The 72,089-nt window shown below is 36.2% G+C and overlaps 4 protein-coding genes and 1 long non-coding RNA gene across 5 annotated transcripts; 1 reads left to right on the top strand and 4 right to left on the bottom strand.

Annotated features, from left to right (window-relative positions):
• The first annotated feature begins 21,874 nt into the window (after positions 1-21,874).
• On the top strand, positions 21,875-33,812 carry LOC110901046 (protein FAR1-RELATED SEQUENCE 5-like). Its single transcript, XM_022147902.1, has 9 exons — positions 21,875-21,959; positions 22,078-22,155; positions 22,276-22,371; positions 22,716-22,926; positions 23,043-23,486; positions 23,592-23,853; positions 24,029-24,601; positions 24,693-24,754; positions 33,380-33,812. Exons 1-9 carry the CDS (start codon positions 21,875-21,877, stop codon positions 33,810-33,812), a joined length of 2,244 nt encoding a protein of 747 aa, XP_022003594.1.
• Positions 33,813-38,353: 4,541 nt separating this feature from the next.
• LOC110901045 lies at positions 38,354-40,126 on the bottom strand. The gene is made up of 8 exons (XM_035982225.1): positions 40,117-40,126; positions 39,942-40,031; positions 39,771-39,831; positions 39,566-39,651; positions 39,370-39,489; positions 38,998-39,027; positions 38,815-38,883; positions 38,354-38,544 (listed from the first exon to the last, which is right to left on the bottom strand). Exons 1-8 carry the CDS (start codon positions 40,124-40,126, stop codon positions 38,354-38,356), a joined length of 657 nt encoding a protein of 218 aa, XP_035838118.1.
• Positions 40,127-45,975: 5,849 nt separating this feature from the next.
• LOC110898156 lies at positions 45,976-47,097 on the bottom strand. Its single transcript, XR_002569242.2, has 2 exons — positions 46,455-47,097; positions 45,976-46,366 (listed from the first exon to the last, which is right to left on the bottom strand). It is a non-coding gene; the product is annotated as an uncharacterized LOC110898156 (long non-coding RNA).
• Positions 47,098-53,934: 6,837 nt separating this feature from the next.
• On the bottom strand, positions 53,935-57,624 carry LOC110901044 (E3 ubiquitin-protein ligase HAKAI homolog). The gene is made up of 3 exons (XM_022147899.1): positions 57,367-57,624; positions 57,041-57,099; positions 53,935-54,703 (listed from the first exon to the last, which is right to left on the bottom strand). Exons 1-3 carry the CDS (start codon positions 57,622-57,624, stop codon positions 53,935-53,937), a joined length of 1,086 nt encoding a protein of 361 aa, XP_022003591.1.
• A 4,634-nt stretch (positions 57,625-62,258) lies between these two features.
• LOC110901043 lies at positions 62,259-63,000 on the bottom strand. The gene is made up of 2 exons (XM_022147898.1): positions 62,791-63,000; positions 62,259-62,696 (listed from the first exon to the last, which is right to left on the bottom strand). The coding sequence occupies exons 1-2, from the start codon at positions 62,998-63,000 to the stop codon at positions 62,259-62,261; spliced, it is 648 nt and encodes a 215-aa protein (XP_022003590.1).
• Positions 63,001-72,089: the final 9,089 nt, after the last annotated feature.

Genomic DNA, 72,089 nt, shown 5'->3' with positions numbered 1-72,089 from the left:
TGCTGTATGAGTTTTCCTTCTGTTGGTGGATGTAATTGTGGTGTAGCACCTTGCTAAATGTTATGAACGAGTTAACGCTAACCCGCGCGTTGCGGCGGGATGTTGAATGAAAATATCCTTGGTGTCAATACATGATATGTGTCCCTCGCGCTTTGCGGCAGAGGCGTAATTATGTTATTTGTAGGTCTTGGCTTTATTTATTCAGCGTTATACGCTTTTGCATGATTTGAAATAGTTGTAATCGAAACATGAATAAAAATAGAAAAAGATCACCCTGAAAAAGAAACCAAACTCTAGAAACTTATGATTCACACGATAAACATCAACCCCAATAATAAATATATAAATATATATTAAATAAATGATTACACAATTACACAATATTTAAAACGTAAATTATTGGTTTATTATGTCAGAATGTCATGAAAAATTTCTAAAATTAATATTTAAATTTAAGTAAAAATATTAAAAATAAAAAACAATTAAAAATATTAATATTATGTGGATTACGTTTAATATATTAGTTATTTAGTTGTCTTTTACCGTTAGTATGTAACTTTTTATATGTGAAAAATAAAATAGTTCACTAACATAGATTATATTACATAATATATATATTACATGGTTCTAATATTTTGCATTTATATTTCTAATATTTCTAAACTTTGTCTATCCATTGTTCCCTTATGGTAGAGAGAAATCATGGTCGATTGAGTGAAACGCCTCAATGTTGTCCATCTGCATATCTCTCACTCTCTTCTCCACCACCAAAACACACACCATGACCGTCACCACCACCACCGGAACACCGGAATTCCACCAAAACCACCCGTCTCTGAGTACCGCATCTATACCATCGCCATCGACACCACTCTCGTTGCCGCTACATGCTACAGCCACACCTTTCTGCGGTCGCCGCAACATTGACCACACGGAATCGGTCATTGTACTCCATGGCAGCCACATCCACAATGCATCCAACTAAAAAATCCGATGAGTGACCGGACGATTGTCGGTCATAGAGAACCCAAACAACTTGCTAACATCGGGGGCATGCGTTTCCTAAACCCACCCTCGTCGGAATCGTAATATTCGTTAGAAGGTTCGTCTTGATACATGACCATGGCGGATCAGTAATGTACATGGACTGAAAGTAGGGAACAATAAAGTAACTTAAATGAGAGACGCCAACCATGGTAGATCAACGATGATACTGACTTGCGGCTTCTTGATCCCTCGTGGACGATTGTTTATTGACCAGTTTAGTTTTAAGAACATCTCTACTTCAAAAACATGTTTCTATGACTACCCATTTTAATTTCATAGGAAGATTGTTTATTCAAGGACCAAAAGAATATATACAAACAATATTCAAATTGCTAACTTATACTTTGATAATAAAAATAGTTAAGAGATAATATCTTCAAAGAATGAGAAAGATCGTCCTTTAAGTTGACTTTCAAAATGTCAAACTAACCAAAAATAAACTACTCTAGATCGTCCCTTTTGATCTTCCAACGATTTTTTTCAATTCTTTCGTTTTTTGAATCCTTTGATGATCAGATTCACTTATGAGTCTAGTTCCATAATCTAATACGTGTTTAAAAAATGAAACTTGATTTTGTTTTCGTTCTATTATTCGAAATTCTTTGAACCGACTTTTATACTTTAAAACTTCGCTTGATTTGAAATCAAAGTTTTGATGTTGTTTCAAATCAGAATAAACGTTCAACATGAAGGGATTATGACTGAACCATTATTTTCGATTTCGTTAATTCACGCGTTGTAGCGGAATGTCGATTAGTTTTATGCAAATATCTTAATTCTAGTATAAAGCAAAAGTGTGCCATCAAATACCACCACACAATACCATCCAAATATAACTTTTCTAAAATAAAACATTACTCTTAGTATCCTCATATTTCTTATTTCGTTTTTTTTTTTGAACCAAACCTTGGCCACCAGAAAAGAGGATAGCACCAAACCTTGGCCGCCACAACCATCAAGCCATCGCAACCACAACAGCACCACCGAACCACCGCCCCCACAGCATCGCCACTGAACCACCATAACAACACCACCACAAAACCGCCATCTCAACTCTTCATCATCCATCACGGCCACCACCGTCGATCCCGTCCATCTCTCTCCTTCTTCTCCGTAACCGTCTCTACCGCCACCATGCAAAAAACGTTGGTGTTTTGTGGCGCCTCCTTTTTCTAGCTGTCTAAACTTGTTTGCGGCAACCGAGAAATAATTGTAAATATTCAGATCGGTGAGGGTTATATGGTGTGTGAAACAGTGGAAGACGGGCAAGAATAGTGGTTGGAGAGGAGACGCGTCTATTTGATTCTCAAGTGTCATGACGGTTTTTGAAAAGTTTTGTCGGACGTTTGCTTTGAATGGTTTTATCGGTTCCGTTACAGTGTGTCTACCAACGATATAGTTTAATTTTAATCTCCGGTTGTTTAGCGTTTTGATACTTGTATATGTGTTTGAAGATTGTATGTGTATATTCTCCGTTTGTTTAGCGTGTGTATGATCTCCAGTTGTTTAGCGTGGTGTGACGGAAACCGATGGCGGGAGCGGTTACGGTAACCGTGGTGATTAATGTTTAGTGGGGAACCGTTAACTTGCTATTGAATAAAATATGGTTATGGGAAACGGTGGGTCGGTGATTAAAAGTTTCAGAAAGATTGTGTATATATTGAATAAAATATGGTGGGTCGACGCCATTAATTATGCCTATGCGAAACGGTGTGATGTCATAAATTGGAAATGGTTTGAAAAGGTATGTGTATGGGATCACACTCTAAGTTACTAATTGTATTAGAGTATAATAATTTTATATTGGCCGTTAAAAAAAAACCTGTGGACATGCAGGTAATTTTCACCCTGTGGGTGGTCTTAGTAATCGGTGGTTGGTTCGAGTTGTTGACCATTGTGTATAAGCAGACAATGCCATCGTTTCTTAACACTCAATCTCCTGTGATACCACCTCAACATCAACCGCATCAGCATCTACAAATTTAGATCAACAAGAGTTGCAATTCATACGTTTTGAGATTAAAGGCATTATACATTTATATGTGTTTTGAAGTTTACACTCACATGATTCATTATTATAACCTTAAAGTGTTTTTATAGTTTACTCTTACATGCTTCATTATTCTCTCATCAAGTAAATCACATTTATTTACAATCATACCATAATAATGCACATGTGCATTATTTTGCCAATACACCATAATTCATGTTTAATTATAACCCTTTTTCTTTTTTATCATTAAACATTAAACAAACAATTGGTTTATTACATAAGTTACTTTATATTTTCATACATCATGTAATCCTACACATGTGCATTATGTTGCCAACCATCTGTAATCATCAAAAAAATAAACTGTTAACCAACAATACATAATTATGCACATGTGCATCACATTATTAACACCCAATAATCATCAATACTAAACATTAAATAAATAACTGTTATTTTTTTACATTCATTACTTTTATTTTCATATATTACATAATCATGCACATGTGCATTATGTTGATAACAATCCATGATCAGCACAAATAAACTGTTAACCATCAGTACATAATGTTATGCACATGTGCATCACAATACCAACGCCCCGTAATCATCACCAAAACATTTGCACATCATGCATGTACACACCATATACCATATACCATACTAATCACAATCTTATATGTTTTTCTTTTTCTTTATACAGGAATAATTACGACTTCTACACCTAATGACAAACCATATTGGATACCCGATGTTGATGCTGAATATATCCCTATTATAAACAGTACGTTTAACAATTGGGAGGACGTTGATTCCAATGATACTGATGAAGATGTTGATGATGATGCTAAAGACCCTGCACACACACACACACACACACACACACACATATATATATATATATATATATGAACCTGAGCAACCTCGTAGACATTCATCCAGGCGTGTAGACATTCATCCAGGCGTCATAAAACATTCAACGATTCTTGATTATCCTATGTAATAACAAACAGTTTCTAATCATTATTCTTTTTGTTTACAATCATTTTGCACTATCTGTATACGTATTCATAGGTTATGATTGTGATCATGATACTTTGATATCGATTACTTATTATACATAAGCGTATGTAACTTCATTATTGACCACCTAACATATATTACCAACATGGTTACTGTTTTGAAAAATGCACATGTGCATACATGTTTACTATTTCACCCCACATGGTAATTGTTTCAAACAATGCACATGTGCATACATGTTTAATGTTTAACTACATATTGTTATTGTTTCGACCAATGCACATGTGCATGCATTGTGCATACATGAATATCTTAACTACATGTAATCCTTTTTCCTTTACATATACATAATCATATGCAATGTGGTACCCCATACGTAATAGGGTACCACATACGTAATATGATATGCTATATCAAACTTTGCACATGTGCAATACCAACATTTTCTATACCAAACAACATAATACATCAAATATTAACAAACATACCAATATACCTGAACAATCAAATAGAGTTTTAACCCATCAACCACCATATAAGACTTCATATACGTCAAACTTCTTATAACAATCGTTATCGTAAAACCTACCCACATATTACAATCAGAAGACATCAAGACAACAAAAAAAAATTGTCTTTATGAATTGCATATCCACAAACTACCTACATAACATTCGCATAATTCACAATCTCACACCTTCTGATCTTCTTTCCATTTTATAACTATCTTCCAACACTCCTCCTGTTTCAACGTCTCTTCATCCATCATTTTCCCTGGTATTTTTCATCCGTCAACCTATTAATCAAATACGTCCTTGTTGTCAATCCATGAGCAATTTCGAATATTTTTTTCCTGCATACATTACATATATTACATCAATTATTTCATGTATGCACATGTGAAGTAAACATATTACATACAATATGTACAATGTTTATGTTTTAAGGTAATAATGCACGTGTGCATATGCCATAATACGTTCATATTAACTTAATCTGACAAAATATGCATATGTGCATAGCTATGCACATGTGCATTAACATGACTGGCCTTATCAACAGGTTTGTTTCAATAAAAAAAAACTTAACCCTTACCAAATCAAATTTCGTAATACCACCAATCATATTTAACATTAATTAGTAACAAAACTATTATGACAAACTATGCACATGTGCATAGGTTTTTTTTTGAAATGTAAATGTTATTCACAGAAGCCAACCTCCAAAACAGAGGGCGGCCGAACCAACCACTATAGTAAAATAAAAAACAATAACTCAACACAAGAACCTAAAGACCGAAAACTAGCAGCTACCTTATATTGAAACCACACCACTTTTCCCAACTCACGGGCCTATTTTTGGACCAATTCTTATACCATAAAAAAACCGACGGACTTAATATTACGGATAATCTCTCCGGGTTTAACTTGAGTTTCCGAGAACCTTTTATTGTTCCTGGCTAACCATATACACCAACTTGTCACGAACATGTAACATCCCAAAAACCAGAAGTTTTATTCCGTCAGTATGTTCCTTGGGTAGTGGAAAGAAATAAAATAACTAAGTCTTGTAACCTAGTTAGGATATGTAGGATAAGTAGTAACGACTAAAGTTTTGTGGCGAGAAGAAAGAATGGCAAACATGAGGGGCCAAACTTGGCAAAAAGAGTGGAAGTCTTATAAAAAACACCTAAGTATGTGTGGTGTGTGTGTATGTATTCGATCAGAGAGAGAGAAGATAAGAAACCATTCTTCAACTCAAGAATGATCCAAATTGATCAAATTAGGATGGAGATTAGAGCCAAATCGGATGCATGAGCTTAGATTCTTAATCATCTAGACACGATGAACATGTGGTGAGTTGAAATTTGTGATTTGGTGATCTTGTATGAAGTGGGTTATGTTTAATCCACAAAATTGAATGAAATTAATCATGTATATGTGTTGGAATCGCCATGTAGAACATGTGTTATGCATGATTTTGATTAATTTGATGTTTGGGGGTAAAACCCACTTGTAGTGGTGAGGAAGATGAAGTGAGTGAATCATCCATGTTCAATATTTGTGTAATTCTTGATGTATTATGTTGAATATCATGAACTCTTGCAAGTTAGGTTGAATATGGTATGAAGTTAGTTTGATGTTTAGTTATGTTAGTGACTGAAAGTAAGAACTTGGAAGATTATGCATTAGGAGCTTGTATATTATGCATAAATTGTGGTATGCACACCAAGTGTTTGATGAAATGCTTAAGTGACAATTATATGTGGAATTATATGCAAGTTGTGGGTAAATATGTATAGTAAGTGATAATGATGTAATTGTTAGCTAACTAATATGTGAAGTGTGTTTTAGATGGAGTTCATGTGGAAATTTGAATGGTTAGTATGATGTGGTAGAAGCATGCATTAGGAGTTTGTACTCTATGCTTGAAGATATGGTACACCTTATGCCTTTAGTCGATTTTGTGGAAGGGATCAAGGGGTGAAAGTGGTGTCCTTGTATGGTATGTGGATTTCTAGTAAGGATAATGTCGGGTTCAAAGATAGTGTTACACTAGTTAATCTTGAATGATGTTGTTAGTTTTGGAATTACGAGAAGACTAGTATGGAAGGAATTGTTTATGTTGTGTGCATATATGATCTTGTGGTTGTATGTGTGTTTTACTGTGTGAATAGGGAATGTATATGATGTCCGTAGTATAATCGACTATAATGATGTGGATGTATGAGATTAGATTGATAATTCATAAGATAGACAGTTGACTTTCTGAAAGTCAACTGTGCATAAATTTTGCAATAAGGCTTTTGTCACAAGTGTTATGTTAGAGAAATCATTATGTACATGCTATATCAATATGTGCTATTTGTGACGACATGAAGAATTATGTGGAATGAAAAGATGCGACTTCTAGCTTATACTTTGTGTTGTTGGAATTTGACGAGTAAAGTTTAATGTAGGATATGAATGTGAAATGAATGCAATATTAGAATGTGCATTTATACTAATGAAGTGGTAACCATGATGACATGAAAGTATAGGATTATGTCAAGATGGGGGAAAGCATGGAAAGCTAACGGAAGGGTTATGAGGAAGCATGTACGAAACAGGCACTCAAGGTAAGTGATTTCCGAAATCACTTCTTATTTATAAATGAAGTTTGGTATGTTGTATATAGGGAAACCAAGTAAGAATTTACGGGTAAGGGTAAGTACAAAGGTAAGTTCATATGAACTTCGTCTATCCTTAATGTAAATTAAGATGATAGTTTCATCGTGTTAATGGAATGTGCATTATGTTGCTGAATGTTCATCTTGTTAATGGAATGTGCATTATGTTGCTGAATGTTCATCGTGTTAATGAAATGTGCATTTTATTGCTGAATGTTCATTGTGTTAATAGAATGTTCATTATGTTGCTGAATGTTCATCGTGTTAATGGAATGTGCATTATGTTGCTGAACGTTCATCATGTTAAGGGAATGTGCATTTTGTTGCTGAATGTTCATTGTGTTGACGGAATGTTCATTATGTTGCTGAATGTTCGTGTTAATGGAATGTGCATTATGTTGCTGAATGTTCATCGTGTTAAGGGAATGTGCATTTTGTTGCTGAATGTTCGTTGTGTTAATGGAATGTTCATTATGTTGCTGAATGTTCATCGTGTTAATGGAATGTGCATTTTGTTGCTGAATGTTCATTATGTTGATGGAATGTTCATTATGTTGCTGAATTTTCGTGTTAATGGAATGTGCATTATGTTGCTGAATGTTCATCGTGTTAAGGGAATGTGCATTTTGTTGCTGAATGTTCATTGTGTTAATGGAATGTTCATTATGTTGCTGAATGTTCATCATGTTAATGGAATGTGCATTATGTTGCTGAATGTTCATCGTGTTAAGGGAATGTGCATTTTGTTGCTGAATGTTCATTGTGTTAATGGAATGTTCATTATGTTGCTGAATGTTCATCGTGTTAATTGAATGTTCATTATGTTGCTGAATGTTCATCGTGTTAATGGGATGTTCATTATGTTGCTGAATGTTCATCATGTTTGTTGGAAGTTAGTCGGTTATGTTTGTTTGTAATTGCATTGATTTGTGTTTGATATGTTTGTAGTTAAGGCTCAGCTTACAAATAAGTGAATGTGACTTGTATGTATGTTTGTATGTAGATATGGAACTGTAACGTGTGTAAGTCGTGTGAACTTGTATGTACGTGCATATGAATGAGATACGTATGAATGTACTTAGATATATGAAAGTGTATACACGTGTTGTAATCTAATGATTGTAGATCACTGGTATACGTATACGTGAAGATGTGGGTTTTCAATATGTTTGAGATTACGTACCCCTAACCATGTTACTATTGAGAATGAAATAAATGGAGTGCAGGTATGGGAACGCTGGACCCTCGAGGAATTGATGTCGGACTCGACTAATTAATTTGAGATGATGTTTCAATGGAATACCTTACGTAGCTAGAATGTGATATAGCCTGTTAAGGATATGTATTAAATTATATATGATGTTACCATATACTAACGTGTTGTTTATATATGGTGACCGCATGTTACATATATTCATGATGGATAAGTGAACAAGGGTCGAGCTGAAGATCTTGGATTGTACGGGAAAGCGGTCATGATGTTGTAATTATTTTTAGCATAGTTACATTAAATAAATGATGAATGATGTATTCATGTTAAAAGGGTTGACCTTAATGGTATTCAAGTATGTTAGAGTAGTTAAAAGAAAGAAATTTTATGGCTCGTTTTTCGCTGCATCGTTTTCGGTCAAATCCTAAATAGGGTCTTACAAGTTGGTATCAGAGCCCTGGTTTGAGGGAAATCAAGTATGAGGAGGTAAAAACTTGAACTCAAACCTGTGTGCTTTTGTGATAAGGAACCCGTACAATCCGAGACTCGATCAAGATCTAAGGGTAGAAGCAAAAGTAAGTATGTACTTAAGTATGCATTTGAAGAAAACTAACAGTATGTTATGTGTAAGGTAAGCGTAAATGCTTGGAGAGGATGATCCGTGAATGTGGTCTAGGACCGGCACCAAGGCATGTATTAAGACAAATTGACCCAGGTATGTAAATTTAACATGTGGGTGTGTGTAATGGTAAAATCTATCAAGTGAAGGAAAATTTTAAATGAAATATAATAATAGAATGGTAATGAAGATTTGAAAATGTTACACGTGCCGGAACCTTATTCTTCGGACATAAGGTGATGATTACACGAAGACACGAAACTAGTATGTGGATTGTGTACCTGGCCAGTACACAAGAAACATATGACATTCGTGAGACCGTGATAATTGTTACAGGTATGTCCGTTAGAATTAGGTAGTAGGTGGACGTGAGGGTGAAGGGAAATGTAAGACTTTCAGGGATTTGAAAGTACCAAATACACATGAGAAGTATGAAAGAAAGATATGAATGATATGTTAGAATCCGCGAGACGGATTCAAAACATAGAAGGGAATGAATGATAGAATGAAAAGTTTGAAATTCGTAAATAGGTACGAATCAAATAAGTAAGAATGAATGACAAAAATGAAAGGTTCAAAATTGTAAGTAATTACAGATCAAACGAGTAAATATTCTTTAAAAGCGGATATTTTCCAAATTATGTTTTGAATACATATATATGAATATAATTATGCTCATGAATTGTATGCAAGAATGGTTTAAATAATAAATGGGTCATGTGGGTCATATGGTGATCGCCATTTGGACTCGGTATCTAATATTTTGATCTGTTAAGTTTCATACGCATATGTACGAATGAATTTACAAATTGGACTTCCGAAAGTCAAACGAAATAACATGATAAGTAATAAAACAAGTAATAAAAAGAATGGATAGAGCAGTCTAGTCCATTAAGTAAGTAAGTATAAAACACTGAAAACGGTTGATGTGGCAAGAAGCTTTAGTTGTAAGAAATAAACATTAGATAAATTACAAGCATGAAATATGTTAATACTCGACTCTGGAGAGCCAAAGTGAATGACGGGTTACGACCCTGGCGGAAGGCTTAAGTTTTAATGGAAAGGACAAGTATACGTGAGAAACACTAAGACATGAAGCGATGAAATTGTATGCATGCTTGAATCGACAAGAAGTACAAATATGTGCATTATTATGTGTATTTATAATAAGAAAGAAGTGACAGATTGACTTTGAAGAGTCAAACTGCAAGGGTTAACGAAATAAGCAAACAGAGTAAAAGAATTGCATGTAAGGGATGAAATGTGGGATGTGTTATAGCATGTATGTAGAAAAATGTAAAAGGATTATAGGTGAGTAATCACCTAGTATAATGAATGTTTGAATGAAATATGCTAACCGCCGATTTTGTAGATGTTAATGGTAGAATTCTTAATGAGATGAATCCAATCGAATTGGTGAAAGAATGTGCACAAGTGGAAGCCCATTACAAGGATGAACGAAATTAGACCTGGTACGGTGAGTACCCGTGTAGAAGCAGATCGATCCGGTTTACGGATTACTGATTTATGCAATAAAGTCGAGGTTAGTAAAATGTTTGACTCATTAATTACGAGCAAGAATTTGTAGAATTAATAGTATTTATGGATGAAACAAATGGTAGGATAAGTATGGTATTATATTGAGTGTTTGACTTTTAGTAGTCAATATAAGAAGAGAATTATGTTATTAAAAGGAAATCCCAAAAGCCTTGAGTGGAAGTTTAGGGTATTGGCTAAATACTCGTATGATGAACTTATGCTTCATGCTTACGTGTATGGTAAGAGTAAGTGCATGAAGGGAGCTAATCATAAAGTGATATGAATGAAATGAATTGAGGAAAGACTTAAAGGTGTGCATAGTACAAGTAATGATAGCAATTGTCGAATGATGCTTAATTCTCGCGTCAAATACAAATAAGTAAGTGTGAAAAGAGTAGTTTTGTTGTAGTAGTGAAAGATAAATTGAATGATTATGGTATGCATATACTCATATGCTCACCTCTCATGTGGATACGAAAGTAATAAGAAGAAACATTAGTAATGGGATGTTGTGTTTTGCTTAAGATGAACGAAAATGAAATAATAACTACCTAGAGATAGTGACAACCCCGAATGAATGTACGCAATATGCGTATATACATGAAAGTACTTGGAAGGAATGCTAATAATAGAATCCGAAGTTAACTCACGACAGGTACTTGTGTGGCTAACGTTAGAATGGAATATCATGTATCACACGTGTGTGAAATGGAAATTTTTTTTATCCATTAAGATTGATGAATGTATGAAAGTCTTATGCTTAGTTATGGAGGCAGGAACAAGACCTATGCAAATGGTTATGCATGAATACTACCTCTTTAAGGAGTCATTAGTGTTTTCGTGTTGTAGTAAGCATCTCGAATGGATTGATTCAAAAGTAAGAATAGAATAGGTCTATTAGGAATGAGAAAGGTTTCGGGGACGAAACCTTCTTTAAGGGGGGTAGATTTGTAACATCCCAAAAACCAGAAGTTTTGTTCCCTCAGTATGTTCCTTAGGTAGTGGAAAGAAATAAAATAACTAAGTCTTGTAACCTAGTTAGGATACGTAGGATAAGTAGTAACGACTAAAGTTTTGTGGTGAGAAGAAAGAATGGCAAACATGAGGGGCCAAACTTGGCAAAAATAGTGGAAGTCTTATAAAAAAAACCTAAGTATGTGTGGTGTGTGTGTATGTATTCGATCAGAGAGAGAGAAGATAAGAAACCATTCTTCAACTCAAGAATGATCCAAATTGATCAAATTAGGATGGTGATTGGAGCCAAATCAGATACATGAGCTTAGATTCTTAATCATCTAGACACGATGAACATGTGGTAAGTTGAAATTTGTGATTTGGTGATCTTGTATGAAGTGGGTTATGTTTAATCCACAAAATTGAATGAAATTAATCATGTATATGTGTTGGAATCGCCATATAGAACATGTGTTATGCATGATTTTGATTAATTTGATGTTTGGGGGTGAAACCCACTTGTAGTGGTGAGGAAGATGAAGTGAGTGAATCATCCATGTTCAATATTTGTGTAATTCTTGATGTATTATGTTGAATATGATGAACTCTTGCAAGTTAGGTTGAATATGGTATGAAGTTAGTTTGATGTTTAGTTATGTTAGGGATTGAAAGTAAGAACTTGGAAGATTATGCATTAGGAGCTTGTACATTATGCATAAATTGTGGTATGCACACCAAGTGTTTGATGAAATGCTTAAATGACAATAATATGTGGAATTACATGCAAGTTGTGGGTAAATATGTATAGAAAGTGATAATGATGTAATTGTTAGCTAACTAATATGTGAAGTGTGTTTTAGATGGAGTTCATGTGGAAATTTGAATGGTTAGTATGATGTGGTAGAAGCATGCATTAGGAGTTTGTACTCTATGCTTGAAGATATGGTACACCTTATGCCTTTAGTTGATTTTGTGGTAGGGATCAAGGGGTGAAAGTGGTGTCCTTGTATGGTATGTGGATTTCTAGTAAGGATAATGTCAGGTTCAAAGATAGTGTTACACTAGTTAATCTTGAATGATGTTGTTAGTTTTGGAATTATGAGAAGACTAGTATGGAAGGAATTGTTTATGTTGTGTGCATATATGATCTTGTGGTTGTATGTGTGTTTTACTGTGTGAGTAGGGAATGCATATGATGTCCGTAGTATAATCGACTATAATGATGTGGATGTATGAGATTAGATTGATAATTCATAAGATAGACAGTTGACTTTCTGAAAGTCAACTGTGCATAAATAGTGTAATAAGAATTTTGTCACAAGTGTTATGTTAGAGAAATCATTATGTACATGCTATATCAATATGTGCTATTTGTGACGACATGAAGAATTTTGTGGAGTGAAAAGATGCGACTTCTAGCTTATACTTTGTGTTGTTGGAATTTGACGAGTAAAGTTTAATGTAGGATATGAATGTGAAATGAATGCAATATTAGAATGTGCATTTATACTAATGAAGTGGTAACCATGATGACATGAAAGTATAGGATCATGTCAAGATGGGGAAAAGCATGGAAAGCTAACGGAAGGGATATGAGAAAGCATGTACGAAACGGGCACTCGAGGTAAGTGATTTCCGAAATCACTTCTTATTTATAAATGAAGTTTGGTATGTTGTATATAGGGAAACCAAGTAAGAATTTACGGGTAAGGGTAAGTACCAAGGTAAGTTCATATGAACTTCGTCTATCCTTAATGTAAATTAAGATGATAGTTTCATCGTGTTAATAGAATGTGCATTATGTTGCTGAATGTTCATCTTGTTAATGGAATGTGCATTATGTTGCTGAATGTTCATCGTGTTAATGGAATGTGCATTTTATTACTGAATGTTCATTGTGTTAATGGAATGTTCATTATGTTTCTAAATGTTCATCGTGTTAATGGAATGTGCATTATGTTGCTGAACGTTCATCGTGTTAAGGGAATGCGCATTTTGTTGCTGAATGTTCATTGTGTTGATGGAATGTTCATTATGTTGCTGAATGTTCGTGTTAATGGAATGTGCATTATGTTGCTGAATGTTCATCGTGTTAAGGGAATGTGCATTTTGTTGCTGAATGTTCATTGTGTTAATGGAATGTTCATTATGTTGCTGAATGTTCATCGTGTTAATGGAATGTGCATTATGTTGCTGAATGTTCATCGTGTTAAGGGAATGTGCATTTTGTTGCTGAATGTTCATTGTGTTAATGGAATGTTCATTATGTTGCTGAATGTTCATCGTGTTAATTGAATGTTCATTATGTTGCTGAATGTTCATCGTGTTAATGGGATGTTCATTATGTTGCTGAATGTTCATCATGTTTGTTGGAAGTTAGTCGGTTATGTTTGTTTGTAATTGCATTGATTTGTGTTTGATATGTTTGTAGTTAAGGCTCAGCTTACAAATAAGTGAATGTGACTTGTATGTATGTTTGTATGTAGATATGGAACTGTAGCGTGTGTAAGTCGTGTGAACTTGTATGTACGTGCATATGAATGAGATACGTATGAATGTACTTAGATATATGAAAGTGTATACACGTGTTGTAATCTAATGATTGTAGATCACTGGTATACGTATACGTGAAGATGTGGGTTTTCAATATGTTTGAGATTACGTACCCCTAACCATGTTACTATTGAGAATGAAATAAATGGAGTGCAGGTATGGGAACAATGGACCCTCGAGGAATTGATGTCGGACTCGACTAATTAATTTGAGATCATGTTTCAATGGAATACCTTACGTAGCTAGAATGTGATATAGCCTGTTAAGGATATGTATTAAGTTATATATGATGTTACCATATACTAACGTGTTGGTTATATATGGTGACTTCAGGTTACAGATATTCATGATGGACAAGTGAACAAGGGTCGAGTTGAAGATCATGGATTGTACGGGAAAGCGGTCACGATGTTGTAATTATTTGTTAGCATAGTTACATTAAATAAATGATGAATGATGTATTCATGTTAAAAGGGTTGACCTTAATGGTATTCAAGTATGTTAGAGTAGTTAAAAGAAAGAAATTTTACGGTTCGTTTTCCGCTGCGTCGTTTTCGGTCAAATCCTGAATAGGGTCTTACAGAACATAATACCATGTGAAGCTTCTTTCACTTCTCTATCCAGATTGCAGAACTCAGAGGCAATTACGATATCTTTAGTCGAAAACAGAATAAAAGGACTCTCCTTGCACCACTGACTGATGTGATACCAGAAAATCGACGCTACCCTGCACGAACAAAGAAGGTTTTCAGCTGTTTCATCGTCATCTTCACACAGACAACATTTCACGTCTCTGCCCCAACAGTTCCGATCCCTGAGTGCAGTCAGCATGGGAATACGATCTAAAACCACCCTTCAAACAAAAATATTGCATTTTTGGGACCCATTTCGACCATATCACAATGTGCCTGCCGCAGAAATCGGACCCGCTATACAGGAAGTTCATGACAGCCTTGACCGAAAATTCAGAGTCATTACCTCCCAACCATTCCCAACCATCTTTGCTATCGGACAAAGTTACATTATCGAGGAGCCCGATCAACTCGTGCCATTCCAGTAATTCTTCGGCCGAGCTTGGGCTTCTTGACCAATTCCAAACCCCCATAAAGTTTCTATTATCCTGATTGTACCGGTCCGCCACCAGGCATCGTTTATCTTGTTCCATTCTAAATATATCTGGGAAACGGGTTTTATGCATAATTGACCTTATTAACCTATTCTATCAAATTATGCACATGTGTATAATTATACGCATTTTCATCAATATGACTGACCTTGTTAAACTAATATGGCAAAATATGCATATGTGCATAACTATGCACATGTGCATTAACATAACTGACCTTATCTACAAGTTTGCTTCAATAAAAAAAACCCTAACCCTTAACAAATTGAATTTCGTATTACCACCAATCATATTTAACATTAATCAGTAACAAAACTACATACAAAAAACACATAAATACCACATTCCAGATCGTGCTATCACAATAGTCGCCCCTAATCCCTCAAAAATTATATACATCACACCATTTTCACTAAATCATATATGAACCTAAGATTTAAGCCTCATATTCACGTATAAAAGATCTAAATCGACCATTAAGCATCATGTTAACATATAAACGTGCAAAACAGAGTGTATAAACTTACAAATTCACGGAATGGTGTATTGGCGTTGGATATTCCGACAATAAGCAAGTTCATTGGATGTTTGTTCTTCAAATTCTCCCAAATTATGCCACAATCTTCAATGATTCTATTCTTATTGCCCTAATTTCGCATATATGATCGATGATTCTTTTATTTGTGCCCTAATTTCGAACATACTACGAATAAAGGATGAATGGTAAGATCGAAATGACAGATGATGAATTTTGGAGAATCTGGAGTGACGGATGTGAACTGAGATAACGAATTTTGAAGTCCAGGAGTGTCAGACGTGGGTGTTTATGAGGAGGCGCTTAATGTCAGGTGTTTAGGAGGAGACGCTTAATCTCAATTTTATTATGTATTTACAGTATTGCCCCCTATTCACATTAGTTCACGCGGTTCTCGCGATTCTCGCAATAAAGGTGGTTCTCGCATGAACCCTACCCTTTATATATATATATATATATATATATAGGGTCAGGATTTAGAGAAAGCAGTGGAAAGTGTGAGAACGATGAGAATGCTTATGGATCGTCCGATCAAAACAATCTATGGACAAGATTGGCGCGGTGGCGTTTTCGTAAATAACACCAATTCTATTAAGTGGACGCGCTTCATTAAGGGTAAAAGGGTCTTTATACTTCTCTACCAAAAACGCCAAACTAATGAATAAAACGCCATCACGGGCCAAAACACATCCTATATAAACAAAACATCTCAGACATTCATTAAATACACCCCCAAACCGGAAATGACATATTTACTACTATATACCCTTCATCTTAGAAACGCCAAAAAACCCAAAACATCAAACACACTAACTCAAAAACGCCATATTTTACTATATACCAATCATCTTAGAAAACGCCAAAAAACTCAAACATTAAAGATTCCAAAAATCGACATTTCGTTTAGATACAATATTTCCTGAGTAAAACGCCAAAATGGCAAACATCGTTTCTTGTATATTCACTATTGTTTTACGTGAAGTTTCGCATAATGCATTCTTGGCTGAGGTGCTGTGACTCAATAACATTTTGCTGCATGAGATGGACAAATCTTCAACAAAAAGATGCTGGTGTCAGACTTATGTCATTTTTTCTGTTTTGTTCTTGATGAATATTATAATGGCATGAAGAGACGAATGACACTGATGAGTGGTTTAAAGATAAACATGAAGATAAAGATGAACTTCAAACAAAAAACTCACGTCATTTTGTCCTTCTAAACGGCCACAAAAAAAGCTACTTCAACAATAAAAACACAAAATGAAGCATGTTTCAACGAAGAAAGAGACTGATGACAGTGAAGATTTAGAAGATGAATTGTTTCTATTTTTATTTTTTTAATTTTCTTTTTCTGTTGTTTGTTATGTATTTTTCAGCTAAGAACAAAAAATACATTATTTTAATAAAAACGCCAAACAAACATAATGATTGTGAAACGCCATCATGCCATAAAACGCCAAAAACTCCCAAACTATTATAAAAGTAATTTGGACAAGTATTATTAAAAGCTAAAAATGAAAAAAAAAACGCCAAAAACTACTTAAAGACATTAAAAAACGCCAAACTTGGAAGATGGCACGTCTATCACCATAAAAACTCATAAAAAGCTGAACAAAAACAGTAAAAATACACATAGTAACTGAAAAGACGGCTACTTTATTAATATCATTTATTATAAATAAAATCTCGCCTAAACTACGCGCCAAAAAATCCTATAAGAGAGACGTCTCTGCACAATCAATTGATCACACTTAAAAACAACACCATTTTTCCTAGAAACCACTCAATTTAAAACGCCAAAAAAATAGTTAAAAAGCCACAGATGGGAAACCTCGTTTCTTCTATATTGAGTACTGTTCTGAATGAAGTTTCACTAAATGGATTCTTCTCCGAGGTGGGTATCTCTATAAGCTTTTGTTGAATGAGATGGACAAATATTCATGAAAAAGAGACTACTGATATGTCATCATGTCACTTTGTTCTTGATGGATATATGGATGGCATGAAGGGATAATACATTCGAGCAGGCGTTGATCTTCAACGTATCACCAAACAAGTATATATCAAACAACAATACAGGATGCCACTAAAAATTAGCATCTTCTAAAGACGGGCATTATGTAGGAAAATAAGGATTTAGATAAGGTATTCAAAACAGGTTCAAAACGCCAAAAAAGTTAAAGTAGAGGAGGCTGATGACAGTGAATATTTGGATGAGAAATTAGATTAGAATTTTAATTTTTTTTCATTTTCTATTGTTTGTTATCTAATTCTCTGTTGTTTATTATCTAATTCTCTACTAATAAAAAATTGAGTATAAAATGCCAAAAACTACAAACACCACTAGTATGAAAACTGTGAGAACGGATGCTAGCAAAACACATTGTTGCTATATAAAACGCCAAAAAATGCCAAACAAAGTATTACTGGAAAAAGAAACACTAATTAACAGATGAAACTGAACGAAACAGTAATTGGAAACAGTAAAATGAAGAGTCGGTAACATTATTGCCAAACATTTATTATATTAAAAGCCACTACATGGAAAATTAAATTTGTTTATCTTTTCAAAACGTCATAATTGCCTGTTGGTTTATAGGCCTGTATCCTACATGACACAACAATTGATAGAAAAAAAATAAACATCAAGAAAATTACTGATGTTTTTTACATTACAGGCCTGTAATGTTTTTTACATTACAGGCCTGCATCCTACTTGGCACAACAACCAAAGCCATACACAGTTAAAACTCCAAAATATTTACTATGCTCCTGATCTAAAAAACCAATAAAAACGCCGCGTATTTGATAAACGCCAAAAAATGGAGAGGTGATGTGGGACACGTTTAAAAAATATAAAAGGACAAAAAAGCCCCTCCGCCCTTCATTATGTCGCGTGACACGTGTTACGCCAGAATCCGTTCTCACCGTTCTTACACTTTAGGACGTTTTCTCCTGATCCCGTACCTATATATATATATATATATATATATATATATATATATATATGGTAAGGTTCATGCAAGAACCACCTTTATTGCGAGAACCGCGAGAACCAATGTGAACACAACCTAAAATAGTTAAAAAAAACCTAACCCCCAACCCAAAAAACCTAAACCCGCCCAACCCCCCCCCCCTCCACCCCCCAAAAACCTAACCCCCCCCCCAAGCTAAAATTCTAAAAACTAAACCCCAAAAAAACCTAAAAAATCTAAAAAAAATCTAATTTTTTTTTCAATATTTTTTAAGTTAAAATCGCAACTTTTAGTAGCCAAAATTTTTTTTTAAAAAAAAAATGTTAAATTTTTTTTGTTACTAAAAGTAGCGATTTTTTTATAAAAAGTATTAAAAAAATTTTTGTGTGTTTTTTAGCTATTTTTAGGTATTTTTGGTTGTGTTCACATTGGTTCTCGCGGTTCTCGCAATAAAGGGTGGTTCCTAACGGATCTTTGTCATATATATATATATATATATATAGGGGAGGGTTATCTTGAGAACGCTAAATATTGCGAGAACCGTGAGAACGAACGAAAAAAACAATCAAAACTATTTTTTTAATACAAACCTCATTGTAATTAAGATACAATATCAAAAAAATAATTACAACATCAAATAATTCATTTCTCCTTTCAAAATCACTCTTTTTAGATTTTTTACACATGTGTAAATATAACAGATTTACACATGTGTAAATGGCAAATTTACATATGTGTAAATTTTCTTTATTTACGAATTCACGTAAATTTAAACGTGTAAATTCAATTTATAACATTGTATTCGAATAATAATGATAAGTGTAGAAAAAAATTTTGAATTTGAATTGTTTTTGATGAAGTTCTCGCGATTTTTTCATTTGTTCTCACGGTTCTCACAATATTTAGCGTTCTCATTTAAACCCTCCCCTATATATATATAGGAGAGGGTTAGTTATCTTGAAACGCTACTTATTGTGAGAACCGTGAGAACGAATGAGAAAACCAATCAAAACCTAATTTTTTTTAATACTAACCTCATTCTAATTAAAATACAACATCAAAAAAGAATTCACAACATCAAATAATTCATTTCTCCTCTCAAAATCACTCTTACAACAATTTTTTACACATGTGTAAATAAAACAAATTTACACATGTGTAAATGACAAACTTACACATGTGTAAATTTTCGTTATTTACTAATTCACACAAATTTAAACGTGTAAATTTAATTTCTAACATTGTATTCGAATAACAATGATAAGTGTAAAAAGAAATTTTGAATTTGAATTATTTTTGACCAAGTTCTCGTGATTTTTTCATTCGCACGGTTCTCGCGATGTTTAACGTTCTCATTTAAACCCTCCCACATATATATATATATATATATATATATATAGGGGACCGCTAAAATGAGAACCACCTCGAGTTGTAAGAACCGTGAGAACTACACCGTGCGGGGTGAGGTGAACCAAATTTTTTTTTCAAAAACGTAATTGCTTGTATTATAAACACATTTGTAAAAAAAATTCAAAAAAAAAATGTCGTGTGTGTAGTTTTGAGCACCACAAGTTTGTGTTTACGGGTACCGTAAATCTAACCGGAAAATTTACGGGTACCGTAAACACAAACTTGTGGTGCTCAAAACTACACACATGACATTTTTTTTTGAATTTTTTTTTACAAATGTGTTTATAATACATGCATCTACGTTTATGAAAAAAAATTTGGTCCACCTCGGTCCGGATCAAAAAGTTCTCGCGGTTCTTACAACTCGAGGTGGTTCTTATTTTAGCGCAATTATATATATATATATATATATATATATATATATATATATATATATATATATATATATATATATATATATATATATATATATATATATATATATATATATATATATATATATATATATATATATATATATATATATATATATATATATATATATATGTAGGGGAAGGTTCAAATGAAAACCACTAGTTATTGTGAAAACTAGACAACTAACTAAAACCCACTAAAAAGGAGGGGGGAAGACTTTCAATGAAGGAGGGGTAAAATTGGAACAACAAATATATAACTTTTCAGACATTTCCCATTTCTCCATACGTTATCATTTTAAAACAAAAATGGCACCATAAGATCACAAATTTTCTTATCTTTCATTCAAGTATATTCGAGCATATTTTTTATGACATAAAAAAAGATTTATGGTGTCGTCTTGTTTTCAATACTATTATTATACTAGTGCACATGTGCAATATAACATGTACTACAATGTGCATTACACGCTTAAAATTAGCTTTTTGAGTCTAGTTTAGCTTTTAGGGTTAGTTTTTTTGGAGGTTTAAGATTAGGATTAGGTTTTTGGGTGTGGGGGGGGGGAGGGGGGTTTAGGTTTTTGGGGGTGGGGGGGTTACGTTTTTTTCGGGTTTATGTTTAGGGTTTAGTTTTAGGTTTTCGGGAGGGTGGGGGGTGGGGGGTTTAGGTTGGGGGGGGGGCGGTTAGGCTTTTTGTGGGAGGGTGAATTTAGGTTTTTGGGGGGGGGGTGGGGGGTTTTGGTTTTTGGGGGGTGTCGGTAGGGGGTGGGTTAAGTGGTTTAGGCTTTCCGTATTAGTGCACATGTGCAGTACAACCAAAACTTTTTTTTTTTTTTTGAAAATTTTTTTCCATATATAAAAAGTTGCGATTTTTCTTAAAAAAATTGTAAAAAAAAAATTGTATGTTTTTTTAGGTTTTTTTAGGCTTTTTTAGTTAGTTTTCGAGTTTTCACAATAAAAGTGGTTTTCATTTGAACCATCCCCTATATATATATATATATATATATAGGTTTAGCTTCTTATGTGAACCCTTCATAAGTAATGAACAAAACGAACAAATCTTGGCCATAGATCTTCTTAAATCTAACATAAGGATAAGATCGTCTTTTAACATCTTTAATTTTATATATAATTTTCTTTTTTAAATTATTCATGGCAGTTATTGATAAAACCACCCATGATTCAACATGATGGCCAATTTCAAATTTGTATCGATCATAATCTGCGCAAACTCTTCCTGTTCGTTCTTCATCACCATCATTCAATTCGTATTCGTTCTTCAGAATATCAACAGGCAATTCAGCAATCATGACACATTCGACCGATCAGAATATTATTTCTGCGAATTTGCTAATTCATGAGACCGCTCAACGACCGGGAGAACAACATCATGGTATATTCTTTAGAAATCTGTGTATACAAGTTTGATTCAAGTGTCGGATAATAGATTACATAGCTGTGTGTTGTTTGGTTTAGTTTCTATAAACCCTAAGATTTATAGTTTTCGACAGATACGAACGATCATCTTGATGTTCGAGCCAATTTGTTAGTTCCTCGGAGTAATGATCAAGCAGTAGATCGTCATGAAGGTATAATATTAAAACATTTGTTTATACAATTCTGTATCCAATGTCGTTGTAATTTTAATACATGACTGTATAGTCTATTGATTCGTTTAACAAACATTTAAGTTTTATTTTTTTCGATAGAGGGTACCCATATGTCAGAGACGATCGATCAGCCCAATGTTGCTGCCAAGTTGTTAATACCTCAGAGTGCTGAACCAGAAGCAGATAATCATCAAGGTATAAGTTTTAAACATTTGTTTATACAAGTTACTGTATGTGTGTCGCTGAATTGAAGTTACGTATATGTAGTATTCATATTTTTTTTGTTGTGTATTTTTTTTAACAATACTTATGAATTTAAACTTTTGACTGAGGGTACTGTTATTACAGATGCAAACGAGTAGCCCGACGGACCAGCTGATTTGGTAACTCATCTGAGTATCCAACGAGCAGTACAAGATCATGTGTTGGTAGCATCTATTGAGCAGCAAGGTATTATTCTAGGACAGAACTATTCATAAGAAATCAGTGGTGTATGCTGCTTGTTTTTGCTGACGTTTATTCCTTGTTTGAAATTTTAGAGTCTATTGCTAGCAATGTATATCATAGTCCTAATGGCACAAAGTATTGGACACCAAATGTTCCTCCTGATTTAAAACCGTATGAAGGAGCTAGATTCCGAACTATTGATGAAGCAGTTGGTATGTATGAGCATTATGCAGAGAGGGCTGGTTTTTCGACCCGTTTGGGTACGTCAAAGAGAGATAAAGCTAAAGGAGTATTCAAACTCCGGTACATTTGTGTTCTAGAGCTAATAAGCCCAAAGACCAGGAAGCGGGTAATACTAGTTCTCCGAAACGATGTCGTAGTATAAAAGCTACAGATTGTAAGGCATGTGTTAAAATTAGGAGAGTAAAAAGATCTACGGATTATGTGGTTTACAAATTTGTTGAACAACACAACCATTGTCTAACAGCACCTGAGAACTTAGATTTATCACGCAAGAAAAGGAAGCTAGACTTTGCGGCTAAACAGTTTATTACTGATTGTCGCAATGCTAACATTGGTCCGACGAAAGCACACAATATATACGTTGTTTTAAAGGGAGGTCACCAAAATGTTCGTGGAACGACTAACGAGTTTAAGAACTTTGGAAGAGATATCCGAGAATTCATTGGCGACAGAGATGCACAAATGGTCGTTGACAAATTCAATGAACGTGTGGAAAACAAGCAAAATTACACGTTTAATACACATATTGTTGAAAAGGAACTTCAGTTGATGTTTTGGTGTGATGGAGTTTCAAAAACAAATTATCAGGCTTTTGGCGATGTAGTGGCATTCGATGCAACGTATCACACAAACATGTAATGATTTTAAAATATTTTTTGCATTTAGTATCTGGCTTTTTTCTACGTCTTTAATGTAAACACTACATTTATGAATCTTTTTTTTAGGTACGATATGATATTTGTCCCCTTTACCGGGGTTGATCATCATAAGAAGTGTACAATATTCGGGGCTGGATCGATTCACAATGAAACCATCGAGTCATACTCATGGCTTTTACAAAAGTTTTTAGAAGCGCACGGTGGAAAACAACCTCTTATCATATTAACCGATCAAGATTGCGCCATGAAGCAAGCCGTGAACAATGTTTTTGATAAGTCTGTACACAGACTATGTATGTGGCACATCACCAACAAAATTCCAGCTAAGGTATGGAAAATGGATTTTAAATACGTGTATGGGTATAGGTTATGTATGTGTCATGTATATGTTTAAAAAATAGCTGACTTTTCTGATATACACATATGTACAGTTATGTATGTTGTTTGACGGGTGTATTTATTACGATCCTAATGCAATGACTTATCCTATATCCTATGTGTAGATAAAGGGCAGTGATGAAACGAATGCTGAGTTAAAGAAACAGATCCACAAACTAGTGTGGAATGTTTACGTAGAACCCCACAGGTTTGAAAAGAGATGGAATTTACTCATGACTGAGTATGGTTTGGAAGATCATGCTTGGATGAATGAAATGTACGCTATAAGGGAACAGTGGATTCCATGTTATTTTCGTGATATACCTATGTGTTGCCTTATGAAGACCACTTCTCGATGCGAAAGTGCTAATCATATGTTTAAAGCAAATTCTAGTCCCCATAATACGTTGGTGCAGTTCATGCTTTGCTATGATACATCGGTGGACAAGATACGTAACAAACAACGTAAACTGTCTTATGAGACAGATACAACCAATCACGAGCGATACAAAACATCGTTTCCGATAGAGCGTCATGCCAATGAAGTATATACACGCATGTTATTTTGGGAAGTTCAAAAGGAGATTGACAAGTCTAACAGTTTGTGTTATGTTGCCGAAAGAGGAATGGTTGATGGAGTTAATACGTATCTTGTTGCTCATCAAGATCACACCAAAGAAATTGTGAATGAGTTTAAGGTTAGTTACACTTTTAGTGTCTACAGTTCTTACAATCTTCACAACTTTGTTTCTATTGAACAAATTTTAATTGTCTTTGTTAATATTGTAGGTAACTTTCAACAAAAGTGATCTTACAGTTTCATGTGTATGCATGGGTTTTACCCGGGTTGGGTATCTTTGCCGACACGTGTTTTGCGTATTCAGGCATCACAACATTTTTCAGATTCCAGCCAGATACATACATCCGAGATGGTGTAGAGATGCTATCCCAGCTAGTGTACACTTCCTGGAGAATAGGTTATGTAGGATCGGATTCTGACCCGAACGAGTCAATCAGAGGAGTTTGATCAGATACAGGTGCGGAAAACAAGTACCTGACGTAGAAACAGCTAGATATCTTCTTAAATCACTTTTCTGATTAATTTGACAACGTTTACATTCAGTTCTCACACCGGAAGCACCTCGGTATGGAATCCGGAAAGTTACAAATGAGGTCCTCTTTTGTGGTATATATAGGTGAGTAGGTCCCCTTATACGGACATGTCCGTATAAGCGGACCTGACGTATAAGCGGACCTCCCATGTCCGTATAAGCGGACATGACACAAAAGCGGATCTCCTATGTCCGTATAAGCGGACCTCCTCTCTAAAACACATAAACTCTCCAGTTTTCTCGTAAAACGCGCCCTAATCTATACATTACAATGAAAGACTCGATCTAAGACGAAATCAACAGATGTAGTGCACCAACAGACTCCCCCTCAGATGTTGATGGAGTCGACTATCGAGTCACAACAATGCTGTGTCTTCACATCTACAGTCTTGATCAGTCTCTGGGCTTTTCTTTCTCTCTATCTTCAGACTCCCCCTCTCGATTTACTGGTATTCCTTTGTTCTTCAGTAACATCTTCAGGATCGTTGTCTGACAGTCCATCTAACAGCTTCTCATCTTATCCTGCAAAAGCTCTACCTCAAAGTAAATTTCTTTCACATATATATTTCAAACATATAACCCTGCACCAATTCAGACTCTCCTTCAAAACAAACACAGATTTTGATGAACCACTTGAAAGGTTAGATTATGAAAACATTTAATTTCACACAAACACTCCTCCTCAAATATTGCTCATCATGTTTAGCACTTGGAATTTTGAAAATCAGATATTCAACATCAATTATCGAAAATCTTTTTGACTTTTTCAAAAATTTATGCTAAAACACACTGAAAATATTTTTGGATTTTGAAATAAAGAAACCTGTAATGCAGTAAAGAAAATATTTACAGACAATATTTTTGTGAGTTCGTGTAAGAGGATCATATCAGTTTATGAGACATGTCACTAACACCGTTAAGCTTGATTGCATTTTCAGTTCAAAACAATTCACCTAGATTGTCAGTATATCGGTCCACTGAAATTTTCACACAAAGTTCAATTGATCCGAGATACGATATTAATGTCTTAGATACTGACTTATTCGTGTGTCTCACTACTTGAATATACTCCCGTATCCAGATCCGTGAGATTAATTGTCCCGTATTCAGTCTTACAGGTGAGTATACCACAGATGATATCTGTTCAGGGGTTAAATGCGAAACCGTGAGAGCTCAGGTCAGAACTTCCGTTCAGTAGAGAGATGACGGCTCGACTTTTGGTGTGTCCCCTTTAGAGGATCTTTTTATTACAACAGCAGCGACTATCAATTTTATTGTTTCATCAGCTTGCTGAGGGCGATGCTATGTTTCAAGCATTTGCGGAAAGCATTATCTGGGGACTAGGTCAGTACTTCCATACAGCAGAAGTCCCAGGATAATACCCCAGATATCACTGAGCATAAAGACCTAGTATCTCAGAATAAGGGACCTATCAAACAAGATTTCAGGGGTTACCTATATATCCAAGTTTGTGTTAACCCACAGAACAAGCAAGTTTGAAATTTAGTTTATATCTCGTCACAATTTACTAAATGTGTAAAAACCTACTGGCATATCCTCAGTGAGATTGTTTATCACATTTTATCTTTACATTTCTTTAGCATGTTGTGACAGCCTACTGACGTACTATCATTTCCTCTTTTCACAACGAAACTCATTTTTGAATTTTATCATGTTTTTTGGCTTTTTCACATTTTCTAATGTTTTTGGATTTTCTGAAATTTCCCTACTCCCCCTAAAATACAAACACATTTCAAAGGAAATTTGAAAATAACTAGACTCTTGACCTACTAGAAACATGAAAAGTAAAACAAAACTGTACAGAAACTTGACAACTGACATTGAATCACATCAAATCGCCATTCACTGGGTATAAACAATCAGAACTCCCCCTATCACAAACCATTTTCTCATTTAGATTTCAAAACACTTAAGTTTGTTTTAATCAAAATGATTTTTCCGGAAAATGAGTTTGTGTTTTCCACTTTTTAAGTTTACCACTTGTGAAACATGGGGATATGGTTCATCATCTTGTTTATCAATCTCATATGAACTATAAATCAAGTACAACTTAATGTCCCTGATTTATCATTTGCAGTTCAGAATCACTGTACCACTTGTAAATGTAAATTCTTCAAGGTATAACCACAAATACCACTTGTAGATCAAAAATACCACTTGTAGGTTTTACTGTAGGAATGAGACATCTACAGAAACCTCTTTACGACTTGTCAAATTATTCAGAAAGATGTCGATTCCTGCTTCTCAATTACCAACCTGGAAGCTCCGGCGTAGTCCTTTCACCTGTAAAATTCAAATACTATTCAAAATCTTTCAAACAAAATTTTCAAACACTAGAATGATGCCGATTCCTGATCCACGATATAAACTTGGGATCTCCGGCATAGTCCTAAGACTATTATGGAAAACAAACATCCATCCAAGTCTTCTCAGACTTGATGGATTTCAACTCCTGAGCAGTAGGGTTGTATGTAGCCTTTTTCGTGGCGTAAAAATCTTTGACCCCCTTTGCTCTCCCACTCAAAATTTTCCCAAAAATCTTTTTAACATTCCCGTTGAATGTTTTCTCGACATCAAAATCATCTTTTTCTTTGTAAAACTGATTTGAAATCTCAGTTTTTCCAATTTTCTTCTTAACTTCCTCAAATTTTAGTGACGGAAATTCTTCATCATTCACTAAAATTTTCTTCTCAATTTGTGGCTCTTCTGGCTTTGTGGAACCAGATTCATCGCCGACATTCACATCAACCTTTTTAACAACCCACACCTGGTTGTCTTTTTCTTTCTTTTTGTAAAAATTCTTTTCCGAACACTCACCAACCTCATATTCAGAATTTTCAAAACATTTAAGTCTATCGGTTGGTGGTTCAACATCAACAACTTTTTCTTTTAGTTTCTAAGAAACTCCCTGTTTTGTTTTTGCATTTGCAGAACAGTTCCATGCAATGTGACCAGTTTCATTGCATCTGTAACAGGTACGAGTCTCCCTTTGATAAAACACTTCAGTTCCATTCTTCTTTCGCTCAGCAAGAAACTCTTGGTTTGACTGTCTCCAGAATGGTTTCTTCTATTCCTCATCTGAACTTCCACCTGACACAAATTCTGTTTTTGTTTTAGAATTTTTGTCATTTTATGGTTTTCTGGTGGAACAAAACCTAAACCTTTCTTTTTATAGCTACGATTTTGGTTAGGTTTCTTTTGAAAACCAGAACCAGAATTGTAACCATTTTTCTTGTTTAGACGTTGTTGAACTCTTGAAGTGTATTTTTTAGGTTTTTTAGTAAGATTTAAATCTTTTATTTCAGAAATATTGATTTCTGTCATTTTGAAAACCTTTTTGATCATGTCAAAGCGAACACTTCTTATTGGAAATTCTTTGTCATATTATAATTTGTCCGAATCATTTAAAGTGTATGCAACTTCAAATGTTTCATCATCCAAATTTGCTTTTGATAACAAAAATTCTATACTGTAAGACCGTTTAACTGACGATTTTTGACTGTTGACTGACGACTTTGACCCTCCAGACTCAGATTTCGACTCGGACTCCTCATCAGTATCCAACACCTCATCGACCACCTTTTTAATTAACTCAGACTCATGATCGGTATCGGACGAGGTAAACGTGACATCGATGTTTTCTGGTAAAATGTCAGTTGTGTCGGTTTTTAACTTTATATTGACTGCTCTCTCAAGTTGCTCCTCGTTTGGTTTCCTAGGAGAATACCCATCCCAAATTGGAGGCGGACACTTATTATAGTTAACAGTCGGTTTCTTACCACAGTCTTTCTTCTTCCTTGGCTTCTCATCTTGAAAAGCTTCCAATCCTGCAACAGTTGGGTAAACACGATCAATGAGATAATCAGAAGTAGAATAGCTTAACAATAACCGCCTAATTCTCTCATTTTCGATCTTTTCAGTTTCCAACTCTTGCTTCCATTTGGCACTCTCTTCAATGTAGAAATTGATCGCCTTTTGTTTTGACATCAAAGTTGCATTCATCATTGTCAGTGCCTGTTCTCTTTCTGAGTTTGTAGTTTGGAAACCCGTTACTGTTTTGTTCAAGACATTGTATGATTCTTTCACATAATTGAGGTTGAACAGTAACTGCTCCTTCTTCTTCTCGTACGCAGCTATAATGTCGTCTTTTGTTGCACATTCCTTGCAGGCTTCCAAACACTTCTTACAAGGCTTGACGACTTCAACAATCTTCTCAACCTCGATTGTTTTCACAACTTCAATCACCTTTTCTACTCCGATCACCTTTTCTTCTTCTTTCTCAACCTCGGTAATTTTTTCAGCAACACTTTCAACATTCTGAACATCATCTTCAGATTCTTTCTGTTGTTCTCTAGCAGCTCTTTTCTCCTTTAGTTTCTCCATGCGATCTGCAAAATAAACATGAAAACTTTTAGGAGAAAGATGAGTTTCAGCAACATTTATATATTTTTCTTCTTCATCATCACTGCTTTTGTCAACCGGTGATTGATCAAACTCTATAAATTTTTCAGAATCAGCATCTGATACACCAGAATCAGATGGTGTTTGATCAAATACAACTTCCTTTTCTGAAGTAACATCATTCTGTATACTCTCATCTGAACTCTCTGAAACCTCCCCAGATCTTTCTGAAAGTTCATCAACACTTTCTGTATTTTCATCAGAACTATAAGAACTTTCATCAGAAGCAACCGATTTGACAGTTTCATCGATAGACTTCATCCAGGTGGCAAATAGATCTGGCTCTCGGACGATCTTGGCAATGAAAGCTTTAAACTCTCCCTTCTCATCCACAAACATATCCCAACTAAAACCTTCTGGTAGTTTCTCATCATCTTGATCGATTATGCGTGCTGCTTTACCTTCAGATGATATGTAATCACTCCAGCTGAAATCTACCAAACATGCTCTTTTGGGGTCTTCAATCTTCCTCCCATGAGCCGTCTGTGGTTCTTGAGATTGACCAACTTGTTGATAGATAGCTTTACGGTAGTAATCATCTTTCCCAAATGGATTCTGTGCTCCGCTAGCTTCTCTTCCCTTGTACTCCCGCTTGAAATGGCCTTTCTCCCTGCACCGAAAACAAGTAACTTTAGATTTATCAAAACCTAAAGTAGATACATGAGCATCAAGAAAGTCATTTCTCCCGGTGATGGTTTTGAACTTCTCAGCACGTCGAAGAACACTTGCAAGACACCATTTGATATCCATGAGTTCCATCTCTTCGGCGTCTATTTGATCGTAATCCTCTTTGGTGAGCATAGGATTTCCGATCCGACCAGCAACCAGACCTTCATAGGATAACAGAACAGAACCCAGAAGTGCCATATGGTCTTTTGCAGTGTCTTCAGAGAAGCTTTGACCTTCTAGAAGGTTGAGGGCTATATTGCATTGAATCACATATCCATTTCCTGTTTTTGTACTCTGAGACTGAAAACTTGTATTTGTCTCTTTAGGATTTACACTCGGAAATGATGAAAACCCGCTACTACTAATGTTTGAACCCTGATCAGCTTTGTCAGATGAATCACCAGCACTGAATGTCGTCTGAATTTTTGGACTTCTCTCAGACTCAGTGGCTGAAATGCTACCCCTATAGTACATTTTCACATCTTGTTGACCACTCGGACTATTCATCCTGGTGATCTTTTGCTGTTCCAGATTATGAGCCTCTAATTTTTCGATAAATTGTCCAATTGTCAGTCCGTCATAAACACCCGTGTTTTTCAATATCATCAAATACGTTCCCCACTCCTTCTGAGGTAACGCATCAGCCAACTTATCCACATACTCTTCACGACTTTTATCAACACCAATCATTGTCAATGATCGCCCCTAAGTGACAGTATCTTTCAATCAGCTTCTTAGTATCCTCTCCTGGTAAGCTGCTAAAAAGATCAAACTCTCTCTTAAGCAATGCCTTTTTGCTTTTAATCATACTCTCACCTCCCTCGAATTTGACTTTAAGAGCATCCCATATCGACTTAGCAGTTTTGTCGTGTTCTAACAGAATGAATATATCTTCTTTAATCGCTTGTTGCAATAAACTGATCATCATTTTCTCCGCTCTGTACATTGCACGTTCTTGATCTGTGAATTCGGATATCTGTTTGATAACATTCACCTCCGTTCTCGGTAACACATACTTCTTCAAGATACATTCCCATGATCTAAGATGATTTGCTTGAACCCAGTTTTCAAATCTATCCTTCCACCCGTAGTATTCTTCGATACCCATCAATTTCGGGGGTTTCTGGGTGGTTCCCGTCTCGTTTTCTAGATTCATGGCTTGAGCAATCGCAGCTGGTGACGACGATGTTGCAAACGCGTTGTAAAACTCGGTATCCATGTTTCACACCTATATCACCTGACGATCTCGAATTACCTGACGTTGCACAAACAAACAAAACACGATCAGTTTAAAACTTATCAATTAACAACAACGAACTGATATTCGAACCGGTGAATATTATGTGCTGACTGAAAGTTGACAAACTGTACAGACTGAAATTGATGTGAACTGAGATTTAACTTGTCAAAATACGCGAACTACTGTGGCCCGGATTAAACTCAAACGACCAGATTCACTACGAACGAACTGATAGACTTTCAAACGAACTTGCCCGACTTCCAACTGATATGACTTGAATTTTATGCCAACTGAGCTACAAATCACAACACAAACTGTTTGATGGGTCGAGAAATTGACGTGGGCTTGACAATGGTAAAGCCGACAACTTTTATAATTTCCAACTAACTGTCAAATGGGCCTCAAATATCACTAAGCTGACAAATTTGATCACATGGGCTTCAAAAACTGAAACATGGGCCGATTAACTATATGGCAGCTAACAAACCCAAAAACATCATGATTTGATAAAGAAGACTGACAACTTTATGATTTGGCCAATTCTATATCTTGGGCTTCACACTTATTTATGTTGTAACAATCCGATAGGGCCAAAACTTTCCACTAAAGTTGTAAAGTTTAGTAGGTTGATTATAAAAGGAATCAATTGTGATAGGGCCACACAATGAAGTGACCGTCAACAACTATTTGACCGAAAAAATCACTAAGCTGACCAACAAAAATGTTCTTATTGACAATGACACAAGCACATGGGCTAAATGACACTGATTGGACCTTTGTTAATTCTCTTGTTAATGGGCAGCAACACTATTCCAAAAGCATATCACATGGGTCGACAATGTTGATTGGGCCTTCATGTACCGTCAAATAAAATAAAAAGTGGCCGACAACCTTTAATTCAACACACTTTTCTTTGATTCCTATGAGCGAACCTGTGTTGGTTTTATGAGCGGACCTGAATATTAACTCTGACACAAAAGCGAACCACGATTTGTTTTTATGAGCGAACCTGTGTTGTTTGGAGCGGAACTATTAGAAAATGTCACTTGGAGCGAACCTACAAACAATTGGAGCGGACCTTTCGAGCGGACCAGACTATAACCTTTCGAGCGGACCAGAAAACAACTTCTCGAGCGGACCAGAAAACAACTTGGTGCGGACCAGGTGAATTTGGAGCGGACCTATCCTCAAAACGTATCTAAAAGCGGACCTAAAATGATGCCGTAAAAGCGGATCTCAATTCGAAGGTCATTTTATCCATTTTTTGTCCGTATTTTGGTCCGAAACTTTCAAGGGTTTGGCAATGTCCTATAACGCACAATCTGTGAAATTTTTATCCAATTTTGACCGTAAAATCTCGGTCTGACGAATAAAGAAGGTGTAGAAGTAAGAATATGTGATGAAATCCAGCAAATCTATGTAGAACTCCTCCTCCTGAAGCTCTGATACCACTTGTAGGATCGGATTCTGACCCGAACGAGTCAATCAGAGGAGTTTGATCAGATATAGGTACGGAAAACAAGTACCTGACGTAGAAACAGCTAGATATCTTCTTAAATCACTTTTCTGATTAATTTGACAACGTTTACATTCAGTTCTCACACCGGCAGCACCTCGGTATGGAATCCGGAAAGTTACAAATGAGGTCCTCTTTTGTGGTATATATAGGTGAGTAGGTCCCCTTATACGGACATGTCCGTATAAGCGGACCTGACGTATAAGCGGACCTCCCATGTCCGTATAAGCGGACCTGACACAAAAGCGGATCTCCTATGTCCGTATAAGCGGACCTCCTCTCTAAAACACATAAACTCTCCAGTTTTCTCGTAAAACGCGCCCTAATCTATACATTACAATGAAAGAGTCGATCTAAGACGAAATCAACAGATGTAGTGCACCAACAGGTTATGTGACGACCAAAGTAGGAGTGGTGTGTTATGGCGCGGGATTTGTGATAATGTGAACATGTGTAGAGATATGGTGCATGGCAATATTGAGAAATTACAAGAGTCAAGTGACCAGATTCAAGCTATTAAAGATAAGCTTTTCAGCGAGATACCGTACGATCATTCAATCAATAAAAAGGATGTTGTGATAGAGGATGTAATTTTTCATAAACAACCGGCTGAGGTTTCTTGCACGGCCCCGCGGAAAATATGCAACAAAGGATGTGGAAAGCATAAACGAACAGTTGGTCCCGGTGAGAAAGCAATCAAGATTAGTAAAAAACGGAGAAGGAAATGCAATTTCTGCGAAAAACACGTAAGGGGCCATGATAAGAGGAACTGCCCGCTAAAAAAGGGGGAGCCGGTTAAGGATGACTCGTCAACCGACGGAGAAGATGATATATACGAAGATGAAGAAACCGAAGAATCTGGCTCTGAGGATTCTGGTAGTGAAGAATAGTTTCATTAAACCGTATCAACATTCGCCTTTTTTTTCTAAAAATTTTTGCTGGTTATTGTATTAGATTATATGTTTAAGTAGTTTGTCTTCTGATGTACGGAAGTCTGGGTGTTTTTTTTTTTACTTTTTTATGCAGTTTCTATTGTGTTTTTTATGCAATTTCTGCGAAAAACGTGTAAGGGGCAATAATCTTTTTGCAAAATAATTGAAGATGAATAATCCATACGATCCATGGTATGAGCAGGTTCAGTTAACGGCTTGTTTGCAGAACTCGATTTGGTTGACGTTCGACTATCCGACCCACCGAAAAAGGATGAGATCCCCCCAGCTTGTGTTTCCAGATATCGGTTTATCAACCTCACCAGCTGGCTGGACCCCAGCTTGTTTATGCTGATCTGTGGCGATTACATTGCCTTGTCGGCCTATAAATGAGCGTGACTTGATACTTCTTTCAGATTCTTGGGCTTTGTCGGTCTGAGATATTCGGAGGAGCAGGAATACACTACATTTTCCAGTCAGTATTCGTAAAGCATTTTGGAGGAGGTTGATCCATGTGAGGACTTTGACTGATGATGACCTTCGAACCGCTATAGATAATGCAACTGGTCCTAGATCCGCGTTATTTGTGCCAGATGTTCCTTTTGAGGTTCTGATTAGAAGTAAAATTGCATGTTTGTTTATTGGTTATCACGAGGTAATCAAGATGAGTCATCGATGTATGGTACATGAGCTACAACGGTTTTGCCGTTTCTTAGAAAGTGAATCGATGATGTTACTGGGAATTTTTTTCGACATGGTCTTCAACCTTTCTTAGATGATGATTGGGCACATCGTTGACATGGAGATGGACTATATAAACAGCTCGTATCCGAATTTTATTGGTGGAAGTAAGGCTCTCGAAATTGCAATGAAGCAAGTGAAGTCTTCTAAGGTTGCAACAGTTCAAAAGCATAAGGATGTTGCTGAAACCTAACCGAGCCTGTGGGCTTACATTAATTAAAACTAGGATAATAATACAGTCCACTAATATAGAAACTGGACGGTACGATTACGTTAAACATTATCCCATAGATGAAATTTCGACATAACTTGATTACCACCCGCAAAAGTAAATATATTGTTTCAACATGAGCAAAACTAAACTACAAAAAACAAATTCCAGTAGCAGACTTTTTATCTATTTATCTCTGTTAATGTCGCCATATTGGTAGGCTTCTTTTAGAATACGTTCGCGATGTTTGTTCGCCTCCGAAGTTATTAGCTTCACTGCATACTTCTTCCTAAGTTGTGCGATCTTCTTCTTTGCTTTCGCCATTTCGGTTGGGAACCCAACGTCCCAGCGATCCTCAGTGATCCCCATCCAGGTTTCCATGTGTCGCATTGCGTATATTCCGCAGTCTTCATAGTTTCCTATCGTTGCCCAACTTATCTCCAAACGAACATGATGACGAGCTGCAATATCATGACAACGTGGATGATGAACACGCTTCAGGTATTTGAAGACCACATCTTTCTACACACAAGACAACTTGGTTAAGTCAACCTGCAGTACACTTGTGTATTAAATACCGACAGTCACGTACCACTTTCATCGGAGTCGACTTTAAGAAGAAATCGTTACCGTCAAATGTTTTAACTGGACTTTCAGAAGGATCCATATTGTCTATAACTGTAATTGCCAGATTTTTCAGGTCAAAGCAAACTAAATAATAATGTCCACGGTCAAGAATTGGGAAAATAAGGTTTCTGTATTCTTTCAGGTCCATTAACTCCTCCTTTTCCTCCAACACAACCCTCAAGGCACTAGTAAACATATCTAAGCGTTTGTTGTCATCATAACTTGATTTGGTCAGCATTTCCTCAGTCTAGTGTTTGAAACAAACAGGAAAAAATAATATTAAACTAATGTATCCGATATTCTAATTACATAGAGAACGCTATTCCAAGATATGATTAGTGTTATAAAATGTTCTTACAAAAAGGGTGGTATGACAAAGCAGCCTTGGCATTGTAAACTCTCGTCTTTTGACTTCGTCATGATTAAGTATAGATGCCCAACAGTTAATGATGCCAGTGCTCAGCCAAACATTTGGTAGTAGATCCAATATATGAAAGTGCATCAGATGTGTTCCATAGGCAGTGCAGAATATATCATTCCTGTACACATCCGTGTTGCAAACAAAAAATTAGAATACACATATTCATATACGTTAAGTGCACCAACCTTTGTACATTTGAGTTAAGCACTTACGCCATAGTTCTTCGGACCTCATTTTCTTCCTTTCTATCCCGGTCAGATTTAGCTTTACTTCTTTTTTCCTTTATCAATTCAGCCAAAGGTCTACGTGACCCATAAAGAAAGGAAACAACGTGAACATAATTAAGTAGTATTCAACGGTTTACTATCTAATTCTCTAATTCAAAACTGATGCCTTATAATAGATGACGTATTAAATACATACAATTCATCCTCTTTATCTTCGTCTTTTTTCCTATCTTCCCTTGGCTTTGCCACCCTTCGTGTTGGATATAAAAACTAGTTAACCAAAAGATATTCACGTATATATTGTAAAATAATATTAGAAACTCACTGTGTATCAATTGCACCCTCAAGGACGTATTCCCAAACTATGTTTTCTTCCCTTGTGATAGCCTTGGAGATATTGACTGCTCTCTCCAGCCAAGGCGATCTCCCGAATGCAGATATTTTAGGTATTCTCTTTCGCTTCCCTTTTTTACTTCATTTGTTTGTGGTCGAGTTTTCTTTATATCCCGCACTTCTGGGGACGGGAAATCTTGTGCAGTCCCGCAGCTCGATGAAGGTCTTTTGTTATCAGTCCGGATATCATTCACCGGCACGCCTTCATCATCTAGCTTTCCAGATGCAATATCTTCAATAATGTCAGCTAGCTGAACCGCAGTTTGGGTCCACGCTGATGCAACATGCGGGGTTGAGAAGATGCATGAGTCGTCATCTCCAGGTGTGTTGCACTCTTGGTTTCTTTTTAGGCTTACACCTACAAACATACATTTGAAAAAACAATGATGTCTACACAGCATTAACCCCAAACAATTATACGTAATCAGTCAGTGTTATTGGATTATGACATTACACAATTCATACCTGTATCGTTATTTCCCTTTTTGTCGGTACAAACAGCAGATTTCTCCACAGTTGATTTGGCCTCCGCATCAAAACTCTTGTTGAATAATGCTTTGTATCGTTCCGCAACTTCTAAAACCTCCGTAGTATCCGGATAACAGCGTGCAAACTTTGATATTGCTCAGTGTAACTTGCCTTTCCCAGCTTCTGCTTCATCACACATTGCATTGATACTAGATATGTATGCCTGACATTCGAAAGAATCAATGACATATACTAATTAATCAGGACCATTCTATGTTGATGGGAAAACAACATAGAATCACCAATATGTAACACTTACCTTCATCTCATATCTAACATCATTCTCAGTTGTCATCCCTTTATCATTACGCGTTATATCCACTACCTCTTCCTCACTTTCCGTATCATATTCATTATCATCGTCAAACAACTCCTTGACAGAAACAGTCCCTAATCCTCCATTCTTTATCTCCATTTGTTGTCTCTGACTTATCCTTTCAGTGTTCTAGTAAGATATTGGTGGCTCCGTTATTTCATCATCAAAACCAACGGACCTGGTTTGGTCCAGGTATAGCAACTACAAAAACAACAACACAGTAGTTCATCTTAGCTATGCTAGTAACTAGTGGGTTCGCAATAACAATAAAGAAGAAAGTATGTACAATGATAATAACTGTTGCTCGGGACACGTATATGGGTATACTGTATACACATATGTATTACTGAAAAAATACACATGTGTATTGTTGAAGCGCATGCCTTATTTGCATTGCACCTTCACCCTTAAGCATCGTTATTGATTAAATGTCCTCTTTACATCAAATTCAGAAACAAAAGGTATTAGTAACACATACCACTAAAAATGTAAGGGGTCCTCGGAACCATGAGTTTTTATCACACCTCCTCCAATGGTTTTTACACACTTTCACTGCGTCGATAATAACCTGGCACCAATCATGCTCTTTAAAGCTATGATCCATGTCAAACATGTACAACAATGTGTACATTGCTATGCCATTCATCGTGCAGCCCACCATCGTTGATATGAACAACATCACAAAATCCATCTGGAACATCTCTTCGTCCTCATCTTCGTACTCCGAAATTTTGCCTACCAGGTCTGTGCAGCTTATGATACTCCTGCTAAACCTTCCTCTCCACCGGGATATCAACGGATGCTTAGAAGCTTCCTTGTTGTCAACGTTTACCCTAATTCCCCCACATGGTAACCCCAACAGTTTCCATACCGAATCCTTGTCAACCTTGATCGTTTGTTCGCCTAACCTGATAACCATGTTTTTTGTATCTAGACGATTGACTACAAAATGCCCTAAAGCAGATTTAATTACATCCACCTTCAGCTTCAGAATCTTACCAAACCCCATCCGTCGAACAATATTCCGTTGCGTCGTTGTCATCTTCTTAATAGCTTCGCACAACTTCTTTGGTGACGTTCGCGTCCTAATCCCGGGCAACTGATGATTTTTTTCCCTCTTCGACGCTTTACAGATTTCAATTTTTTGCGCTTATCTTCTTTCTTGGAATGCCGGGTTTTATACTTAAACAAATCATCCAACACCCGGTTTCTTTTATCTCCCTTGTCATCTGTTCAATATTCATGAACCAAATTTTATGTTAACAGATTACACAAAACAACAGATTATTAAAAGTAACTTTTTTTCCAACACTGAATTACCTCCTTTTCTGTCATCCTTGTTACTCCTCTTTCGTTTTCCTAACCGACCAGATTTTTTGTGCAGGGTTGAACGCGATTCAGCTTCCCTTGTTATTAAAAAAATAACAAAAGGTAAGGGTTTGCTAAACTAGTACACATACCTTACATATTCAATTTTCTCAACGAAAAGGTGTACATACCTTTCATTTCACCTGCATCAGAAGCTACTGTCCTTTTATTCGTTGTATCACCCTCACCAGCACATTTCCCTAAGATAACCCAAAAAATGCCCAACGGATTCAAACTACAGATTATATTATACCGTTCCTTTTCTGATAGTCACAACTAAAAACTTAAAACTCATTATACACATGTGTTTTTACCTTTGTTTTCAGTCTCTTCGTTATTGTCACCTAAGTAAAGATTCATGAAATTAAAATCAATTTGTAGTTTACTAATCAATTATCTTTGAATGCTAACCTTCTGATTTCTCCATGAACGGTACCCGAATTGCCTAAACCTTATTTTTTCACTCTTTTTGCTCGACTTCCTGTCCGTATGAATGGTTGATTGTCCTCTTCATTTGGTAACTTCATGTTCTGTGCAGGTCTATCTTCCGGTTGTTCTCTAGGCTTACCAACTATTCATGTAATTCACCAAACATTGTAAGTACACATTCCAAACCGCAGGTTTTAAAAACCGTAGCTATCTAAAACATGTATCATTTTTACACAGCCCTCTTCTAACAAAGTTACCTTCGTTGCTCGTCTCACATTTCTGATTCTTTCTTGTTGAATTACCATCGTCATAACTCTTATTGAACTCTTCATTAACTGATGCGTTGGCACGTTCCCCCTCTTTATTCTTATGGCCTGCTACATGTTACCAAAAAAACATAATTAAGTGTAACTCTTACATCTTACACAATCAAAGCATGTTAACTACTCTTACACTCTTCTTTACGCCATTTTTCTTTTAGTCTCCGAAAGTACTCAGCTCTCTCTAATATAAACTGCTTTTTTCTTCTATCCTCTCCGCTGTCAAACAAAAATAACAGTTATACAACAATATATATCAGTCAACCAGAAAATAAAAACCAGAACAACTTTTAGTGTAGTGTCTCTTTTTACTACTTGTTTCAAAAGGATCATCAGACAACGCATGTGTTGCCTTTTCATGGTCAATGATCTGGATGTCACCTTTCTTCATCTTGTCAGCTGATCAAAACAAAAGCCAATTAGTTGCTGAAGATTGTGTCGTACAAACGTTCACCTTTTTACTACTAGCTAACCCAACAAATAACATATTAAAAGTACAATAACTTTACTTTCTTCATCATCAGAACATATAATTGGGTCTTCTGCTTTGTTTACAAATCTTGATTTCCATTTACCAGCTATACGTTGGCTTTTCCGCCCTACATGTTTATATCAACATCTTTTAAAGCAAGACTTTCTCGTTTAAATATTTTTAGTTCATTGGTATCTGATATATGCACTTACTAGTCCTCATATTGATCTTTTTAAATCACCTAAAAGAAACCATGGAAAACAATCAAATGACAAAGTATTAGAACCAAAGACGATTAAACAGAAACTATTATCAGAATAAGTATTTAATTCTATGATAAGAGAAAAAAAAACCAGGTTTCAAATTCTATCCCATTACCTACGTATATGTATCTATCAGACAGGTTAATATTAAAACACATGGGTATTTCCACCCCTTACACATGTGTATTGGTATATCTGATTTAGTATCCAATCCCAACCACATATCCTATGTAATCCTTGACTTTCAACAACTTGTATACACATGTGTATTTTCCACCCCTTACACATGTGTATTGGTATATCACTATCCTATGTAATCCTTGAGTTTCAACAACTTGTATACACATGTGTTTTTTCCACCCCTTACACATGTGTATTGGTATATCAGATTCAGTATCCAATCCCACCCACATATCCTATGTAATCCTTGAGTTTCAACAACTTGTATACACATGTGTACTACTATCCCATACACATGTGTATAATTAGAATAGATAAGCAGACAGTTAACTCCAATTAAAAACAACCTCGTTTCAATAGATTTTTTAACAAAACTATGAAACAGAAGTAGAAGACTCTACTATTCTGACCCAAATACATACCAATTACTACTGTATACTATGTAAAGTGACAAAATACACAAATACTTCTTTGTGAAAAAGACAACAAACCATCCCAATGTTGTAAAAACTAAACAGATTTCGTAATCCCCAATTAGCAAGAAGAACAATAACGTATATACACTTGCTATTCAACATATCTGGATGATATAGGCTAAAGTTTTAATACCTACACACCTAATCGGTTACAATTTCTCACCAATCTAAGCAAACTAAGCCCTAGCTTATGGATTAAAGGTATTTCGGATCACTAGGGAGGATAACTCATAATCACTCGACACAAATATGTAATCGGCTTAAACATATAAACAAATAACACCTGTACATTACAAAATCACTAGAGAAACAGTTCGAGCCGACTGATTACGCAGATCGAACTGAACCCTAGGTTTTGAGTTGTGAAGATTAGTGTGTATAAAGACGGAACATTCAAAATCTTTGAACCATTACTACAAAATGTAGTTATACCTTGCTTTGATGATGCTTCTTGAGTTTTCCCCAGTTGTAGAAATCGCCAATAAAGGAGAGAGGTTGAAGACGGTTGTTTTTTGTTTGATGAAAGAGGTTATGAGTTGAAAGGTGGTTTTGATAGGTTGAAGCTATACACAATCTATAACTGTGTAGCCTATTATTACGGGATTCAAATTTCTACATTTAATCATTACAAAGTTTCGCGGCAATCAATGTGATTTCAGAGATTGCATTTTACATTTATGCCCTTAAACGGTTATCAAGTTGCAATTTTATGTTTTTTATTAATTAAAAAACCATTTAAATCCTATAATCAAGATCTCATTATCCAACGGTCAGGATCTGTTCGTTTTTGTTCACAATTTAAACATGGTTCACTCTTGATCCCTACCCTATATATATATATATGTAAGGTTTAATTAAAAACCACTAGCTAAAGTGAAAACCTAAAAACTAACTAAAAAAGCCTAAAGAACATACCAATTTTTTTTTTTACGAATTTTCGCTAGTTTTTGTGTATAAAAAAAAAATTTTCAAAAAAAAAAAAAAAAAAAAAACAATTTGTAGTGCACATGTGTTATGTATGTGTACTACACATGTGTATTATTACACATGTGCATTACAATTTTTTTTTTGAAAAAAAGTTTTTTTATATATAAAAAATAGCGATTTTTAATAAAAAAATTGTAAAAAAAATTGGTATGTTTTTTGGGCTTTTTTAGTTAGTTTTCGAGTTTTCGTGATAAAAGCAGTTTTCACTTGAACATTCCCCTATATAGTATAGTATAGTGAGTGGGGATCCTACGGAAAGTGTGTTTTTCCTAGCAAGTCTAGGAAGCGATCTGGGTCATCCAATGGGTGTGTTTAATGATTGAGATCATCTTGGTGGCATTTTGGTAATATGTGTTTCTTAAAAATAGGATTATTTAATTAATCAGGGGTAGATATGTCATTTAGCTTATTTTAAATATGGAAATAATTGTCATTCCATAACCACCCCACATTTCTTGCGATTTTTTCTTTCTCTCTCTCTCTCTCTCTCTCTCTCTCTCTCTCTCTCTTCCTTCTATCCTTCATGAAGAAACACATCAAGAAAACACATCGTATTAATCTGCTTGCTGTTAAAACACAACGTCAAGAAATCCTCCAGCATGGATGGATGGTAAAACACAAGGTATGAATCTGCTTACTGTTAAAACACAACTGTATGAATCTGAATGCTAAAACACAACTGTATGAATCTGCTTGCTGTTAAAACACAACTGTATGAATCTGAATGCTAAAACACAACTATATGAATCTGCTTGCTGTTAAAACACAACTGTATGAATCTGCTTGCTGTTAAAACACAATTGTATGAATCTGATTGCTGTTAAAACAAAACTGTATGAATCTGAACGCTAAAACACAACTGTATGAATCTGCTTGCTGTTAAAACGCAACGTCAAGAACATTCTGGTGGTTTCCAGACATAATTAAAAATTGATACAAACCAGATAATAGTAAACAGAAAACGAAGTGTATTTGCCATATCCGCAATCAAGAATTGTGTTTGAAGCCATAACTATCTCTCACGTAAAAAATGATTTACGAATAAAGTTGATCAAGATTGTGAAAGGAACGAATGAGAATTTGATTGATATTTACATCTGGTAGTAATTCGCAAATCATGGACAATCAGTTACCATAATCGTGCATAGTTAGTTAATGAGATATAAATTCCAAAACTAAAATAAAATGTCAAATTACACAATTGCCCTTTTAGTTAAATCCTTCAATGCCACATGTCACGTTCTGATTGCTTCCTAGACTTTCAAGGAAAATAAGGCTTTCTACCCAACTCCTAGTATAGTATATAGTATAGTATAGTATAGTATAGTATAGTATAGTATAGTATAGTATAGTATAGTATAGTATAGTATAGTATAGTATAGTATAGTATAGTATATATAGTATAGTATAGTATAGTATAGTATAGTATAGTATAGTATAGTATAGTATAGTATAGTATAGTATAGTATAGTATAGTATAGTATAGTATAGTATAGTATAGTATAGTATAGTATAGTATAGTATAGTATAGTATAGTATAGTATAGTATAGTATAGTATAGTATAGTATAGTATAGTATAGTATAGTATAGTATAGTATAGTATAGTATAGTATAGTATAGTATAGTATAGTATAGTATAGTATAGTATAGTATAGTATAGTATAGTATAGTATAGTATAGTATAGTATAGTATAGTATAGTATAGTATAGTATAGTATAGTATAGTATAGTATAGTATAGTATAGTATAGTATAGTATAGTATAGTATAGTATAGTATAGTATAGTATAGTATAGTATAGTATAGTATAGTATAGTATAGTATAGTATAGTATAGTATAGTATAGTATAGTATAGTATAGTATAGTATAGTTATAGTATAGTATAGTATAGTATAGTATAGTATAGTATAGTATTAGTATAGTATAGTATAGTATAGTATAGTATAGTATAGTATAGTATAGTATAATTCAAAAGTGTGAGAAGTGTGAGAAATATTGTGGAGATAACATGTGTCCTCAATCTAAATTAATTCAAAAGGGTAAACAAGTAATTTTCTTATTGATTTAATTAATTGGTAACCTTCCATAAACACCACCGTTAATTATAGGAATACGAATTAAGAATTAATCTACGAATTTGTGTCATCTCGTTCATCAATTAGTAATTCTGAAGATCGCAGAATGAAAATTTATAGAGTGTTATATAGTGATGGATGCAGAATGAAGGTTTTTATATAACACTACAAATCTCTATAAAACACTACGAATAGCACATAACACCATATAACCCTTTTATAACTCTATAATACTACAACATTATATATAACACTGCAATCACCATTCAGAACTGTATAGTGTTATATATTTTTATATAGTGTTATATAGTGTTATATGATGGATGTGTAGTGTTATATAGTGTTATATGGTGTTATATGGTATTATATGGTGTTATATAGTGTTATAGTGTTATATTTTTCTGATAGCATGTCTATGATAGATGTATAGTGTTATATATTGTTAGTGGAGGGTTCAAATGAGAAGAATTTTTTTGTAGGAAGAAAAAAGAAGAAGTTTCAACCAATAAGAATGCTTCATTTTACTTCATTTAATATTTGTATTTAATTTTAATATAAAGGTATATTGGTAAACTTACATAAATCATTAATTTGTATTCTTCTCTTTTAATAACTAACTAAATTAAATTTGTAACTCCTTTTCAAAATATATAATTTTTCCAAATTAAAAAAACAACTTAATTTAAAGTGTAGAATAAATGACTAGTTGTGTAGGATATATTTCGAGGTGTGTAGGATAAATTTCGATTGTGTAGGATAAAATTCTATAATGTGTAGGGTATATGGTAGGAAAATTTTGATATGTGTAGGTTTTGTAGATTATATGTAGGATAATTAATGATTAGTTGACTAATTAATTAAATAGAGAAAAATTATTGATATGAGTTATAAATGAAATAGTATTTTACTAATATTCCCTTTCTTCTTTTTCTTCTCACACAAAATTTCTTCTCAAATGAACAATCCCCTATATATATATATATATATATATATATATATATATATATATATATATAGAATTGCGCTAAAATAAGAACCACCTCGAGTTGTAAGAACCGCGAGAACTTTTTGATCCGGACCGAGGTGGACCAAATTTTTTTTCATAAACGTAGATGCATGTATTATAAACACATTTGTAAAAAAAATTCAAAAAAAAAATGTCGTGTGTGTAGTTTTGAGCACCACAAGTTTGTGTTTACGGTACCCGTAAATTTTTCGGTTAGATTTACGGTACCCGTAAACACAAACTTGTGGTGCTCAAAACTACACATACGACATTTTTTTTGAATTTTTTTTTTACAAATGTGTTTATAATACACGCAACTACGTTTTTGAAAAAAAAAATTGGTCCACCTCACCCCGCACGGTGTAGTTCTCACGGTTCTTACAACTCGAGGTGGTTCTCATTTTAGCGGTCCCCTATATATATATATATATATACATATACGAGGTCGTGTTAGTTGTCACGAGTTAGAAATACATAGATTGATAATGATAGGTATTCAAAATGTCTTACATGATTCGGTAATATACCGTTGTAGTTTTCGTAGGATGGAAGTAAATAAATATATATACATATAATTATATGGATCTGTTGTTATCGAACCAATAATATCGTCTGCTAAAATCTTTCGGAAAGGTGTCATGCTTCGTTTAGAAGTTTGAAATAAATATAAATTATTATATTTATTGTTACAAAAGTATACAAATACGAGATTTGAGACAAATATAACAATTATATTGTATAAACCTAAATGAGTTAGCGACGTTTAGAATAAACATAAACGTTTATATTTGTTTTATAAAATACATCCGAGTATTGGGCGTTTGAAATAAATAAAATAAGGTTCAAGTGTTGTTCAAATAAACGTAAGTAACATTTATTTCCTATGAGTTTTCGTTAACTAGTAAACGTCGCCAAAATAGTAATATCGTCTGTATTTTATCTTATAAGAAACCTTGGATTTTTTTTATAAGTGTCGTTTTTGAAATAACATACGTTTTTTTCGGATTTTTATGAATATCGGGCAGAGTTTCCTCTGTTTTCTGGATGATCCCGACAATGGAGTGTCGATAAAGTTTTTCAAGATTCATCAATATTTCAATTGATTCAATCAATATATAATAAATTTTCGACAAAATAAAATATAGATAAACACTAGAGGTATCGGTCGAGCTCGATTCGCGTAGTCTAAAAGTCTAAACAAAACTATATCGATCTAAACTAAATCTCGCGTCATTAAAACTTTATAGGATCTTTGTTGACTGTTGTTGACTGCGTTGAACGTCTGTTGACTGAGTCGACCCGCTAAGTTGACTGACTCGTTCAACTAAGTTGGCTCGAACCACTGAGTTGACCCGTATTGACTGCTTTTGACTCGTGTTGCTTGAGTTGACTAAGTCTGGCCGAGTCAAACCGAGTTGAACCAATTCTGAACCGAGAACTGAGTCGAGCCACTGTGAACCCTAACTAACCACAACTTCAAACGAAACCAAAATATCAGATCTAAAACCCGAAAAAAGTGGATCTCACTAAGACGAACATAAAACAATCTGAGAACATCTTACCCGGACCCGACTTAACTGAACCGAACTACTCGTGTGTTGACCCGAGTCGTATTGCTTCGTCGGTCGGAATAACCGTGCCGCCACCGCCGCCGTAACACTGAAGCCTTCATCAACAACATCGCCAATATCAACTCATCATCGCCCTTATCAACAACATTTCATCATCATCATCAAATTTTCAGAAATTAACAAGAAAAGGGGGGGTACCAGAAAACTTGTCGGAAAAACGTAGCACCACCGCCGGAGATCAACTGGTCACTCTTGTCGCCTGAAATTCTGCCCTGTCAGTCCTTCTCTTTGATTTTCTCTCGGTTTCCTCTCTCTCTCTCTCTCTCCCCGTCTTTCTCCCCGTCTCTCTGATCTGTTTCATCTCGCCGCCGTACGCCACCACCCTTCGGTGGTGGCCGGCTGTTTATTGGAGGTAAATGGAGGTAGAGCGACAGTTAAAATGTAACAGGGGGTTTGGGAGTGTTGCTCGTCGGAGAAGAAGGGTTGATTTGTGATTTCGTCGAGGATTGTTGGTGTCTCGACGGAGGAGTGTGGTTTGCCAGCAACCGGTTAACGACCGGACTTTACTCCGGTCACCGGAGTTTAGAGAGAGGAGCAGAGGTTTTCTTTGGGTGTGGCTGAAGATGAAAAGAGAAGGGTTATGGTTTTGAAGTTTATAAATGGGGTTATATACCAGGTATTGTAAATGGGCTTGGGCCCAGGGCCCATAAGCCCGTTACCAGTGTTCTCAACCCGATCACATCTCCGAAGCCTGTTTCCACACCCGAGTGTCGTAAAATAGAGTTTTTTGGAACCGAAGCGCTAAAATTGGTGTAGTATATCGTATTTAGACACGTATGATCGTCGCCGCGTTAAAACACGTAAAATGTTCCGTTTGTTGTTTCTAACTCGTTTTTCGTTCAGTTTTCAACTATGGGTAATAAAATACTATTGGCTATTGAGATACATTAGGGCCTAATATGATCTATTAAGGACATATGCGATCTACTATTGGCCATTGTGGCCCAAAATGGGTTGTAAGTCATATACGGTCTACTATTGTCTATTAAGATACATTAGGGCCTAATATGATCTATTAAGACATATGCGATCTGCTGTTGGCCGTTGTGATCCAATAAGCTCCAGTATGGTCTATTAAGACATATGTGATCTACTATTTGGCATTGTGATCCAATAAGACCTATTGTGGTTCATTAAGACGTATATGATTTACTACCATCCATTGTGATCAATTAAGGCCCAACATGGTCCATTATTACATATATGATCGGTTTATTGTCCATTGTGATCCATTAAGGCCCAATATAGCTTATTAAGACGCATATGGTTTACTATTGTCCATTATATTCTATTAAGGCCCTATATGTGCCATTAAGACATATATGACGTATTAGTATTATCAGTTATGATGCATTAAGGACATATATGGTCCATTAATAGTTTTCATGATTGATATTGGAACATGATGGGCTTTAATATGTTGTATTGGGTGTTAAAGGATTATATAAGGTTCTAGTAAGTCATGTTATATCATAAGACATGTATGACCTACTATTGTTTATTGTGATTCAATAAGGCCCCACCGTAAAGCATGTATGATCTACTATTGTCTATTGTGATCCGTTAAGGCCTAATATAGCCCATTGATACATTTATGATCTAGTATTGGCCATGGAGGTCCATAAGGCCCAATATGGTCCATTAAGACATGTACGATCCAATACTGGCCATTGTAATCCATTTAGGCCCAATGTGGTCCATTAAGACATAAGTGATCCACAATTAGCCATCGTGTACCATTAAGGCCCATATGGTCCATTAAGACATGTATTATTGACTATTGGCCATTGTGATCCATTAAGTCCCAATATAGTCCATTAATAAATTTTGATCTACTATTGACCTTTTGATCCATTAAGGCCCAATATGGTTCATTGAGACACATATAATTCACTATTGGCCAATGTGACATATCAAATCCCAATAAGGTCCATTAAAACATATACGATCCACTATTGTCCATTGTGATTCATTTAGGCCTAATATGGTCCATTAAGACATGTGTGATCTACTATTGTCCATTGTGATCCTTTAAGGCCTAAACCTATTAACTTATTTAAAAAGTCGTTAAGGAGAAATATTGTTTGTAAAAGTATCAAGTGTCCTATTAAGGTGTATTATAATAACACCATAATGATTAAGCGTCCTATAAAGGTTAAAGTTATAAGACCCTAGTGTCAAGTGTCCTATTAAGTTATGTTATAATAGAACTCTAGCGAATAAGCGTCCTATAAAACTGATGTTTTATGACTCAAATATCAGGTGTCCTATTACGGTGTATTATAATAACACCACAATGATTAAGCGTTCTATAAAGGTTAAATTTATAAGACCCAAGTGTCAAGTGTCTTTTTAAGTTATATTATAATAAAACTCTAGCGAATAAGCGTCCTATAAAACTAATGTTTTATGACTCAAATATCAAGTGTCCTATTATGGTGTATTATAATAACACCACAATGATTAAGCATCGTATAAAGTTTAAAGTTATAAGATCCAGGTATTAAGTGTCCTATTAAGGTAAGTTCCAATATGACTTCAACTAGAAAAGGTTCTATAACAATGAACATTTATGACTTAACTACAACATGTCCTATTAAGTTATGTTATAATAGGACCCCAGATGATCAAGTGTCCTAATACAGGATTACATAATGTGACATTAATAATTAAATGTCTTATAAAGTATTTTATTAGGATCTACATTTTAAGTGTCCTATTAAATTATACAATAATAGGACCCCAAAAAATCATCCATCCTATTAAATAGTTTTTTAGGACACCTGTTTAGTAGAGTATATTATAAAAGGACCCCAAAAGTTCATTAATCCTATTAAATAGTTTTTTAGGACCCTATTAGCGTCCCACAGAAAAGGTCCTAAAAAGCCATTTTTGTTGTAGTGACTAAAGGAAAAGAATTGAAAGATATTCCCGTAGTATCTCAATTCTCAGATGTTTTTTCCAAAAGAATTACCTGGATTACCACCAGATAGAGAAGTTGAATTCCGAATTCACCTACTACCAGGGACCGCACCAATTGCCAAGGCACCTTACCGTTTAGCACTAGCGGAGATGCAAGAACTGAAAAAATAATTGGACGAACTTCTGGAGAAAGGTTTCATATAGCCTAGTTCATCGCCATGGGGAGCACCAATCTTGTTTGTCAAGGAAAAGGACAGGTCAATGCGTATGTGCATTGATTACCGAGAATTGAACAAAGTCACGATTAAAAATCGGTACCCACTACCGAGAATCGATGATCTATTTGATCAACTTCAAGGGGCTCGATTCTTTTCTAAGATTGATTTACGCTCAGGATATCATCAACCGAAAGTACAGGATGAGGAAATTCCTAAAAGTGCTTTTAGAACAAGGTATGGTCATTATGAATTTACAATCATGCCATTTGGTTTAACCAATGCCCCAACCGCATTTATGGACATGATGAACAGAATATGTAAACCATATCTAGATAAATTCGTAATTGTCTTTATAGATGATATTTTAATTTACTCTAAGAGTAAAGAGGAACATGCAGCGCATCTGCATGCACTCCTTACATTGCTGAGAAAAGAAAAGCTTTATGCTAAATTCTCAAAATGTGAATTTTGGTTACAAAAGGTACAATTTCTTGGATATTTAGTTAATCATGAAGGAATTCATGTGGATCCCACAAAAATCGAGGCGATTACCAAATGGACAGTCCCTGAAACGGAGGTGAGAAGTTTTCTTGGACTGGCAGGTTATTATAGACTGTTTATCCGAGATTTTTCTAGAATAGCCATTCCCTTAACAAAACTGACATCTAAATCAGTTAAGTTTGAATGGGGACCAAAACAAGAAGAAGCTTTTAGAATTCTTAAGCAAAGATTAACCAACGCACCCATACTCACATTACCAGAAGGAACTAGAGACTTTATAGTCTATTGTGACGCTTCTAAGTTAGGTTATGGATATGTGTTGATGCAACGTCAAAAGGTTATAGCCTATGCCTCTAGACAACTTAAGAATCATGAAGAGAATTATACAACCCATGATCTAGAATTAGGAGCCATAATTTTTGCCCGTAAAATTTGGAGACATTACCTTTACGGTAGCAAGTTTACCATTTTCACCGATCATAAGAGTTTAAGATATGTTTTCGGGCAAAAGGAGTTAAATATGAGACATAGACGATGGATGTAAATTCTCAGTGATTTTGATTGTGATATCCAGTATCATGCAGGAAAGGCTAATGTAGTAGCTGATGCTTTAAGTCGAAAGTATCATGAAAAGCCAAGACGAGTACGTTCTCTTAAATTGAATTTGCAGATAGATTTAAATGAACAAATTAGAGAAATACAGGAATCAGTAATCAAGAACGATACTGAAAAATTAAAAGGAGTGATTAAGGAATTAGAACAAGGGACAGATGGAATTTGGAGATTCCATAAGAAAAGAATCTGGATACCCGAACAAGGAAACCTACGCCACCGAATTTTAGAAGAAGCCCATAAGTCTAAGTATACGATACATCCTGGTAATGATAAAATGTATCAAGACTTAACAAAGAATTTCTGGTGGATAGGAATGAAAAAGGATATAGCCACCAATGTTGCCAAATATCTAACCTGTTCACAGGTTAAAGCTGAACATCAGAAACCCTCAGGTTTATTACAACAACTAGAAATGCCTATATGGAAATAGGAATTGATAACAATGCACTTTGTTACCAAATTACACAAGACACGAAAAGGTAATGATACAATCTGGGTGATTGTAGACAGATTAACCAAGTCTGCTCATTTCTTACCAATGAAGGAAACTTTCAGTATTGAACAGTTAGCCAAGTTATATGTAAATGAAATAGCCTCATTACATGGAATTCCTTTATCTATTATTTCTGATAGAGATAGCCGTTTCACTTCTCATTTTTGGACTAGTTTCCAAAAAGCAATTAGAACCAAGTTAAATCTAAGCACTGCCTATCATCCCCAAACGGACAGACAAAGCGAAAGGACAATTCAGACAATGGAGGATATGCTTAGAGCTTGTGTAATTGATTTCGGAGGAAAGTGGGACAATCATTTACTATTAATAAAATTTTCCTACAATAACAGCTATCATACCAGTATCAATACTGCACCATTTGAAGCACTTTATGGACGAAAGTGCCAAACTCCAGTCTGTTGGGCAGAAGTTGGAGAAAAGCAACTGTCTGGACTAGAGATAGTACATTAAACAACTGACAAGATTATTCAAGTCAAGGAAAGACAAAAAGCAGCATGGGATCGACAAAAGAGCTATGCTGATAACAGACGAAAACCGTTGGAATTTCAAGTAGGAGATAAAGTGTTATTAAAAGTTTCTCCATGGAAAGCAGTGGTCAGATTCATAAAAAGGGGAAAGCTAAGCCCCAGGTATGTCGGACCTTTTGAGATTATTAGAAGAATAGGACCAGTAGCTTACCAGCTACAACTGCTAGAGGAAATGGCAGGAATACATAATGTATTTCATGTATGTAATCTCAAGAAGTGCTTAGCAAATGAATCATTAGTGGTACCTCTTAAGGACATAGAGGTAAATGAGAAACTTAAGTTTGTAGAGAAACCCCTACAGATCGAAGACAGAAAAATCAAGAATCTTAAACATAAGAGATTAGTTTTAGTCAAAGTGAAATGGGATTCCAAAAGAGGACCAGAGTACACTTGGGAGCTCGAATCAGAGATGCAGAGGAAATATTCACACCAGTTCCAGTAGACCTTGAGGACCAGATCTAAAACAAGGCGGGGAGGATATAACAAGCCTAAAATACCTATATATTAACAAAAATAAAAAAAAAACAAAATTTCATGTCGCTCGTAGGGCGCGACAGCTGGACACCAGGCGAAACCTCATTGTGCCACGTGTCCTAACGCGTGTGAGATCTACGGTGGTGATCGGTCAAGGCTAGAGCCCAGCCTAGGTCCCTCGCGGGTCGCGAGGGAATTAACAGCAGGCGTCGCGGGCCGCGAGCCGCCATGGTTCCAGCCTATAAATTGGGCGATCAAGCTCAGTTCAAACCGTTCAAAATCTTTCTTTCTCTCTCAAATATAATAGCAATAATACTCGGGTATTATACCCCTAAAAAGCGAACCTCTGCCTCGTTGTAAGTATTATAACCCCCGGTTACGTATTAGTTACTCTGCCCGATTGATCTAGAGCTCCGTAACGCATGTCAAGGCTCTGCCTGACTCAGTCGTTGGAGTTCTGTCTCGGGGGGTAAAGCTAATGTAAATTGGGTTATCTTACTAACACGTGTGCATTGTTTATTTTAATAGATTATAACCAGGAAGTCACCAGAAAGCATTAGTGTTATCTAAAATAGCAATGTGAGTACATCTTATTTTTGTAAACCTTTTTGTGAGTACATTCACTTTTTGTGATCTGTTTTTACAAAACCTCAATTGTTTTAAAGTATATTTAGCAGTGATTGAGTCCATGTATTCTACAATTACTGTTGGTATGTTGTGGTTTTGTATACATTACTTGTTACTACACTGTGAGTAGTAGCACTACCACAAGTCAGGATTGACAGTACTGTGGGTGGTAATTGGGTAGATAAAAACATTGTAATCGCTCTGAATATTGTAATCGCTCTCAATTGATTAAACTGGGATGCACTCGCCAGTATTTCTTGCTGATAAAACTTTTTAAAACGCGTTTCAGATAACAAAATGTGAAAGCCAAATAGAAGGCAGCTGAAGAGCACTGAAGGCTTGGAAAAGTGGCTATAAAAGTTACCTAAACAAGAAAGAAGCTTTATTTCAATAAATTGGGATTTATCCCTATAAACATATTCGTAATGGAAACTTGGGTTTTTCCCATGTATTTATTATTTATAAAAGTGTTGTGTTTTACTCTGATAAACTATTTCCTAACTACGGTTCTGATGTATTTCCGCTGTCAAATCAATAAACACCGATACCACTGATACTGTCCTCGCGGCCGCCCGCTTCCGGGGTAGGGGTCGGGGGTTGCCACAAATATGATATTCAAGTTTAATTTAAAGAACGTCTAGGAAACGACTTCTATAACATTTCTGTAGAGATAATTAGTGCCTTTATATTCTTGACTACGGTCAGGGCATGATAGCTAAAAGAGTGGTGACATGTTTGCACAAAGGATACTGCGCGCAGAAAGTAACAGGTTAATAAATAGTCTCAAAAAGAGCATAAGCCGATATAGATTATAGAAAAACAAAATATGACCATAAAGATTAAAGACATTTTTGCATGAAGCATTGAACCAAAAAGCAAAAACTAGCCATTGTCACAAGCTTGTTCATCAGAATAGTAGTCCACAGTCAGGATCATATAACAAACAACAGTTGAATGAACAGTCTCAAAATGTAGTAATTAAACAGGTAGGTAATCAACCCTTAAACACCTCATTAATCTTGACCATTTCCAAAACCGTCACACTTATCTTGTCCATGGTTACTCAAATCACCATCATGGAAATTGCCAAATGGCAGAGGTAGTGGCACCGCTGGTGACTGGTTTGCAGCCAAGACGCCGCCACCCCTTCCATCATTAGCATTCATCCCTTGTGATGGTAGACCTCCTTGAAGGAAACCAGCTTGATTCATAATCATAGAAGGATCAAACACTTGACCATTTGGTCCAACATTCAACAGTTGAGGATAACTCAATGACGACCCTTGTTGCACACCTGCTTCTGGAACCTGTTGACCCGCATAAAACGGTTGACCAAATGACCCGGGAGCCATTACATTCGGTACTGCAAAAGCAGATGGCTGGAGGCCAGTCATGGGGTAGTTCAAATTCGGTTGCTGCATGTGCATTGTAGTTGGCCTGTCCATAGCATTTGATGGGTTTGGGTTTGGTTGCATTAGTGACCTAATAGGAGCTGGAGGTTGGGGTTGGGACCATTGGGTGCGGTCTTCGCCATCTTCGGCTGGCTTTGGGATTGGAGCCAGAACTGTTGAGTCAGAAGTTTTTGGTTCTTTGGTGCTTGCGGCCACAGGCCCGTTTCCTTCCTTTTGAGGCTTTGAATTGAGAAGCTCTGGGTGATGAGCATGAACATGGGCCTTAAAATCAGCTTTATTTAAAAAGGATTTTAGACAAAGAGGGGCTGAACATAGGAACATGCCTTCCATCATTTTAACTGTCTGGATCTTCTGAATACGTTCCTCGCACCTATCATACAAAATAAAAAATGTTAATAATACTAATTGTAACAATAATTATAAACTAGCACACTCTTAGACTAAGAGCTACATGATGGGTTAACAAAATGGTAGGCCACCACTAGGCATTCCCCACCGACCAGTCCAACGGCGACGCGGAGTTACTCCTAGCACAATCCTATAGTAAATCACATGCCCTATAGTAAATCGACATGTGGTTTACTATATGTGTGGCCGGCCACATGAGGGAGGTAACTCACATGTCCTATAGTAAATCCGATGGTGGAAGGGTTTATACCCCAGACCTCCACAACATATTCCCACCTCCTTACCACAAGAGCACTATCTGTTGGGTTAATCTTGATGGGTTCGGGTCGAGTGCGGGTCAAGTCGGTTACGGGTCCAAAATATGGGTTATGGAGCATCAACTAACAGGCCAGTTTGACTGAGTTTAGAAGAAAAGAACGTGCAAAGGAATAAACGTTATTTCCAGCTAATAAGGAGGGAACGTGGACCTGATATTGCATGTGCATGGACTGAGTTTTTAGTTTGTTTGAGTATCACTATTATTTAGGATGAATCCAGTTGAATAGGTGATGGCACGTGGTGCATTTGTTTTATTTTTCTCTTTGCATGTTGCCTATTTAAAGGCATGTTTTGTTAATGAATAAATGGCTAGTCTTCCAATTTTGTTCTCTTCTCAATAGTTTACTTCTTTAATATCATTTCAAGCATAAATCAATAGTGTGTGGAGTGGGGCCTGAACCAACATTTGGTATCAGAGCAGAGGTTAAAGAAAGAGTGCCGTTTTGAGAGTCGGTGGCGAGAATGAGTGCAACCCTTTGGCTGTAGGACTGGAACAAAAAGCAGGGAAAGGGAAAATGCTGGTTGAATGAAATCAGCAAGAAAGTAAGAAGATGGTGACGTCCAGAAAGAAAGAAAGAAAGAAGCCGCTGATCAAAGAGGAAAGAGAGCAGGCCAAGAAAGAAGAAAGAAACAGAAAGAAATCGCGATTTCATTGGATCGCAAGAAAGGACCAGTGTTGTGCCGGTATGAAAGAAAGTCCGAAGAACTCGCCGGTGACAAGGAAGATAAAGACCGAAAGACACCGTCGTCGGGAAGGAGATACCGGCGTAAGAAAGACCGTTTCCGGAGAAGAAGGATTGAAGCCGTGAGAGATCGAACGGTATGACCGAGACCAAATCTGTTCTCTTCACCGGAAGTAAAGATCGAGACCGTAGGTGCGATAATGACCGGATACCGCACCAAGGTAGACCGAGACCGAGCGGTTGCCGCAGAAAGATCGTAGACCGAAATTTGTGAACCTATTTGAGACCGGAGGATTCACAATAGACCGACACAGGTGACGGGAGGCCGAAGATTCACCTGAGAAAGACCGTGATTGTGAACAAAGACTGAGAGTTCACATTAGACAGAGTCATGAACCGAAGACCGAAAGTGTTCACGTTAGAAAGAAAGAGAAGACCGAAACTATAGCGAACCTACGAGGTTCGTGTAGCAAGTATGTCATGTGTGGCTCGTAGCAAGAGAGAACGAGTTCGAATCAAACAAAGTTAGCAAGTTTAGCAAGAAAGCAAGAACGAGTTCCAGCAAGAAACAAGGAAGTAGCAAGAACGACATCAAGATTAAGGGGGTGATTGTTGGGTTAATCTTGATGGGTTCGGGTCGAGTGCGGGTCAAGTCGGTTACGGGTCCGAAATATGGGTTATGGAGCATCAACTAACGGGCCAGTTTGACTGAGTTTAGAAGAAAAGAACGTGCAAAGGAATAAACGTTATTTCCAGCTAATAAGGAGGGAACGTGGACCTGATATTGCATGTGCATGGACTGAGTTTTTAGTTTGTTTGAGTCTCACTATTATTTAGGATGAATCGAGTTGAATAGGTGATGGCACGTGGTGCATTTGTTTTATTTTTCTCTTTGCATGTTGCCTATTTAAAGGCATGTTTTGTTAATGAATAAATGGCCAGTTTTCCAATTTTGTTCTCTTCTCGATAGTTTACTTCTTTAATATCATTTCAAGCATAAATCAATAGTGTGTGGAGTGAACCAACACTATCGTGGGGACCTACATGATGGGTTTAACGTAGCTATAAATCAAAAACCATTTAGCCAATTTATATAAGCTTCTATCTTTTGAAGCACAATTACACTTTGCTTAATTTTTATAATTCTTTTTTGTAAACAATATCTAAATACAAATTCTATCTTATGTACCACAATTAGATTCAGCTTTTGATCCTCCTAGAATGATTGTAACCATAAAACTTAAGTCATCTTTGAAAACTAAAGGCATCATCATAGTAATATAGTATAAAATACTTACAAAAAGCATGTGGAGCCACTCCTAGCACAATCCAGGCAAAGTGCATGCTCACAAGGGATCTGCAAGAATCAGAGAACTTATGGTGAAAATTAAGAAAACCCTTAACTAAATGCGGATAATAAGGGTTAACAGGTCAAGTGGGTCTTTTTTTTTTTGGTACGGGTAGAAATGGGTCAGGTTGGATTGACCCGAACATTTTTAGTTCAATTATGTATTTATATTGTATAAATTAATTATGTTAAATATGACAGAAGCACCAACCATAAGCAAAAAGAACACAACTATGTACTATCAAATTAAATAAACCAAGGAATGTGACCACATACCATACGTCCATAAATCGCTATTGGAAAATCACACTGAGCACACATATGGACCCTTTGTCCAAGCGGGCGGCTAGACTTTTGACCAACAGTCTTGACAAGAGTAACACCACTAGCAGAACCAATACTTTTAGCCACCGGAAGCTCAGCCAGAACAAGGTGGTCAGGGCATGCAGCCGTCACTGTCTCCCCTGTTGCCGGTTTTGCTCCACTGCCACTTTCAGCAGCCGCAGCCTTGTTTCTGAGCCGGATTCTAAGCATCTGTACAAATCTGAATAGTTACTAGAGTATTATAATAGTCATAATGTTTATTACTGAAATGAATATAACATAAAAACTAAGAAAATGTTTCTTATTGAAATAAATAATGTCTATAATTCTAAGTGGAACAATGAGTATTCATCATGTGAACTATGAATTTTTTGTTTCCGCATAAGGAAAATGCCACATATAATGAATTACACTTGAACTTCATGATCAAGATTAATAGTTCTAACTACCGTATGGTGCAGATATTATGATAGACGCAAATTGGATATTTAGAACTGTATGTCTAAAAATGATATTCCTCATCCTAATGTAGAAAGATGAACATTTTAACAAATTAACATGTAAGAACTGTATGTGAGGTGAGCATACGATGAAAAACTTTAGTTAATTCCTCATTCTAAGAAGCAACATTGCAAACTCTTCAGCAAATTAAAACTTTAACCAATTCACCTTCACAAATTTATAAAAAAAAAATGAAATATAAAAAGTTAACAGCAACTGAATAAATAAACTAGTATACTCCACACATTTGAAATTTCTGTGGAATTTAACCTTTTCATAAGATGGTAGAAAGATAACTAAATCAGAAATTTGAACACATTAATCCTTTGAGTACAATGCTCATACATCAAAACTGATTTCATCTCTACAGCTCTACTCACAAATTTTACATAAACAAGTGTTTCGAGCTCATATGTCACTACAGAACATATTACCATTTACGTAAACTCTCCGTGTAAGGTTTATATATTGAACTGGATAATGTCTGTAATTTTAATAAAGATGCGTAGCTTAAGCGAACATAGTCTATACTATAAAGGTTGTATTATCCATCTCCGTATATGGAACAATGATTACTCAACATGACACATGAAAAGCTTTTATTTCTTGTTTTCAAATAGAAAAGAACACCACATGTAACAAATTTCAATAAAGGTTAATGATCAACATTACCCATCCTAGCATTTAGCAGCAGTAAACTAAAGACCAAATGATACAGATGTGACGATAGACACATATCAGATATTTCAAGCATACAATTATACATTCTATCAGGCAACACTAAACTAAATAGAAAAATTGGCCATATGTTATGATGGACAAAAAACAGATGTTAAGAGCATACGATTATACATTCGCTGCAAGAAGAATAGCTAAATTTCCTCATCTTAAGAAGCAGCATTGCAAACTCTTCACCAAATTAAAACGTTAAGCAATTTACCCCCACAAATTCATACACATATCCAAAGCTAAAAGCAAGTTAGACGAATAAACTAGGCTACTCCCCCCATTTAGGACGTCTGTAGAAATAAATATGTTCATAGAAACAAAACAACATCAATGTTAGAACACAACAATGATGCGTACGTATTATGCACAGACAAATCAAAAATCACATAAACATGTGCTTGAACGAATTGGATAATGTCTAAATTTCTAATTAAGATGCATAAATTTAGCAAAAACGTTTTATTCTAAAATGGTCGTATATTATCCGTTTCATGTATGAAACAATGTTTAACTTTGAAATTTTGTTTCCATAGAAGGAAAATGTCACATATAACGAACTTCACAGAGGTTTGTCATCAGCATTAGCTAGTCTAGCATTTTGCAGCACTAAACTAACCGTATGATTCAGATTTTTTGATAGACATAAATCGGACATTCAAAACATGTAGCGTTTAAAGATGATAATAAAATAAACCCAAATATAAGAAAGGTATGTAAGGCGAGCATACGATTATACATTCTTCTCCAAAAAAATGATCATAATCCTCATCCTGAGAAGATACATTGCAAACTCCTCACCAAATTAAAACTTTATAACCAATTTACCCCCACAAATTCATAATAAATATGTGAAGTTAAAAGCAATTTGGAAGAACAAACTAGGCTACTCACCTCAATTAGAAGGTATGTAGAATTTGATCATTTCATAAGAACAAAACGACATAAAAAGTTATTACACAACAATTGTGGGTCTCACTCGACGCAGTATCTCTATCTCTTGGGGATGAAGGTAAAGTTTCCCCTCATTTCTCTACCCTCCCCAGACCCTATGAGATATTGTTGGGTACGTATTTTTGTTTACGTGCTTTAGAGTGCAATATCACACCCCCAACATCCCACTATTTATGTAAACACTATGCATACTGTTTCTTATTGAAATACATAATGTCTATATTTCTAACAAAGATGTATGGTTTGAGCAAAAACGATTTAACCTAAAATGGCTGTATCATCCATTTTCCATATACGGAACAATGTTTATTGTCGAAGAAAACGTCACATAAAATGAATCTCGATCACCAGAGGTTCATGAACTTAGCAGCACTAAACAAACGACCATATAGAGCACATATTATGATGGAGACAAATTAGACATTCAGGACATGTAATGTATAAACATGATTAAAAAAAAAGAAAAAAAAATGAAATGTTAACATTGCAAACTCTTAACCAAATTAAACTTTAACCAATTCACCCCACAAATCCATAACATACATCAAAACTAATATCAATCTGGATACAAATTATTATTTATATCAATACTTACGTTATACGAACCAATAGAAACAAAAAAGTTTTAACCTGCTAATGTACTTTAACTTCATCAACTTCAGAAAGAACAAACAAATCAACTTAACAATCACTAATTTATGTGAAAATTTCAATCACCAAAATCTGACATAATTAAGAGTGAAAATCATAAAAAAAAAAAAATTAGAGATTCAGCAAAAGAAACTGTAAAACCCTAGCAGATCGATACATATATGTGTATATAAAAAGGATCGGTGCCAGTTATACGAACCAATAGAAACAAAAAATTTTAACCTGCTAATTCACTTTAAGTTCATCAACTTCAGAAAGAACAAACGAATCAACCTAACAATCACTAGTTTATGTGAAAATTTCAATCACCAAAATCTGACATAGTTAAGAATGAAAATCATCAAAAAAAAATTTAGAGATTCAGCAAAAGAAACTGTAAAACCGTAGCAGATCGGTACATGGATGCATGTATAAAAAGGATCGGTGCCAGTTAGATAAAGAAAGAGCAGAAGTAGGGTTACCGTCGAAAGTGAGAGAGTGGAGTGATATGAAAATAGAGACGATGAATGTTGCCGCCCGGAGACCAACAACGAGGGTTTCGGATTGCTTACTTTATATAGGTGCGGAGTGTGGAATTGAGTGTATTTTTGTGAACATAAAAAAATTTAAAATGTATTTAATTTTGCATGGTGATGTAATTAAGATGTTAATAATTAACTAGTTGGATTCCTTACGTTGCGGCGGGGTTTTAGATGGTATTAGTTTGGTTCGTTACAGTGTCAGTATGATTCCCGCACATGATACAACAACCAGAAGATATGCATCCAACAAGATATCAACGCTTGTTTTACGTGGATCGAAAAAAGCGAATACAGGTACCAATGTTAGTTCAATCAGCACTCGATATAGCTTACGGTACCAAAAAATACTCTATGGTGATACGTCAAGAAAATCATAAGAACGAATATATTGTATAAGTACCGATGTTGTTTATCAATTCGGTTCATCATGGTAGAATTCTAAAAAATCAATTATATTTTACGTGTTCGAATTAAACTTTTATGGAGTGATAGATAAAGAATTCTAAAGTATTATATTACATTACTAAGATAACAAGATAACGATGTCCCTTTATAAAATAAATAATTAAACGGTAAGGCAACTTAGATGGAATGTACCTTAATGCTTGGATCACATATATATTATTATTCATAATTTTGTTTTGAGTAAATTTATATCTACATGTAGATAGAAAAAAGCGTATAGCAACATACTTAGAATTATGTTAAAGATCGTATTTAATAAGTTTATTTAAATAGCATATGAAAAGTTATAAGCAAAATATAAAATATAATTAAAGTACCTGTACTTAATAAATAATTAAATAATAAAAAATAAAACAACTTAGCAGCTTAATAAAAAAAAATAAAAAACTCACCAACCTGAAAACACTTAGCATATGAAAAAAACTTTTATAAAAGTGAACTAATTTTTTATTTACTTGAATATAACATGTAGTAGATAGAGCTCGATCTTGCTCAATTTACATTATACTTCACACAAATCCTAGTTTCTAAGGAAGCATGTCCTGTTGCAATCGCATATTGTTGGTCAGAACCCTTGATGAACAATGATACACACACTGATAGAACAATAGAATTCTGAAAGAATGATTAATATTGAATATGATTGTGATAATACAAGTGATTCTGATGTTTTGAAATGAAACATACAAACCCTATTTATACTAAATGAACATGTGCGATTGTAGAGACGTGTCTCTTTATGAACGGTTGCGACTCTTGAACCTGTGGATGTGATTGATCTTGAAGAGGTGTGTCTCGTGATCCTGCCTTGATATTATCGCACATGAAGGGTTGCGACTCCAGGGATGTGTTGATCCCTTAAGGGGTTGGTTATACACGTTCATCTTTCCATCTTTGGCCCTTATACTTCATAACTTATCTAATTTTAATATAACCTAACTATTAACTAATTACTAAACAACCCTCGTACTTGGATGTGAGAGATTTAAACTTCATTCACCCCTAATCACGAACATCCTTAAGTTGTTATAGGTCTTCAAGTTGCTTGACTTGCAGTAGCATTGGTTCTTCTTCCAACGCAAGATGAGCCTCTTCGTCCTTCTCTTTTTCCTTATCTTTTCGCTTGCTACACTCGTATGCGAAGTGACCGAATTCACTGCATTCATAACACTTTAACTCACTCTTGTCTCTTTTTCCTCGATCTATATTTCGTCCACGTCCTCGTCCTCCTCTAAACGAACTTCCTCTACGTCCTCTACCATGATTTTGATCGCCACATCCTTTTCCATGATGCCAATTTTCGGAATGATTGTCTGAACTTGCAATTAACAGATTATTGTTCTCCGGTTGGTTTGGGCTCTTGAGGCGTTCTTCAAATGCTGTAATCCTACCCACTGCTTCCTCAAATGTCATTTTATCTATTTCTGAATACTGCTCGATGGATGCCACAATCGGTAAAAACTTCTTCGGAATAGAATAAGTAATTTCCTTACAATCTTTTTATCTTTAATGGTGGTACTGAGGCTTTTAAACTTGGATTTTATTCCCCCCAACTTGCTTGTATGCTTGCGAAACTACTTATTGTTTCGTTTTCTCCCATCTTTAAGGCTTCTAATTCACTTCTCAAAGTTTGCAGACGCGTTTTCTGAACCATATCGGCTCCAAGATATCGTACTTCGATTGCATCCCAAACTTCTTTTGCACTTTCGTATTGCGCAACTTGCATTAGAATATCTCCCGGTAACGTTTGGAAGATCATTGCTTTCATTGTATGCGCCTTTTTCTCATCTACCCCTTCTTTTAAAACAACCGTATCCCAAAGACTATCCCTTCAAGATCGTTTCCATCAAGATTGCCCATTGAGTGTAGTTCGATTAAGTCAACTTTGGGCAATGAAGGGATATATTTCCTTGCTCGTGAATTGAGGTTGACGTGCTATCTTTGTCATCTCTTCTTAACATACTTCAAGTTTTCTTCTTGCTTGCACCACACAGGTTTTTGATTGCCACACAGGTTTTTCTTTTTTTCTTGCTTGCCACATAGGTCTTGATTTGCCACACAGGTCTTTCTTTCTTGCTTTGCCACACAGGTCTTATCACCACGATGGTTCTTGCACCACAAAGGATTTTCCACCACGAAGGATTTGTACCACGAAGGATTTTGTACCACACAGGATTTTCGTACCACACAGGATTTTTTCAAATTTCTGAGTTGCTATTGGTTTTGAATTTCATTCCTTTCTAAACCATACTTATGTTCTTTTTGAAAAACAAATTTGATCCCAGATTGAATTTCAGAAAACGGATTCAAACGAATGAGATTTTTATTGAAATCAATCAATTAATCAAACTGCAATTCAATTTTGAAACGAACACAAAACCTAAAAAAAATTCGAGAGAACTTGGTTATGATGTTCCAATCGGTTTCTTCTTCTTCCCAGACTTGAAACATGTGCTCTGATACAACTGTTGGTTAGAACCCTTGATGAACAATGATAGACACAATGATAGAATAATAGAATTTTGAAAGAATGATTAATATTGAATATGATTGTGATAATACAAGTGATTCTGATGTTTTCAAATGAAACATACAAACCCTATTTATATTAAATGAACAGGTGCGATTGTAGACATGTCTCTTCACGAACGGTTGCGACTCTTGAACTTGTGGATGTGATTGATCTTGAAGAGGTGTGTCTCTTGATCCTGCCTTGATATTGTCGCACATGAAGGGTTGCGACACCAATGATGTGTCGATCCCTTAAGGGGTTGGTTATACACTTTCATCTTTCCATTTTTCGCCCTTGTACTTCATAAATTATCTAATTCTAATATAAACTAACTATTAACTGTTGGTGCACTTGTGTCTGTACTTTGTCTGTATTCGGTCTGATATAAACGATGTCCTGATTTGTGTTGTAAGTTGACCAAGTCAACCATCCTCCGGTTTGACTTGGACAACAGTTGAAAGATGTTCTGATCGAAGGATAGCCTCGAAGGATACACCTGATCCTTCGAGGTGATCGAAAGATATGGTTCGACCATGGTTCGACCATTAGACCTCGAAGGATGATCCTTCGAGGTCCATGCTGATCTTTCGTGTGAACTATGATCGATAGATGATCCTTCGGACCATCTATCAGATCCTTCGATCCAGAATTTATGGGCTGGGTATATATACCCATGCATGTGTTGAGTTTCGGCAGACAGACAGATAGACACACAGACAGAAAGATACCGAGAGATAGGTTGAGAGCATTCTGTCCAAAACTCACACACACTTAGAGAGTTTATAGAACACTTCTGTAAACATTGAGCTTGTAACCGAACCCTCATTGCATTAATACAAGTTGTGTTAATCGGTGAACTTGTGTGTTTGTTTCTCTACTTGCTACTAACTCGGTTTGCTTGCTAGCTTGGATTCCGCACTCGCTAGTAGGTTTGTATAACAAGGTTTAGGTTCGTAATCCTCCGCGAAAAGGGACCTACAAGTGGTATCAGAGCCTCGCTCTTTACCTTGTTTAAAACCGGGTTTTTACAAGTTTTGGTGTGTTGAAACACTTGGTTTTGCACCTGTTTTTACTTGTTTTCTTGCATTTTCTTTGAGTAAAAACGTGTCTAAACTAACCGGGAGTGTTTTAAAGTGGGTTGTGTTGGGGCTGGATTTTACTATAAATGATCCTTATACGTGATCCTGACCAGTGATCCTTATTTCTTTGACAGATAGTGATCCTCAGCCAGACTTCAGGATCAGGATCATGGGACGACATGGTGATCCTTACACTAACGGTCACTTCCACTTATTACAAAATTGTTTTGCAGGAACACCTAGCAGGATATGCCCTACACATCATGATCCAGGGACGCGTTTTCACAAATATGGCAAGAGCTAAATTGGAGATAGACGTTGTACCGGATATGGAAACTTAGCTTGATTAATGGGCAGCAATTTAGGCTAGATTATCTTTATTACTAAAGGGGTAATGAGCTGATATTTAGTCATTTTACCTAAAATAGGTCACCCACACATGTATAAATACCCATCTTCCTCATTCGGAAGAACACACACAACATACGACACAACTCTCAACACTTAGACACTCAGTGATCCTTGTACTCAGCTCATTATCATCCGAAGTTGTAACTACATTTTTATTATATTGAAGTTGGTGATCGGTAGTTGCCATCACCCGAGGTTTTTTATGCCGGAGATCATACATTGATCAAGGGCTTTTTCCTCGTATAAATCATTGTGTCTTTGTATCTTTATCACAGAAGTGATCCTTTACTTTCATAGCTAACCAAGCATCATACCCCGTTTACATAAAGTTTGGTTACATTATCCTTGTGTGATTTTTGACCAAAACAGTTTGGCGCCCACCGTGGGGCAATTGGTGCTTCATTCATAAGAAATTCTTTTGTTCGAAATATTTTCAAAGAACTACATGGCTTCATCATTGAAGAACACCTCCACGGCGATGTCTGCAGTCACCTCAGCACAAACCACTCTACCTCCTCCACCGGCAGGATCCCAGAGAAATGCTGAGAAGAGACCAACCCCTTCCTTCTCTAAACCTCCATCTTCTTCTGCTATGAATTCTTCTATTCCCAGTACTAGTGATGTGTTTGCTTTAATTTTGCAGATGAAGGATCGTATGCAGCGGCAGGATGAAACTAATGACAGGATCCTCAGGGAGATTGGAGATCTCAAAAGACAAAAGAAAGCGGCAGAGGATCATTCCCCACTGATGCCAAAATCCTTGAGTTTTGAGACTCCAATGGTCACCTCTCAGCCATCAGGGATCCCAGACGTACAGATCACAGGGGAGTCAAGAGGATCACGTCTCAACTCGGCAGCAATGACTCAGACATCAGATTCACATTTTCAGCCAATAGGATCCTATCCTCAGTACATGGGATCCTTCATGAATCCGGGAGCCTATCCGGGGGCACAGCAGCTTCAAGGATCCTACTTTATTCCAGGATCATTCCAGGGCCAAGGATCCTCCTTTGTTCCAGGATCATCCCAGGTTCAAGGATCCTCCTTCGTTCCAGGATCATTCCAGGGCCAAGGATCCTCCTTTGTTCCAGGATCATCCCAGGTTCAAGGATCCTCCTTCGTTCCAGGATCATCCCAGATACCAGGATCCTTACAGATGCCAGGATCCCTAAAAAGTCTGCAAACAGGGAGTCTAGATGTCTGTTGGGGCTGGATTTTACTATAAATGATCCTTATACGTGATCCTGACCAGTGATCCTTATTTCTTTGGCAGATAGTGATCCTCAGCCAGACTTCAGGATCAGGATCATGGGACGATATGGTGATCCTTACACTAACGGTCACTTCCACTTATTACAAAATTGTTTTGCAGGAACACCTAGCAGGATATGCCCTACACATCATGATCCAGGGACGCGTTTTCACAAATATGGCAAGAGCTAAATTGGAGATAGACGTTGTACCGGATATGGAAACTTAGCTTGATTAATGGGCAGCAATTTAGGCTAGATTATCTTTATTACTAAAGGGGTAATAAGCTGATATTTAGTCATTTTACCTAAAATAGGTCACCCACACATGTATAAATACCCATCTTCCTCATTCGGAAGAACACACACAACATACGACACAACTCTCAACACTTAGACACTCAGTGATCCTTGTACTCAGCTCATTATCATCCGAAGTTGTAACTACATTTTTATTATATTGAAGTTGGTGATCGGTAGTTGCCATCACCCGAGGTTTTTTATGCCGGAGATCATACATTGATCAAGGGCTTTTTCCTCGTATAAATCATTGTGTCTTTGTATCTTTATCACAGAAGTGATCCTTTACTTTCATAGCTAACCAAGCATCATACCCCGTTTACATAAAGTTTGGTTACATTATCCTTGTGTGATTTTTGACCAAAACAGTTTGGCGCCCACCGTGGGGCAATTGGTGCTTCATTCATAAGAAATTCTTTTGTTCGAAATATTTTCAAAGAACTACATGGCTTCATCATTGAAGAACACCTCCACGGCGATGTCTGCAGTCACCTCAGCACAAACCACTCTACCTCCTCCACCGGCAGGATCCCAGAGAAATGCTGAGAAGAGACCAACCCCTTCCTTCTCTAAACCTCCATCTTCTTCTGCTATGAATTCTTCTATTCCCAGTACTAGTGATGTGTTTGCTTTAATTTTGCAGATGAAGGATCGTATGCAGCGGCAGGATGAAACTAATGACAGGATCCTCAGGGAGATTGGAGATCTCAAAAGACAAAAGAAAGCGGCAGAGGATCATTCCCCACTGATGCCAAAATCCTTGAGTTTTGAGACTCCAATGGTCACCTCTCAGCCATCAGGGATCCCAGACGTACAGATCACAGGGGAGTCAAGAGGATCACGTCTCAACTCGGCAGCAATGACTCAGACATCAGATTCACATTTTCAGCCAATAGGATCCTATCCTCAGTACATGGGATCCTTCATGAATCCGGGAGCCTATCCGGGGGCACAGCAGCTTCAAGGATCCTACTTTATTCCAGGATCATTCCAGGGCCAAGGATCCTCCTTTGTTCCAGGATCATCCCAGGTTCAAGGATCCTCCTTCGTTCCAGGATCATTCCAGGGCCAAGGATCCTCCTTTGTTCCAGGATCATCCCAGGTTCAAGGATCCTCCTTCGTTCCAGGATCATCCCAGATACCAGGATCCTTACAGATGCCAGGATCCCTAAAAAGTTTGCAAACAGGGAGTCTAGATGTCCATCAAGGGGACTTCATTCCAATGCAGACCATTGCTTCCACTGGTCCCTCCGTTGTTCCAGAATCCCAGCAATATGGATTCCCTAACTCGAACCCAATGGGAGGTAACACTTTAAATAATTATCCTACCACTAACCATGGATTCATGCAGGATACAGGTACCAATCACGCTATGGCCAGGGAATTACAGAAACTAAAGGACATGATCTCAAGTGTTCCAGGGGTAGTCAAGCCTATCCCAGAGATTGCAGATGGAAGCCACAAGGTATCTCGCTTTGCACCACCAATTTGTGATGCAGAGGTGCCCAAAAGGTTCCATATCCCTACCATGAAGCTGTATGATGGCACAACGGATCCAGAGGAGCATATAGCACAATACAGGGAAAGGATGGAAATCAATCCTATCCCAGAAAAGTTGAAGGAAGCATGCCTATGTAAAGGATTTGGATCCACTCTAACTGGATCAGCTCTTAAGTGGCTGCTAAGTCTTCCCCCTTACTCTATTACTTCATTTGCTAATTTAGTTAATTTATTCAATAACCAATTCTCTTGTAGTAGAAAATTTGAAAAATTAACTAGTGATTTGTACAGGATAACTCAAAATAATAATGAATCATTAAGGGATTATATAACTAAATTTAGTAAAGAGTCCTTGGATATTCCCAACTTGGATATGGCTACGGCTGTTGAAGCCTTCAAAATGGGACTTCTTAAGGATTCATTATTCTATGATGATCTTGTTATGACACCTTGCAGGAATTTAGATGAAGTAAGAACTCGAGCACTCAGGTTTATCCGGCTAGAGGATGACAAGAGGATCCAGGAGAGACAAGTAGGATCCTCAAAACAAGATAAGCAAGGATCCTCCTTCAAAAACAACAAGTTCAAATCCTACCATAGAAACGAGAACAAGAATGTGCATGCTGTTGACCAAGAAGAGGATGATGAAGAATATCCTCCAATCTCAGAATATTGTTTTTCCGTTGATAATCATGAACTAATCCTTGCAATGCAGAATCTAGGTGAAAAGGCTAGGTGGCCCAGGAAGAATGATAAACCATCCGGGACTAAAGACAAGTCCAAATGGTGTGCATACCATGAGGATTTCGGCCATCTGACTGAAGATTGCATAGCCTTAAGAAAGGAAATTGGATACCTGCTAAGCAAGGGGCATCTAAAAGAATTGCTGGGGAGAAAAAAGCAAAGGACCCAGGATCCTGAAAGGATCCCCGAAAAAGCCCCAGCACCTCCGGCAAATGCACAAGTGATCAACTTTATATCCGGAGGATCAGACATCTGTGGTACATCCTTCTCAGCGGCCAAAAGATATGCAAAAGAATCAAAAATGGACAATGGAGAAAGGCCTATTAGAACCTCAAGCGTCTCAGAAGGGAAGATGATAACATTTGATGAGGATGATCGCGTTAATGTTCAGGATCCTCACCATGATAGCTTAGTTATCACTCTCTTTATCTCTAACCATTTTGTCCGCAGGATCCTTATTGACGGAGGGAGCTCAGTGAACATTATCCAGCTTGATGTCTTGAAGAAGATGGGAATCCCAGAATCAGACATCACACCAAGATCCTCCGTGCTTGTAGGATTCAGTGGAGAAACGAAGAAAACTCTGGGGGACATCAAACTCCCAATCTACGTGGAAGGATTACATAATTACCAAAAATTTTGTGTTATTGACTGTTTATCTTGTTGCAACGTTATCCTTGGCAGGCCTTGGATACATGACATGAAAGCAGTTCCATCTACCTACCATCAATGTGTGAAGCTCCCTAGCCCATGGGGGATAATCAAGATCGACAGTGACCAGCAAGAGGCTAAGGATTGCTATACCTCATCCATGAAGCCAACCTCGAAGCCAAGGGAACAATAGCAATTACAGTATCCTCCGAGGAACGTCTTGGAGGCAAGGGAACAAGATGTAGATGAAATCCTCTTGGATCCTAGTGATCCTGAATCAAAAATCTATATCGGATCAGGGATCCTTGGCAAGATGAAAGAAGACATGATATCCTTCCTCAAAAGAAGAAAATCTACCTTTGCTTGGAAACATGAAGATATGACAGGTATATCTAAGGATATTATTACTCACAAACTTGGCATTGACAGGTCTATCAAGCCAATCCATCAAAAAAGGAGGAAGTTTGCACCAGAAAGGAATGCCATTATCCAAGAAGAAGTAGAGAGACTACTTCGAGCAGGTATGATCAGAGAGGTAAAGTATCCAAAATGGTTAGCCAATGTGGTTGTTGTCCAAAAGAAAAACGGAAAGTGGAGGGTATGTGTCGATTTCACTGATTTGAATAAGGCATGTCCCAAGGATCCTTTCCCATTACCCCACATTGACTCTATGGTGGATGCAACAGCGGGGCATGAACTGTTAACCTTTATGGATGCATCATCTGGATTCCAACAAATCCAGATGGAACCATCTGACCAAGAGGATACAGCCTTTATGACCCCAACCGGTTTATATTGTTATATTGCCATGCCTTTTGGACTAAGAAATGCAGGTGCAACATATCAAAGGCTGGTAAATATGATGTTCAAGGATCAAATTGGAAAAACTATGGAGGTGTACATAGATGATATGGTGGTCAAGTCGAAGAAAGCTGAGGATCACCTAAGGGACTTGGAAGAAGCATTCGATATCCTTGATAGTTACAACATGAAACTTAATCCTTCAAAATGCCATTTTGGTGTTAAAGCAGGAAAGTTCTTAGGATACATGGTAACCCAGAGGGGCATTGAAGCAAGCCCGGAACAAATCAAAGCATTAATAAATATCAAATCTCCTGCCAATGCCAAGGATGTTCAAAGACTAACAGGCAGGATAGCAGCTTTGAACAGGTTCATATCGAAATCCTCAGAAAAGTGCAAAGAATTCTACGATATCCTAAGGAAGAATAAGAAGTTCGAATGGACTGAGAAGCATGAGAATGCTTTACAAGCCCTTAAAGAATATATGTCCTCAGCACCAGCATTAGCAAAACCGGAGAAAGGAGATGTGTTATCCTTATACCTAGCGGTATCCTCAACCGCTGTAAGTGCAGTCCTCGTCAAGGATCATGAAGGTACACAATATCCTATCTACTATGTAAGTAAAAGTTTGCTTGATGCCGAATCCAGGTACTCACACCTCGAAAAATTTATTCTTGCATTGATCATGGCATCCACTAAGTTAAGGCATTATTTTGAAACCCATACTATTATTGTTAAAACTAATTTTCCAATTAAGAATGTCCTCAGGAAACCAGATATGTCAGGGAGAATGGCTAAGTGGGCAGTAAAGCTTAGTGCCCATGATATAAGATACGAACCAAGAACAGCCATTAAATCTCAAGCATTAGCTGACTTTGTGGCTGATTTCAGTAGTGATCTACAAAAGGAAGCAGAATTGGAGGTCCAACAGCTGGATGAGACCAAGGATCCTTGGATCCTACACACTGACGGATCCTCAAATATCAAAGGCACAGGGCTAGGGATCCTACTAAAATCGCCACAGGGGGACATAATACCCCACTCCATAGCTTGTGAGTTCCAGGCAACTAACAATGAGGCTGAGTATGAAGCCTTAATTGCTGGCTTACAAATTGCTAAGGATATGGGGGTAAAGTATCTTAAAGTATATGTAGATTCATTATTGATCACTAATCACTTTAATGGATCCTACGCTGTTAAAGGCGAGAAGCTAACCAAATATTTAGAGATAGTCAAAGAATTGGCACTCTCTTTTGTCTCTTTCAGCTTGACACAGGTACCAAGAGAGGAGAACACAGAAGCTGATGCATTGGCCAACCTAGGATCATCCTTGAAGATTCCAGAAGATATAAGTATCCCTATCATCCATATCCTGGCTCCTGCCATTGAAAAACAGGTGGCCATGGAAATAGAAGAGGATACTGCAATGATCCCTAGTGAAGAAGCCCAAACTCATTCAGGATCATGGATCTCACCGATCATGGGATACTTGCAACATGGGGAGATCCCGATGGGAGAAAATCCTAGAGCTTTCAGGATTAAGGTATCTCAATTCACAATTCTGAATAATGTATTATATAAGCGATCTCTTGCAGGACCATATTTGAGA

The sequence above is a fragment of the Helianthus annuus genome, chromosome 13 (genome assembly GCF_002127325.2).
Source record: "Helianthus annuus cultivar XRQ/B chromosome 13, HanXRQr2.0-SUNRISE, whole genome shotgun sequence".
NCBI classification, from domain to species: domain Eukaryota; kingdom Viridiplantae; phylum Streptophyta; class Magnoliopsida; order Asterales; family Asteraceae; genus Helianthus; species Helianthus annuus.
This window is presented reverse-complemented; position numbering and strand designations above follow the sequence as displayed.

What these genes read in the sequence shown, in the direction of transcription:
- LOC110901045 (XM_035982225.1), bottom strand. An exon ending in AAAATGGCGTAAAGAAGAGT is followed by an intron (nt 39,490 to 39,565) that starts GTAAGAGTAGTT and finishes GGTAACATGTAG; the next exon opens with CAGGCCATAAGAATAAAGAG. An exon ending in CGAAGAGACTGAAAACAAAG is followed by an intron (nt 38,884 to 38,997) that starts GTAAAAACACAT and finishes GGGTTATCTTAG; the next exon opens with GGAAATGTGCTGGTGAGGGT.
- LOC110901044 (XM_022147899.1), bottom strand. Translation starts at nt 57,624, where the DNA reads ATGCTTAGAATCCGGCTCAGAAACAAGGCTGCGGCTGCTGAAAGTGGC. An exon ending in TAGCGATTTATGGACGTATG is followed by an intron (nt 57,100 to 57,366) that starts GTATGTGGTCAC and finishes TGATTCTTGCAG; the next exon opens with ATCCCTTGTGAGCATGCACT. An exon ending in AGTGGCTCCACATGCTTTTT is followed by an intron (nt 54,704 to 57,040) that starts GTAAGTATTTTA and finishes TTTGTATGATAG; the next exon opens with GTGCGAGGAACGTATTCAGA.
- LOC110901043 (XM_022147898.1), bottom strand. Translation starts at nt 63,000, where the DNA reads ATGAAAGCAATGATCTTCCAAACGTTACCGGGAGATATTCTAATGCAA. An exon ending in GTAGTTTCGCAAGCATACAA is followed by an intron (nt 62,697 to 62,790) that starts GCAAGTTGGGGG and finishes TCTATTCCGAAG; the next exon opens with AAGTTTTTACCGATTGTGGC.
- LOC110901046 (XM_022147902.1), top strand. Translation starts at nt 21,875, where the DNA reads ATGACACATTCGACCGATCAGAATATTATTTCTGCGAATTTGCTAATT. An exon ending in ACCGGGAGAACAACATCATG is followed by an intron (nt 21,960 to 22,077) that starts GTATATTCTTTA and finishes AGTTTTCGACAG; the next exon opens with ATACGAACGATCATCTTGAT. An exon ending in CCAACAAAATTCCAGCTAAG is followed by an intron (nt 23,854 to 24,028) that starts GTATGGAAAATG and finishes TCCTATGTGTAG; the next exon opens with ATAAAGGGCAGTGATGAAAC.